The 71,381-nt window shown below is 42.8% G+C and overlaps 5 protein-coding genes across 7 annotated transcripts; 3 read left to right on the top strand and 2 right to left on the bottom strand.

Moving 5' to 3' along the window:
* The first annotated feature begins 18,387 nt into the window (after positions 1-18,387).
* Positions 18,388-21,631, top strand: LOC139422797 (protein SREK1IP1-like). Its single transcript, XM_071174153.1, has 5 exons — positions 18,388-18,608; positions 19,010-19,054; positions 20,346-20,504; positions 20,926-20,998; positions 21,104-21,631. Exons 1-5 carry the CDS (start codon positions 18,596-18,598, stop codon positions 21,267-21,269), a joined length of 456 nt encoding a protein of 151 aa, XP_071030254.1. The 5' UTR covers positions 18,388-18,595; the 3' UTR covers positions 21,270-21,631.
* A 208-nt stretch (positions 21,632-21,839) lies between these two features.
* Positions 21,840-26,142, top strand: LOC139422796 (peptidylprolyl isomerase domain and WD repeat containing 1). The gene is made up of 11 exons (XM_071174152.1): positions 21,840-22,000; positions 22,207-22,309; positions 22,704-22,807; positions 22,932-23,052; positions 23,176-23,623; positions 23,788-23,978; positions 24,313-24,502; positions 24,937-25,118; positions 25,276-25,357; positions 25,462-25,644; positions 25,810-26,142. Exons 1-11 carry the CDS (start codon positions 21,868-21,870, stop codon positions 25,951-25,953), a joined length of 1,881 nt encoding a protein of 626 aa, XP_071030253.1. The 5' UTR covers positions 21,840-21,867; the 3' UTR covers positions 25,954-26,142.
* A 407-nt stretch (positions 26,143-26,549) lies between these two features.
* Positions 26,550-33,789, bottom strand: LOC139422794 (E3 ubiquitin-protein ligase TRIM23). 2 transcript variants are annotated; one of them, XR_011635759.1, is made up of 12 exons: positions 33,627-33,789; positions 32,668-32,830; positions 32,361-32,482; positions 31,601-31,879; positions 30,945-31,127; positions 30,439-30,654; positions 30,103-30,237; positions 29,871-30,000; positions 29,682-29,792; positions 28,873-28,997; positions 28,005-28,361; positions 27,461-27,657 (listed from the first exon to the last, which is right to left on the bottom strand). XR_011635759.1 is itself a non-coding variant. In XM_071174149.1 (11 exons), the coding sequence occupies exons 1-11, from the start codon at positions 33,720-33,722 to the stop codon at positions 28,182-28,184; spliced, it is 1,740 nt and encodes a 579-aa protein (XP_071030250.1). In that variant the 5' UTR covers positions 33,723-33,789; the 3' UTR covers positions 26,550-28,181. The 2 variants fall into 2 exon arrangements, 1 of the variants encoding a protein (XP_071030250.1); XM_071174149.1 differs by having other exon boundaries at positions 26,550-28,361.
* A 260-nt stretch (positions 33,790-34,049) lies between these two features.
* Positions 34,050-39,126, top strand: LOC139422795 (mitotic spindle organizing protein 2B). Of its 2 annotated transcripts, XM_071174150.1 has the most exons (5): positions 34,059-34,182; positions 34,552-34,764; positions 35,104-35,270; positions 36,348-36,494; positions 37,866-39,122. In XM_071174150.1, exons 2-5 carry the CDS (start codon positions 34,571-34,573, stop codon positions 38,021-38,023), a joined length of 666 nt encoding a protein of 221 aa, XP_071030251.1. In that variant the 5' UTR covers positions 34,059-34,182; positions 34,552-34,570; the 3' UTR covers positions 38,024-39,122. The 2 variants fall into 2 exon arrangements, with proteins under 2 accessions (XP_071030252.1, XP_071030251.1); XM_071174151.1 differs by lacking the exon at positions 36,348-36,494 and having other exon boundaries at positions 34,050-34,182; positions 37,866-39,126.
* A 4,992-nt stretch (positions 39,127-44,118) lies between these two features.
* Positions 44,119-68,552, bottom strand: LOC139421886 (LIM/homeobox protein Lhx5-like). Its single transcript, XM_071173015.1, has 5 exons — positions 68,380-68,552; positions 65,679-65,902; positions 63,371-63,648; positions 48,756-48,921; positions 44,119-44,462 (listed from the first exon to the last, which is right to left on the bottom strand). Exons 1-5 carry the CDS (start codon positions 68,550-68,552, stop codon positions 44,119-44,121), a joined length of 1,185 nt encoding a protein of 394 aa, XP_071029116.1.
* Positions 68,553-71,381: the final 2,829 nt, after the last annotated feature.

Genomic DNA, 71,381 nt, shown 5'->3' with positions numbered 1-71,381 from the left:
ATGAGTGAAGGAGGCTTCGTTGCGAAATAGGAAGCTGATTCTAGATTTACATTTGGATTGGAGATGCTTAATGTGAGTCTGGAAGGATAATTTACAGTCTAACCAGACACCTAGGTATTTGTTATTGTCCACATAGTCGGAAGTTGGAACCGTCCAGAGTAGTGAGGCTAATCGAGCGGGCGGGTGCAGACAGCGATCGGTTGAAGAGCATGCATTTCGTTTTACTAGCATTCAAGAGCAGTTGGAGGCCACAGAAGGAGTGTTGTATGGCGTTGAAGCTCGTTTGGAGGTTAGTTAACACAGTGTCCAAAGAAGGGCCAGATGTATACAGAATGGTGTCGTCTACATAGAGGTGGATCAAAGAATCACCCGCAGCGACATCATTGATATATACAGAGAAAAAAGTTGGCCTGAAAATGTAACCCTGTGGCACCCCGATAGAGACTCCGATTTGACACACTGAACTCTGTCTGAGGAGAAGTTAGTGAACCAGGCGAGGCAGTCATTATTGAAACCAATGCTGTTGAGTCTGCCGATAAGAATACGCGGTGATGGACAGAGTCGAAAGCCTTGGCCAAGTCAACGAAGACGACTGCACAGTACTGTCTTTTATCGATACGGTTATGATATCGTTTAGGACCTTGAGCGTGGCTGAGGTGCACCCGTGACCAGCTCGGAAACCAGGTTGCATAGCGAAGAAAGTACGGTGGGATTCGAAATGGTCGGTCATCTGTTTGTTCACTTGGCTTTTGAAGACTTTAGAAAGGCAGGGCAGGATGGATATAGGTCTGCAACAGTTTGGGTCTAGAGTGTCTCCCCCTTTGAAGAGGGGGATGACCGCGGCCGCTTTCTGATCTTTAGGGATCTCAGACAATACGAAAGAGAGGTTGAACAGACTAGTAATAGGGGTTGCAACAATGGAGGTGGATAATTTTAGGAAGAGAGGGTCTAGATTGTCTAGCCCAGCTAATTTGTAGGGATACAGATTTTGCAGCTCTTTCAGAATATCAGATGTCTTGATTTGGGTTAAGGAGAAGCAGGGGGGGGGGCTTGGGCCAGAGCTGTTGGCCGGGGTAGGGGTAGCTAGGTGAAAAGCATGGCCAGCCGTAAAGAAATACTTATTGAAATTCTCAATTATCGTGGATTTATCAGTGGTGACAGTGTTTCCTAGCCTCAGTGCAGTGGGCAGCTGGGAGGACGTACTCTTATTCTCTTATTCTGCATTTGCATACTGCAGCATGCAAATGGCTGTTTGAAAAAGCTAGCCTTTGCTTTCCTAACTGACTGTGTGTGTGTATTAGTTCCTGACTTCCCTGAAAAGTTGTATATCGTGGTGACTATTCGAAGCTAATGCAGTACGCCATAGGGTGTTTTTGTGCTGGATTGAACCAAGGGCTGTATCTGTTCTTAGTTCTACATTTTTTGAAAGGGGCATGCTTATTTAAGATGGTGAGGAAAGCACTTTTAAAGAACAACCAGGCATCCTCTACTGACAGGATGAAGTCAATATCCTTCCAGGATACCCGGGCCAGGTCGATTAGAAAGGCCTGCTCGCAGAAGTGTTTTAGGGAGTGTTTGACAGTGATGAGGGGTGGTCATTTGAGCGCGGACCCATAACGGACGCAGGCAATGAGGCAGTGATCGCTGAGATCCTGGTTGAAAACAGCAGAGGTGTATTTAGAGGGCAAGTTGGTCAGGATGGGGGTGCCCATGTTTACGGATTTGGGGTTATACCTGGTAGGTTCCTTGATCATTTGTGTGAGATTGAGGGCATCTAGCTTAGGTTGTAGGATGGCCGGGGTGATGGAAATTTCAGAATTTTTGGTGGCCTTCCTAAGCCAGGATTCAGACACGGCTAGGACATCAGGGTTGGCAGAGTGTGCTAAAGCAGTGAATAAAGCAAACTTAGGGAGGAGGCTTCTGATGTTAACATGCATGAACCCAAGGCTTTTACGGTTGCAGAAGTCAACAAATTAAAGTGCCTGGGGACACACAGGGCCTGGGTTAACCGCTACATTACCAGAGGAACAGAGGAGGAGTAGGATGAGGGTACAGCTAAAGGCTTTAAGAACTGGTTGTCTAGTGCTTTGGGAACAGAGAATAAAAGGAGCAGATTTCTGGGCGTGGTAGGATAGATTCAGGGCATAGTGTACAGACAAGGGTAAGGTAGGGTGCGAGTCCAGTAGGGGCAAACCTAGGTATTGAGTGACGATGAGAGAGGTTGTATCTCTGGAGGCGCCAGTTAAGCTAGGTGCGGTCTCCGCATGTGTGGGGGGTGGGACAAGGGGGCTATCTGAGACATGTTGAGCAGGACTAGGGGCTCCGCAGTAAAATAAAACAATGAGAGCTGCCCTAACCAACAGTATACAAGGCATATTGACATTAGATTGACATTAGAGAAAGGCATAAAGAAATCACAGGTGTTGATTAGGATGCCTAAGACAACAACGGATGAGACAACAACGGGTAAACAGCTAGGACAACAATAACGGGTAAATGGCGATGAAAGGGCAGAGAGGGTCAGTTAGCTACACACAAGGCCTGAGTTCGAGGCTGGGGCAGACAGATAAACAAAATGAAGTACCGTGTTAATGAACAGTCCAACAGGCATTGGTTGTGTAGCCGAGTGATCATAGGGTCCAATGAGTAGTAATAGATTAAACAGGAAGCCGCTCGGTAGTAGATTACTACACTAGGCGAGCGGGAGACACGGCGTTCAGGGAGCTAGCAGGCCGGGGCTAGCAGAATGGACCTCGCTTTGTGCATGGGGGCATTGTCATGCAGAAACAGGAAAGGGAAAACTGTTGCCACAAAGTTGCAAGGACAAAATCATCTAGAATGTCATTGTAGCATTAAGAATTCCATTCACTGGAGCTAAGGGGCCAAGACCGAACCATGAAAAACAGCACCAGACCATTATTCCTCCACCAAACTTGACAGTTGGCACTATACATTGGGGCAGGTAGCGTTCTCCTGGCATCCGCGAAAGCCAGATTCGTCTGTTGGACTGCCAGATGGTGGGGGAGGTGTGATTCATCACTCCAGAGAATGCGTTTCCACTGCTCCAGAGTCCAATGGCGGCAAGCTTTACACCACTTCAACCGAGGCTTGGCATTGCACATGGTGATCTTAGGCTTGTGTGAGGCTGCTATGGCATGGAGACCCATTTCATGAAGCTCCCAACGAACAGTTATTGTGCTGATGATGCTTCCATAGGCAGTTTGGTAGTGAGTGTTGCAGGACAGACGATTTTTACGTGCTATAGCACTTGGCGGTCCCTTTCTGTGAGCTTGTGTAGCCTTCCACTTCTCAGCGGAGCCGTTGTTTCTCCTAGACGTTTCCACTTCACAAAGACAGCACTTAGTTGACTGGGGTAGAAATTTGACAAACTGCCTTGTTGGAAAGGTGGCATCCTATGATAGTGCCACGTTGAAAGTCACTGAGCTCTTCAGTAAGGCCATTCTATTGTCAATATTTGTCTATAGAGATTGCATGGCTGTGTGCTCAATTTTATATGCATGTCAACAACGGGTGTGACTGAAATAGGCAAATCCACTGATTTGAAGGGGTGTCCACATACACTATATATACACAAAAGTATGTAGACACTGGTAATGTGCTGGAGATAATGACATTTACGGTGAAAAGTGGTGGAATTGCCCTTTAAGCGCGAGTTCCATTGTCTGCAGGGCTGAAGGAATGTCTACTGAAATAACAACGGTAGACTATCTTTGTGTGAATAAAAGTCTAATGACTGTTATTCTTTAACCCTGGAGCTTGATTTAGATGTGGCATTTTACTGACTGTAAAGTGGTCACCAGGACGACCCAGTAGCTCCCCTAAAAATAAAAAGGTGTACATTGTGTTGTGTCTTAAGTTGTATGTATGTATGTATGTATCACACACTACCATTCAAAAGTTTGCGGTCACTTAGAAATGCCCTTTTTTTTTTTTTAAAGCCTTTTTTTTTGTCCATTAAAATAACATCAAATTGATCAGAAATAGAATGTAGACATTGCTAATGTTGTAAATGACTATTGTAGCTGGAACGGCAGATTTTTTAATGGAATATCTTCATAGGCATGCAGAGGCCCATTATCAGCAACCATCACTCCTGTGTTTCAACGGGATGTTGTGCTAGCCAATCCAAGTTGATCATTAGAAAACCCTTTTGCAATTATGTTAGTACAGCTGAAATGGTTGCTTCGTGGTTCTTCGGCTTGCAAGCCTCCCCCTTTTTCCTCCAAACATAACGATGGTCATTATGGCCAAACAGTTCTATTTTTGTTTCATCAGACTAGAGGACATTTCTCCAAAAAAGTACGATCTTTGTCCCTATGTTGCAAACCGTTGCAAACCGTAGTTGCAAACCGTAGTCTGGCTTTTTTATGGTGGTTTTGGAGCAGTGGCTTCTTCCTTGCTGAGCGGCCTTTCAGGTTATGTCGATATAGGACTCGCTTTACTATGGATATAGATACTTTTGTACCGGTTTCCTCCAGCATCTTCACAAGGTCCTTTGCTGCTGTTCCGGGATTGATTTTCACTTTTCACACTGAATTAGGTTCACCTCTAGGAGGCAGAACACATCTCCTTCCTGAGTGGTATGATGCCTGCGTGGTCCCATGGTGTTTATACTTGCGTACTATTGTTTGTACAGATGAACGTGGTACCTTCAGGTGTTTGGAAATTTCTCTCAAGGATGAACCAGACTTGTGGAGGTCCACAATATATTTTCTGAGGTCTTGGCTGATTTCCCCATGATGTCAAGCAAAGAGGCACAGAGTTTAAAAGTAGGCCTTGAAATACATCCACAGGTACACCTCCAATTGACTCAAATCACATCAATTAGCCTATCAGAAGCTTCTAAATCCATTACATCCTTTTCTGTAATTTTCCAAGCTGTTTAAAGGCACAGTCAACTTAGTGTATGTAATAAACTTCTGAACCACTGGAATTGTGGTACAGTGAATTATAAGTGAAATCATCTGTCTGTAAACAATTGTTAAAAAAATTACTTGTGTCATGCACAAAGTAGATGTCCTAACCAACTTGCTAAAACTATAGTTTGTTAGCAAGAAATTTGTGGAGTGGTTGAAAAATGAGTTTTAATGACTCCAAGTGTATGTAAACTTCCGACTTCAACTGTGTATGTATGTATGTATGTATAAATAAATAATACCAGTCAAAAGTTTGGACACACCTGCCCATAACAGGGTTTTTCTTTATTTTTACTATTTTCTACGTTATAGAATAATAGTGAAGACATCAAAAGTATGAAATAACACATATGGAATTATGTAGTAACCCAAAAAGTGTGAAACAAATATATCCAAGATTCTTCAAAGTAGCCCCTCTTTGCCTTGATGACAGTTGTGTACAATCTTGGCATTCTCTCAACCAGCTTCATGAGGATGTCACCTGGAATGCATTTCATTTTTTTTAAAACCTTTATTTAACTAGGCAAGTCAGTTAAGTACAAATTCTTATTTTCAATGACGGCCTCGGAACAGTGGGTTGACTGCCTTACTCAGGGGCAGAACAACAGATTTTTACCTTGTCAGCTAACAGGTGTGCCTTGTTAAAAGTTCATTTGTGGAATTTGTTTCCTTCTTAATGCGTTTGAGACAATCAGTTGTGTTGTGAAAAGGTAGGGGTGGTATACAGAAGATAGCCAGAGTTGGTAAAAGACCACGTCCATATTATGGCAAGAACAGCTCAAATAAGCTGGTGACACCGTCTGTGATTTATTTAGAATTCAAGGCACACTTCACCAGCATGGCTACCACAGCATTCTGCAGCGAGACGCCATCCCATCTGGTTTGCGCTTAGTGGGACTAAGTGCTTAGTGGGACTATCACTTGTTTTTCAACAGGACAATGACCCAACACATATACAGACTGTGTAAGGGCTATTTGACCAAGAAGGAGAGTGATGGAGCGCTGCATCAGATGACCTGGCCTCCACAATCCCCGACCTTAACCCAATTGGTTTGGGATGATTTGGACGGCAGAATTAAGTAAAAGCATCCAACAAGTGTTTAGCATATGGGGCTGTTGGAAAAGCATTCCAGGTGAAGCTGGTTGAGAGAATGCCAAGAGTGTGCAAAGCTGTCATCAAGGCAAAGGGTGGCTACTTTGAAGAATCTCATATATTGATTTGTTTAACACTTTTTTGGTTACGACATGATTCCATGTGTTAATTCATAGTTTTGATGTCTTTACTATTATTCTTCAATGTAGAAAATAGTAAAAATAAAGAAAAACCCTGGAATGAGTAGATCTGTCCAAACTTTTGGCTGGTACTGTATTTATTATGGATCCCCCCCATTAGCTGCTTCCTGGGGTCCAGCAAAATTATGGCAGGTTATACAATTTTAAAAACATTACAATACATTCACAACACACTGTGTGCCCTCAGGCCCCTACTCCACCACATATCTACAGTACTAATTCCATGTGTATGTATAGTGCGTATGTTATCGTGTGGGTGTCTGTCTATGTTTGTGTTGCTTCACAGCCCCTGCTGTTCCATAAGGTGTTAAATATATATATATTTTTTGTTGTTGAATTTTTACCCCTTTTTCTCCCCAATTTCGTGGTTTCCAATTGTTAGTAGTTACTATCTTGCCTCATCGCTACAACTCCTGTACGGGCTCGGGAGAGACGAAGGTCGAAAGTCATGCGTCCTCCGATACACAACCCAACCAAGCCGCATCCAACCCGGAAGCCAGCCGCACCAATGTGTCGGAGGAAACACTGTGCACCTGGCGACCTTGGTTAGCGTGCACTGCGCCCGGCCCGCCACAGGAGTCGCTGGTGCGCGATGAGACAAGGATATCCCTACCGGCCAAACCCTCCCTAACCCAGACAACGCTAGGCCAATTGTGCGTTGCCCCACGGACCTCCCGGTCGCGGCCGGTTGCGACAGAGCCTGGGCGAGAACCCAGATTCTCTGGTGGCACCACTGCGCCACCCGGGAGGCCATATATATATATATTTTTTTAAATCAAATTTTACTGCTTGCATATGTTACTTGATGTGAAATAGAGTTCCATGAAGTCATGGCTCTATGTAGTACTGTGTGCCTCCCATAGTCTGTTCTGGACTTGGGGACCGTGAAGAGACATGTGGCATGTCTTGTGAGGTATGCATGGGTGTCCGAGCTGTGTGCCAGTAGCTTAGACAGACAGCTCAGTGCTTTCAACATGTCAGACCTCTCATAAATACAAGTAGTGATGAAGTCAATCTCTCCTCCACTTTAAGCCAGGAGATTGACATGCATATTATCAATATTAGCTCTCTATGCTAGGTAAAGCTCCGCCTTACCTCAGCTCACTGGTCACGATAACAACACCCACCCGTAGCACGCGCTCCAGCAGGTATACCTCACTGGTCATCCCCAAAGCCAACACCTCCTTTTGTTGCCTTTCCTTCCAGTTCTCTGCTGCCAGTGACTGGAAAGAATTGCAAAAATCACTGAAGCTGGAGACTTACATTTCCCTCACTAACTTTAAACATCAGCTATCTGAGTGGCTAACCGATCGCTGCTGCTGTACATAGTCCATCTGTAAATAGTCCACCTAATCTACCTACCTCATCCCCATATTGTTTTTATTTACTTTGCTGCTCTTTTGCACACCAGTATCACTACTTGCACATCATCATCTGCTCATCTATCACTCGTGTTAATCTGCTAAATTGTAATTACTTCGCTACTATGGCCTATTTATTGCCTTACCACCTCACGCCATTTGTACACACTTTATAGACTTTGTTTTTTTTGATTGTGTTATTGGCTGTACGCTTGTTTATTCCATGTGTAACTCTGTGTTGTTGTTTGTGTCGCACTGCTTTGCTTTATCATGGCCATGGCCTTTATCATGGCCATCGCAGTTGTACTTGAGAACTTGTTCTCAACTAACTTACCTGGTTAAATAAAAGGTGAAATACAAATATTTGTTTTTATTTTTAATTTTTTTTAAACTCAGTCAGTGGCATGTCATTAGTAAAAATGTTTTTTTTTTAAAGTAAGGGGCCTAAACAGCTAACCTGGGGAATTCGTGATTCTACCTGGATTATGTTGGAGAGGCTTCCATTAAAGAACATCCCTCTGTGTTCTGTTAGACAGGTAACTCTTTATCCACATTATAGCAGGGGTGTAAAGCCATTACACATACGTTTTTCCAGCAGCAGACTATGATCGATAATGTCAAAAGCTTCACTGAAGTTTAACAGCCCCCACAATAATTTTATCATTAATTTCTCTCAGCCAATCATCAGTAATTTGCGTAGGTGCTGTGCTTGTTGAATGTCCTTCCCTATAAGCGTGCTGAAAGTCCGTAGTCAATTTGTTTACTGTGAAATAGCATTGTATCTGGTCAAACACAATTTTTATCAGAAGTTTACTAAGGGTTGGTAACAGGCTGATTGGTTGGCTATTTGAGCCAGCTGATTGGTCAGATATTTGAGCCGGTAAATGGGGCTTTACTATTCTTAGGTAGCTGAATGACTTTTGCTTCCCTCCAGGCCTGAGGTCACACACTTTCTAGAAGGCTTAATTTGAAGATATGGTAAATAGGAGTGGCAATATTGTCCACTATTATCGTCAGTAATTTAACATCCAAGTTGTCTGACCCCGGTGGTTTGTCATTGTTGATAGACAACAATAAACTCATCCACACTGACTTTACGGAATTCAAAGTACAATGCTTGTTTTTCATAATTTGGTTCGATATACTTGGATGTTTAGTGTCAGCGTTTGTTGCTGGCATGTCATCCCTAAGTTTTCTTATCTTGCCAATGAAAAAGTAATTGAAGTAGTTGGCAATATCAGTGGGCTTTATGATGAATGAGCCATCTGATTCAATGAACGATGGAGCCGAGTTGGCTTCCCCCCCCCAAATGTTTTTATTTAAGATGCCCAAAGCCTTTTACTATCATTCTTTATCTTTGTTTCATACTATAGTTTATTTTGATTTAGTTTAGTCACATGATTTCTTAATTTGCAGTATGTTTGCCAATCAGTTGGGCTGCCAGACTTATTTGCCTCATCCCTCTCAACCATAAAATTTTTCAATTCCTCATCAATCCAAGGAGATTTAACCGTTTTTACAGTCATTTTCTTAAATGGGTGCGTCCTTTTTTGTAACTGGAATAAGCAATTTCATAAATGTGTCAAGTGCAGCGTCTGGTTGCTCCTCATTACACACCACAGACCAGCAGATTCTGGTTGCTCCTCATTACACACCACAGACCAGCAGCGTCTGGTTGCTCCTCATTACACACCACAGACCAGCAGCGTCTGGTTGCTCCTCATTACACACCACAGGCCAGCAAATATTCTTTACATCATCAACACATGAATCACTACAAAACTTATTGAATGAGTTCTTATACAGTATATTAGGCCCAGCCTTTGGAACTTTGGTTTTCCTAGACATGGCTATTATACTGTGATCACTACATACGATGATTTGGATACTACTTTAAAGCTAATTTCTGCAGCATTAGTAAAGATGTGATCAATACGTTGATGGGGGGGGAATACAATCCACCACACGAGATAAACCACCCCCTGGACTGGCTCAACAGGCTTTGCACCTTAAACCCCCTAACCAAGACATTTTTCAGTTAAACCATGACTAAGATTGGAAAAGACTGGTCATGGTTATTCGTTAGCAACATAGTGTACATAGACCCATATGGAAGCGTTCTGCTTCCCCAGTCATGCCCCGTCGGGTTTAACAAAAGTGGCGGCTACCACATGCCCTGCTTTTAGGATTCACTTCAATTGTTTTTTTTTTTTTAAAAACAAACTACTGCAGAGGCCCCAGGCACTTCATACAGACTGAGACCTGACTTAATCAATAGGAATGGTGATGAGGTGTTGAGCTCAGATCTCTCTCTGGTGAATGCTGTGGAGGTGAGTGGGATTGATGTACAGTGCATTTGGAAAGTATTCAGACCCCTTTACTTTTTCCACATTCTGTTACTTTATAGCCTTATTCTAAAATGTATTCATTGTTTTCCCACTCATCAATATATACACTTACACACACACACACACACACACACAATACCCCATAATGACAAAGCAAAAACAGGTTTAGAAAAAACTGATATCACATTTAGCGTCATACCCAAGAAAACGAGGCAGTAATCGCTGCCAAAGGTGCTTCAACAAAGTACTGAGTGCAGGGTCTGAATACTTACGTAAATGTGATATTACCATTTTTTATTTGTAATACATTTGCAAAAACTTCCAAAAACCTGTTTTTGCTTTGTCATTATGCAGTATTATGAGTAGCTAAAATATTTAATAGATTTTAGAATAATGCTGTAATGTAACAAAATATCAAGTGGTCAATGTTTTCCAAATGTACTGTATATAGCTGTATCATGAGGTTGATATACAATTAAACAATAAAGGCACGAGGGGGTGTGGTATATGGCCAATATACCACGGCTAAGGGCTGTTCTTATGCAGAACGCATTGCGGAGTGCCTGGATATAGCCCTTAGCCGTGGTATATTGGTCATATAGCACAAACCCTCAAGGTGCCTTATTGCTATTAAAAAATGGTTACCAATGTAATTAAAGCAGTAAAATGTTGTGTCATACCTGTGGTATACGGTCTGATATACCACAGCTGTCAGCCAATCAGCAATCAGGGCTCAAACCACCCAGTTTATAATAATGGATAATGATGTGATAAGTATATACAGTGGGGCAAAAAAGTATTTAGTCAGCCACCAATTGTGCAAGTTCTCCCACTTAAAAAGATGAGAGAGGCCTGTAAAAAAAATCTAGAAAATCACATTGTAGGATTTTTTATGAATTTATTAGCAAATTATGGTGGAAAATAAGTATTTGGTCACCTACAAACAAGCAAGATTTCTGGCTCTCACAGACCTGTAACTTCTTCTTTAAGAGGCTCCTCTGTCCTCCACTCGTTACCTGTATTAATGACACCTGTTTGAACTTGTTATCAGTATAAAAGACACCTGTCCACAACCTCAAACAGTCACACTCCAAACTCCACTATGGCCAAGACCAAAGAGCTGTCAAAGGACACCAGAAACAAAATTGTAGACCTGCACCAAGCTGGGAAGACTGAATCTGCAATAGGTAAGCAGCTTGGTTTGAAGAAATCAACTGTGGGAGCAATTATTAGTAAATGGAAGACATACAAGACCACTGATAATCTCCCTTGATCTGGGGCTCCACGCAAGATCTCACCCCGTGGGGTCAAAATGATCACAAGAACGGTGAGCAAAAATCCCAGAACCACACGGGGGGACCTAGTGAATGACCTGCAGAGAGCTGGGACCAAAGTAACAAAGCCTACCATCAGTAACACACTACGCCGCCAGGGACTTAAATCCTGCAGTGCCAGACGTGTCCCCCTGCTTAAGCCAGTACATGTCCAGGCCCGTCTGAAGTTTGCTAGAGAGCATTTGGATGATCCAGAAGAAGATTGGGAGAATGTCACATGGTCAGATGAAAGCAAAATATAACTTTTTGGTAAAAACTCAACTTGTCGTGTTTGGAGAACAAAGAATGCTGAGTTGCATCCAAAGAACACCATACCTACTGTGAAGCATGGAGGTGGAAACATCATGCTTTGGGGCTGTTTTTCTGCAAAGGGACCAGGACAACTGATCCGTGTAAAGGAAAGAATGAATGGGGCCATGTATCGTGAGATTTTGAGTGAAACCTCCTTCCATCAGCAAGGGCATTGAAGATGAAACGTGGCTGGGTCTTTCAGCATGACAATGATCCCAAACACACCACCCGGGCAATGAAGGAGTGGCTTCGTAAGAAGCATTTCAAGGTCCTGGAGTGGCCTAGCCAGTCTCCAGATCTCAACCCCATAGAAAATCTTTGGAGGGAGTTGAAATTCTGTGTTGCCCAGCAACAGCCCCAAAACATCACTGCTCTAGAGGAGATCTGCATGGAGGAATGGGCCAAAATACCAGCAACAGTGTGTGAAAACCTTGTGAAGACTTACAGAAAACGTTTGACCTCTGTCATTGCCAACAAAGGGTATATAACAAAGTATTGAGATAAACTTTTGTTATTGACCAAATACTTATTTTCCACCATAATTTGCAAATAAATTCATTAAAAATCCTACAATGTGATTTTCTTTTCTCATTTTGTCTGTCATAGTTGAAGTGTACCTATGAGGAAAATTATAGGCCTCTCTCATATTTTTAAGTGGGAGAACTTGCACAATTGGTGGCTGACTAAATACTTTTTTGCCCCACTGTACCTGTGTTGTAAGTTTGATAAAGGCTTTTTAAGTTTACATTAAATACTGTTTGCACCCCACCAGCAGTGTGAGTATATCTAGAGAGGTTTATTCATCTCTCCTGTAACGTACAGGACCAAATTGGGGTTCCCTCTTCAATTTCAATCTGGTCATAGTAAATATATACTGTATTATGATGGCCTCTCTTGTGAAAATAGCACACACCTCAGACTGATTACGTCACTTGATGAGGTAAATGAAATGTTGTCTGGTCACTTGGCAACTATGGGAAACAATTGCCTGGCAATACGGTAAAGACGTTTTGTGTAGATGTGAAATATATTTTTGTTTTTCAGCGAGATTCCTAATTTTCACACCACACACACAACTGTCTTTCAGTTGAATCCCCTGCAATTGAGCATAAAGGAATAACTCGGTGGACCAAACAATAAAATACACCTTTGTGGTCTAAAACAATATCTCAGGGAGCGAGAGAGACAGGAGAGGAGATCTGCTCTACAACAATTGCCCCTTTGTCCCAGGCCCAACACTGTACTGTACCGACCAGCCTCCTCTTTGATTCTGTGCCAACACAAACCACAGTGCTGGGGTACAGGTCTACAGTCAAGCAATCTACACTTGTGTTTAATATACTCTAGTCTGTTAGGGTTGGCCTACCTGTCAGTCACACGTACAGCTGACTGGCAGGGCCGAATCTTTATCCCATTGGGGTTAAGAGGCAAAACAACTCGCAGCTAGATAACAGAGTTTCTGATAAAGCTGCTGTTGTATGGCAATCTGCACAGTGGTATTGTGAGATTACGACACGGATTACAGGATTCTCTCAACAACTGATTTTGGACAATGGACTCGAGGTCTGTGATGCATCTTTTCAATCTAGGTTACAAAAACTGTCACAACGGTTCTCTACCCAACTCTCCCTCCCTTCTCTCTCTCCCCCCGTTGAGGCTTCTCTCGGTCTCGTCCCCCCCCCCCCATCCTCTCTACTACAGCAGGGTAAGTCATGTAGTGTGGGTGCCAGCATTTCTCTTTCACCTAGCAGGAACTGGCTGCAGTGGACAGGCCGGGGTCATTGATGTGGGGCCAGTACCCCGAGGTGTGTGTGTTAGCAGCAACAGCAGGGGAGGTGGGGGTTCTGCTTGGCTGACAGGGTGTCACTAGTCCTCATCAACACCATAGCATCAGTACTGCCAACCCTCTGATTCATTCATTCAAGGTCACCAAAAAGTCACTGTATTTAAAATGTTAGTGTGTACTTTTACAACAGATAGTGTTCAATCAATCAGATATGGTGTTTGTCATTGTAATTATCTTGGACTTAGCTACAGTAGTGTAGCTAACTGTAAAGGCTCGCACACATCGCACCAAATGTGGATCTAGAGATTGTCTGCCGATCGTTCAGCACAGCGTTTTAGGGATCATCCGCTGTAGACGTCTTACAGTCGACATTTGACAGATTCTCGATTTAAAAATGGGTGCGCACTCAGTTGGCAAAATGACAGACGCACTCTGTTCAGAGGTGCTCAGTACTCTCAGCCAGCAAACGCCACTGGAGTGTCTGAGCCCTGAGTCGCTCTGCATAAGTTAAAATGTTAAATGTGGAGAGTGAGGAGTCATTGTTGAGTTATCAGTGTCGGCATGCAGCCTACAGTACAGCCTGTCCATCGGATTAATGATGCCCAATGCCATTACTGCAAAGCTGCTGAACTACACGGTTGTATTTCTATGAAGAGGACCGCTGGTATTTTCAATCATAGAATGAATAGAACAGATCAAATGATCTGTCTTTTATCGCTGATTTCCTTGTAAACTGAACCAACCTGTCAGACTGGGCTCCCATGTCTACACCATAGGTCTACGCAGTACAACAGCACCTCAGCCTGGCTAGTCTACAGAATTACAACTGCCTCTGTACCACTGATTTGACATCACTTTCTCTTGTACAATAGCGCCACTTGTTGGATACCTAGTCAGCTCTCTTATAAGAAATGTAGCAGTTAAAGGCCCAATGCACTCAAAATTCAAAAAATGTGATCAGTGTTATTTCTTGTTGCTGACCAATAATACAAAGTTCAAAACTTTTGCCCATGACAGCTAGTTTTCCATTTTCCTTTTCCCACAGAAAACTCTGACAGTCCTAGCAAAATTCTTGCCTGAGAAATAGTTCTTTGCTAAAAAACAATTTTTGCCCATTTTAATGGAAATCTATTACACAAACCAGCTTTCCATACAACCTTTTAATAGGAGCAAATTGCATGTCGAGCAAAAGCTAAAATAAAATTTGTTCTCAGAAGAGGGTGGTGAAGGGACAATTTATTTTTTACAAATAAAAGTACATGTCGAATATATATATATATATATATATATATATATATATATATATATATTCGACATTATTTTTTTTACGACAGGCCTAATAGAAACAGAAAATGTTTCGGTAAACTTTACAAATGTCGACAAAACACACTAGACAAGGTGGGATATTTTTGCGTCTGTAAAATTAATATGCAAGAAATGTCAGTTGAAACGCTTTTATGGGCAAATATTGATATAATAACCATAAAATCGAAGTAAACTTGGAGTTACGCAATGACATGTGTGGTCCTCCCACCACGACTCAGGAAAGCCTGCAGTTTATTAGGCTACAGATGAAGTCAGTAATGAACGTCACAGGGTGGTGAAAGTGCAAGGTGATGAGCTTGATGCACCTTTCCAATAAATATTGAGGGTCTTATTCTGGTGACATGACCGTCGATGCTTGGCTGTCGTTTGACAAATAAAAATAATCTTGCTCCTTTGTCCATAATAATCCCATGCAGGCTATACCGGTAGAGTATTTGTGAGCTGTTGGCTAGAGTTTACATGCCAATACCAGAGTGGGCATACTCACTATATAACACAGCATATTTTGAGAAAACCCATCAGTAGAGTTGAAAATGCAATAGAATTAAAAAAAATCTCAGGTAAATGGAAATTTAACCGCAAAAGGTATTTTTATGTGCACTACATCATCACGTACAGCCTTTAATCTGCAACAAGTCAATTTGACAGAAACACATCTCTGGTGGGAAAATATTGTTTTTATGCATAAAAATCTGTCGACAATTGGATGGAAACCTAGCTAGTAAGGTACTTAATTGTTATCCAGAAATAATTTGATAATAATATAAAAACAGCTGAATTGAGCCTTTAAGAAAAAGTGCCATAAACTCTGAACACTGATGAACGTAAACGTAACGTAAACAATGCTATTATAGCGTAACATGTGAGAAAACATTCCCCAAATTAAAAAGAGGTGTGTAAAAGGCATTTAGGCTATGCTGTGGATGGTATATCATTTTTGTGTAATCAACCTGCGGTTGGTCCTCTTCCCTCTGTCCTCCTCACTGGGGTCTGTACTCTTCTTCTCCTCCATCTTCTTAAAGATCCTCTCCCTCATTTCCTGCCTCTCATCAGAGTCATACTCCTTTTCATCACCATCCGCATCTCCCTCATCATCCTCTCCCTGAACACAAGAGAATGTGAGAGAGATGAGAGAAAGAATGGAGAACACTCAGAGAAAATGTGTTTTCCAACAAGTTGAATGGAATGCATTATAATGTGATGCATTTGGTCTTGATTGAGCAGATAACATGAAGGAATAAGAGCATAACTCTGCTGCTTCTCCAGCTGCACCTTGGCTTTTCTCCTTCAATAACAAGACAAATAGATTAAAATAAATAATATATTAACTCATGAATTTAATTCATTGTCAAAACAAGATAGGTTGAGGCAGCAGAACATGGTGTCTGTACTACATCTTAGTGTACTGACTTGTTGACTGTGGGGACAGAGCTAAGCAGTGGATCATCCTTCAGCAGGTCATGACTGCTTTTGCTTTTCCCCTTCAGTGTCTGGATGAAAAGAAACAAGGTGTGTGTATATATCTGACAGACAAAGAATGGGTGACACAATACATAAGATGGCGAACTTGATTTGAAGTGCAGAATAAGAATAACACAGGTCATGTTATAATTACCTGGCTGACTTGAGTTACCATCTCCTCTTCCTCCTCAGCTTCCTCTCCGAATGACAACAGACTAAAGTTCCTGACAAAACAAGTATGGTCGACTTTTCATAACTACAGTGCCACGCTTCCAAGTCAGCAACAGATTGAGAGTGAGGAGCAGAGAAAGTGTGTATAATAGTAAATTAAACACTGTTGCTTTGGACAGATTTCTTGCCCTATTTTTTTGTCTTCATCCTTTTGGGATTTTTTTGTTTCACGTGGAATGATGTCATTGAAGGGAGAATGTAACACCTGCAGAGAAGATTTAAGGAAACAAAGTCTGGCGGAATTGGAACAAATTAATGGTCAAAGTGCTAAAATACTATAGTATGATGTAAACCCAACCCATACCTCAGTGGTTTGTAACTTGTGTGGATTTAAATGTTTTTCCTCGTGATCACATTCCACTTCTGCTAAGCTGAGCATGTTGTACATTGTATCACCTGTATTGAGGAAAGGAAGACTCATTTACAGGAAAAGATGGCTTCTAGAATCTGTTTGCTGCAATTACAACTGAGTTGGCTCAGATTACAAATGCTGCATACTAAAAGATTTACAACATGCATTGATCTTCTTTTGGCGTTTTACCTTTCCAGAGATGGTGTGTTTGTTGTTGAGCTCATCTTCCCGGCCAAGGGTGAAGAAGAACTGGCTGCCATTGTCATGGGGCCCTGCGTTGGCCATGGCAACCAGGCCTCATCTGTTGAAGTGCAGTCTGGAGTGGTACTCATCCTGAGAACGTGGGACAGAACCAACAGAAAAACAAAAACTTTTTCATCATTAGTAGCAATAGTATGGGTGAGTTGGCAAAGGTTCCAAGTAGAAGAGTTCTGTTTATGTCTAGTCTTATCTTTTGGGGGGATTGAACATGATCCAAAATAATGAGGTGATGAGACAGTGAAGGTTAACCTTGAACTGCCGTCCATGGACTCGCCACCGTCCAGGTGCCTGTGGGATCTCCTCCTTGGACAATGAACTCTGGCACCACTCTATGGAATGATATTTTAACTTAGTTTACCTGTTGTCCATACAGTTGGTCCTTTTGGTAGGGATGTGAGACAATAAATCTCAGGAAAGTATAAATACATCAACTTTTAAAAGTGCTGGTTCAGATTTCTAGCAGAACCATGTAAACAGGTGCACGAGCTAGGCAAGTACGCATGCACCTCGTGCATTTTATATTCTGCATATAATTCAAGTGATTGAACGTACTACCAGCGCTTTGAACATTTGATGTAATTATACCTTCCTGTGATATTTTGTCTCAAATCCCTACCGCCAAAAGGCCGAACTGCACAGACAACGGGTATTTAACAATCTGGCTTGTAGAGCTCGTAAGAGTACACTTTCCTGATACAAACGCTCATTTCTGCCCAACGTACGATTCAATGCAATTCAATGTCGGGTTTCTAGACAAAGATAATTTGTTCTGAATGATCACTTTATCATGCAAGCCATTGTAGTGACAGTGAGACATTAATAAGTGTCAACAGGGGAACAAATGCTCGCGCTCACCTTTCCATTCGATGGAGGCTCTTGAATGTAGATGTTGCTCATTCTGTCGTTGAGATCAACGAACAAGTAGAAACCGGAAATCCGTTGTTTTTTCAGCAGTAGAATAGATAGCCAATTTACTTTCTTTTTTTTCGAGAATTCAGCACTAAGTGTTTTGCAAAGATGTAGAGATGAATGTCTACATTTCTTGCTAACCCAGATTACTGTCAACCGCCATGTTGTTTATTCATGGGTGCTTTATTTACCTCTAGTCAATGGGGGTGAAGGATATTTGATAAGTCAATGCTTGGAAGCGTTTTTCCCTAATATTAGTTCGAGGGTGATATTTTTCAAATAGTAACAAACTATTATTACATATTTGTAGGAAAATTACGTAATTACACAAATCTGTTAAAATATAGATTAATCATTATTTTCATATTCTTCTAAAAAAAGGTGGTATATGTGTTACATTGTAAACAATCCCACTAAAACATCGCACAGAACATAAATTAGCTTGAAGGAGACTTGCACATTTATATCAAGAAAACCCTTATTATGAAAGATATATGAAAAAGAAGAGAGTCACAAATACTAGTAAATTAGAATTATATATCAAGTAGTGAGTGAAATCCGCTCAAAATGCGGTTTTACCAAAGACGTTACAGGGAACTAACCCGTTGATATTTCCTACCGGAGCTATTTTGTAGAGGACCCACTGGGAACTTTATGGTTTGAAATTTATGAACGCAACAAGGTTCTTGTCAATAAAGTGTGATAATGGCTGCATCAGGTATGTTTGATCCAACTTAAAACTAATAGGGATGTCATATTATAATGGCAATTGGAGTTAGCTAGCTATAGCCTAACTATCGAATAGTTGCCTTTTTTATGGAATTTATGGACTGCTAGGTTAGCTAGCCTTGCACTTCTGATTAGCTAGCATGATTGTGCTCAATGTTTAGATAGCTAGCTAAAGTTATTTCTACAATAGTTTGTGTATGGCAGTTTAGCTTCCCTATTCATTTGATAATAGTTGTGTTATGTTATAGCTAGTCTCAATGTGAATCATAGAAGGAATCCAATTATTTTAGGCGTTAAATATAACGTTACAGGCCTACGTTTTTGCTACACAACAACAAAGCAAGAAGTTGTTACATTTCTAAATGATTTGATTTCTCACTTAATTTGCAGGTCCCAATAAGGACATCAGAGCTGGGTGTAAGAAATGTGGTTATCGTAAGTAATCTTTATTGCTTATATCATGTCTCTAACTCTACATATTCAAGCCTTGTGAATACAGTTACAATATTGTCTTTGCTGACCCCTGACCCCTGAGTGTGTCAAATCACATTTTATTGGTCACATACACATGGTTAGCAGATGTTATTGCGAGTGAAGCGAAATGCTTGTGTTCTAGTTCCGACAGTGCAGTAATGTCTAACAAGTTATCTAATCTAACAATTCCACAACAACTACCTTATACACACACATCTAAGTAAAGGGATGGAATAAGAATATATACATTTATGGATGAGCGATGACCGAGCGGCATAGGCAATATGCAATAGATGGTATAAAATACAGTATATACATATGAGATGAGTAATGCAATATATGTAAAGATTATTAAAGTGGCATTATTAAAGTGACTAGTGATCCATTTATTAAAGTGGCCAATGATTTCAAGTCTGTATGTAGGCAGAAGTCTCTTTGTGTTAGTGATGGCTGTTTAACAGTCTGATGGCCTTGAGATAGAAGCTGTTTTTCAGTCTCGCGGTCTCAGCTTTGATGCACCTGTACTGACCTCGCCTTCTGGACGGTAGCGGGGTGAACAGGCAGTGGCTCGGGTGGTTATTGTTGATTCTTTTGGCAGGTAGTTTGCCCCCGGTGATGCGTTGTGCAGACCGCACCACCCTCTGGAGAGCCTTTCTGTTGTGGGTGGTGCAGTTGCCGTACCAGGCGGTGATACAGCTTAACAGGATGCTCTCAATTGTGCATCTGTAAAAGTTTTAGGGTTTTATGTGACAAGCCAAATTTGAAGAGGCGCTACTGCGGCTTCACCACACTGTCTGTGTGGGTGGACCATTTCAGTTTGTCTGTGATGTTTCCACCTTCTCCACTGCTGTCTCATCGATGTGGATAGGGGGGTGCACCCTCTGCTGTTTCCTGAAGTCCACGATAATCTCCTTTGTTTTGTTGACCTTGAGTGAGAGGTTGTTTTCCTGACACCACACTCCGAGTGTCCTCACCTCCTCCCTGTAGGCTGTCTCGTCGTTGTTGGTAATCAAGCCCACTACTGTTGTCTCGTCTGCAAACTTGATGATTGAGTTGGAGGCGTGCATGGCCACGCAGTCATGGGTGAACAGGGAGTACAGGCGGGGGCTGAGCACGCACACTTGTGGGGCCCCAGTGTTGAGGATCAGCGAAGTGGAGATGTTGTTTGTCATAATCATACTGTGCTAGATACAGCTGCTCTCTAAAGTACTTCCCTTCATTACTCTCTTCTCTACCCTTGTCATTTCATCAGCCGGCCACCTGACATTCGAGTGCCGTAACTTTGTGCGTGTGGACCCCCGGAAAGACATTGTCCTGGACGTGAGCAGTACAAGCAGCGAAGAGAGTACGGAGGACGAGCAGGAGGATCTGCCTAACGACAAGCTGGGCCGGGGAGGAAAAGACTCAAAAGGTACAACAGACAATTATTATTCTTTTTTTATTTTTTTTATTTAACCTTTATTTTCTCAGTACTGAGACCACGGTCTCTTTTGCAGATAAGCCCTGAATTACAGAAAATACACACATCAAAATGCAAGCAGAAAGAAAAACACGGCCATAAAAAAACAAACACATTCATCAGTAATAAGGTCCTCAATCAGCTTTCTGAATTGTCTTAGAGGCACCAAAACATCACATTTAAGAACATTTTGAAGCTTGTTCCACAAACAACAGAACAATAGTGATGTTATAACAGACTTAGCACTGCTGTATTACTCTGTTATAACATACACAGTTATATGACCTAGTCTTGGCTTCATCACCTGCTCACTTTTATTCAAGTTTATTTTTTTTGTCTGAATGGTTTTGTGTATTTGTCCTGATTGCTGTAGGTTCCCAGGAGGACACCAGGAAAATTAAACACAAGAGGAGGAAAAGTAAAGACAGAAAGTCTGAAAGGAAGAGGTACGTCACATTGTCTTCTAATGCCAGTATCTGTGATACATAATTATGCCTATTATTAGTGGTGTTGTATGTTTAATAACTGTGGAAGTTGTCATTTTTTTGCAGGTCCTTTTCATCAAGTGACGAAGAAGAGAGCAAGAAGAGAAAGAAACACAAAAGCCACAAGAAAAAGGGCAAGAAGGAAAAGAAGGAACGTCACAAGAAGAAGCAGAAGAAGAAACATGATTCTTCCTCATCTGACAGCTCCAGCAGGTCCTCTGACACTGATTGAGAAGATGGAACATTTAGGGACAGATTTGCTGAGTATTTGCACCTGTCATTTAACAGAGGAATCAAACTAAGACATTAAAATGTATTTAGACACACTTTACCATAAAATATTATAGAGTTTTTTAAAAACTTTAATTTGAAATTTTGTTCTATGATTTATGTCCTATGGAAAGTAATAGGTGCAGACACTGAGTGTATCTGGCCCTCGCGTTTCACAGATTCAAGGTCTGGTTAATATAGCCTCTGCTACAAATGAAACAATGGACCCACATTTACTGTTAGTTGTTTGACGTTAGTGAATGCTGAAAGTATTTTTGTTGTTATTGATGGAATTTGTTATTAAAGGTATTCTATACATAGAAAGCTTGTAGATTATCTGATTTATTAGCAAACCGTTTGAACTTTTTATTTTCCAAGTGTTGATCTTTCAAGTAAATTATCAGAATGGAAAAGGCAGATGGAAGAAAGGATAGATGCAGAGCCATGCACTTTAATTCCACGTCTGTACTGCAGGGAGCGGTATTAAGCTATTGAGTTGTTCTCCAAGCCCGCGGTGAACGGATACGGAAACCGAGGGGAAAACAGTGAATTCGGCAAATATGGCGGCCACCACAGAGAACGCAGATCTGAAACGAAAACTAGACGATAATCAGGATGATGGAGAAGCTGGAGAAGAGGAAGAATGGGTTGGACCCATGCCAAGCGAGGCGACACAGACCAAGAAGAGAAAAGGTTTATGATGGAAAAGCTAACCAGCGAGATAAAGCAACTTGAGCTAGCGAGCTATGTTGCATTGCTGGATGTGTGCTAACTTATGTGCTCCTCGCTATCAAGCTAGCCAGAGTGCCTAGCGCTCAAACAATTTCCCAGAACAAAGCTGAAATCGTGTTGCTCTCATTGTGATTGCTTCTAACAATAGTGGTTTTGTTTTCGTACAGTGCTGGAGTATGAACGTGTGTATTTGGACAATTTGCCATCGGCAGCCATGTACGAGAGGAGCTACATGCATAGGGATGTTATAACGCACATTGTCTGTTCCAAGTAAGTATTGTAACTAGCTATTGCAGTTTTCTAGCTACAGGTATATGGTTCTTTTTCGGTCATCACTAGTTACCACAGCCACAAAGTCATAAACCCTGCCTATGTCTACAATTGATCTTCTTAACATCGGATTTTGAACCTAACCATAGCAGTAACCTTAACTACACTGGTAACCTTATGCTTAACCCTGAATTAGGGTTTTCATTCATATTTACGATATTGCCAATTTTGACTGCGGCTGTGGTTCCGTCTTGGTCCCGCATGAGACACTTTCACTTGCTGATTTGTTTACTTCCTGGTACATTGATTTGTGTTTTCCTGGATGCCAAATGTTACACACACACCAATGGTGATCAGTCTGCCTCATAAACTCTTCTATTATTGTCATTTCCAGGACAGATTTCATCATCACAGCCAGTCAGGACGGCCATGTGAAGTTCTGGAAAAAGAAAGAAGATGAGGGGGTAGAGTTTGTCAAACACTTCCGCAGTCATCTTGGTACGAATAATGTCTCTGTATGAATTAACATGTATCTTTATGCAACCTCAGACTGGGCTTTAGATTGACTGAAATGTAATTTCAAGGCTATAATTCACTGTTATTCTTGTTCTATGTGTTACAGGAGTTATAGAGTGTATTTCTGTCAGTGCTGATGGAGCTCTATTCTGTTCTGTTGGGGACGACCAGGCCATGAAAGTCTTTGATGTGGTCAACTTTGACATGATCAACATGCTGAAGCTGGGGTGAGTTTGCATCTTTTGCTTATTGTTTTTAAAGGTGAAACATTTAGCAATTTAGTTATAGAGCTACAGCACATATTTTATTCCTAGTTGATCTGCCATTCCTCTGCTCTGTGTGTTGTGTAGTTTCCACCCTGGCCAGTGTGAGTGGATCTACAACCCAGGCGATGCCATCTGCTGCGTGGCCTGCTCAGAGAAATCCACTGGGAAGATCTTTGTCTATGATGGACGAGGAAGCAACGAGAAGCTCCACACCTTCGACAAGATGCACTCCTCTCCGCTATCCCAGATCCGCCTCAACCCTAGATACAGGGTTATCGTCTCCGCAGACAAGGCTGGAATGCTGGAGTATTGGACCGGCCTCCCCAGCGAGTTCAAATTCCCCAGGCACGTGGACTGGCAGTATAAGACTGACACAGACCTTTATGAGTTTGCCAAAAACAAAACCTACCCCACCAGCCTGGCCTTCTCCCACGACGGGAAGAAGATGGCTACCATCGCAACCGACAGGAAAGTCAGGATCTTCCGCTTCCTGACGGGAAAACTGATGAGGGTGTTTGATGAGTCGTTATCGGTAAGTTTCCAACTTTCAGAATCAGGACTTTATTTCATATTGCTGTTAATAAACTGTGCTACATCTTGTTATAATTTATCACCATTTCCCACATTTCCCCAGTGCATTTATCTGAACTGTGCTCATTTCTCTCATCATGGCCCATCTCTGACCTGATCCTGTAGAAGTTCACAGAGCTGCAGCAAATGAAGCAACAGCTACCAGACATGGAGTTTGGTCGGAGGATGGCGGTGGAGAGGGAACTGGAGAAAGTGGATGGCATTAGGCTGACCAACATCATCTTTGATGAGACGGGCCACTTTGTCCTCTACGGAACCATGCTGGGCATCAAGGTCATCAATGTGGAGACCAACAGGTAGCATTTAAATGGTCAAAATGGACTTAAGACAGTAATATCCTCTAAAAACACAGTGGGTGTCAGCCACGGAGAGCTACAGAGAGAGCAGGCTTTTTGCACCAAAAAAACACTCATTCAACTTATCAAGCTCTTGATGATAAGTTAATTAGTTGAATCAGATGTTTTAAGGCTGGATGGAAACATTTTGCACACACTGTTGCTCTCCAGGGCCAGGGTTGTGGACTGTCTCTAACCCTTGCCCCAACAATGTTTTCACGAAACCCCTTTGTCTTGTGAAAATGACGAGAGCATTAGTCTAATATGTTTTTATTTCCCACCCATGTGTGTTCAGGTGTGTACGTATCCTGGGGAAGCTAGAGAACATTCGTGTGGTGAAGCTGAGCCTGTTCCAGGGGGTTGCCAAGGCATGCAATACAGCTCCCACCATCGAGATGAAGGCATCAGACAACCCGGCCCTGCAGAGCACAATGCCAGACCCCACCATCTTCTGTACTGCTTTCAAGAAGAACCGCTTCTACATGGTAATCAACTTTATTTGTCCCTGCAGGGCAATTCTAGCCCGTCCAAAATATAAATGGTCTATTACTGTTGCTCCCTTGCAGTGCTGCTATTTATTTGTTATTATAAACTGGGTGGTTCAAGCCCTGAATGCTGATTGGTTGAAAGCTGTGGTATATCAGACCGTATACCACGGGTATGACAAAACATTTATTTTTACTGCTCTAATTACGTTGGTAACCAGTTTATAATAACAATACGGCTCCTCGTGGGTTTGTGGTATATGGCCAATATACCATGGCCAAGGGCTATGTCCAGGCACTCTGCAATGCGTTGTGCATAAGTACAGCCCTTATACCAGCCATATACCTTATTGCTTCATTCTTTGCCATATTTTCACCCGCATTACATAATTTCCTCAGGATTTTTGTCACTATTCCTTCTTTTGTCTTGGTAGTTTTCCAAGAGGGAGCCGGAGGACACTAAAAGTGCCGAGTCAGACAGAGACGTGTTCAACGAGAAGCCGTCTAAGGAGGAGGTGATGGCTGCTACCCAGGCAGAGGGGCCCAAGAGGGTGTCAGACAGCGCTATCATCCACACCACCATGGGAGACATCCACATCAAACTGTTCCCTGTCGAGTAGGTCACCCTCTGTTGTTTTAGAGGGCTTCCTTTCCATTTGCAATGCCATGGGTTCTGTCTGTTAATTTTCCTCAGAACCTATACAGTTTTGCAATTATGATATATTTTATTGGACAATTTTACTTATGTTTATAGACTACTTTATGTATCTCAGGTGTCCCAAAACAGTGGAGAACTTCTGTGTTCACAGCAGGAATGGTTATTTCAATGGCCACATATTCCACCGTGTCATCAAGGTAGGACATTTTAATCACTGCTCATTGTTTTGACTTTGTAGTAGGAACTGAATCACAAGATGTAACGGACTATGTTTTGACTGTTCTCTTTCCTCTCCACCCAGGGCTTCATGATCCAGACAGGGGACCCTACAGGGACGGGCATGGGAGGGGAGAGTATCTGGGGAGGGGAGTTTGAGGATGAGTTCCATGCCACGCTGAGACACGACCGGCCCTACACACTCAGTATGGCCAACGGAGGTCCCGGCACCAACGGATCACAGTTCTTCATCACCGTCGTGCCCACGGTAACTCTTCACTCTCTGTGAAGTCTGATCTTTTACTTTCTCTGCATTCCTTCAGTTGAAGTAATGTTTTTATCCCTGTTTTGTCAAGTATTGTACATTTCTGCATTATGTACAAAGATGTTCAAATAAACCTAAGTGAGCATCTCTCCCTACTTGTCTTTACAGCCCTGGCTAGACAACAAACACACTGTGTTTGGAAGGAGTGCCAAAGGAATGGAGGTGGTTCAGCGGATCTCCAACCTCAAAGTCAACCCTAAAACAGACAAACCTTACGAAGACATCAGCATCATTAACATCACCATCAAGTAATCATGTTTCCATCTCACCAATATGTTGTGTACTATTACGTTCCATTTTTAAAGTAACGTGTTGGATTATTCAAGAATGCATCTTGCCATCTTGGATGTGAGAAATTAAGAATTTGTTGGTTGCTTAGTAACATGTTTGTCAACAGAGCTGTACTTTGAATAAACCAGTGTCTTGTTAACATTCATTACAGAACGTTCAGATAGAAATGTCCATGCTACTGGCAACATATAGAATCATTTTAGTTATTATCCAGCTGCAACTTTTCTGAATGGGTTGGACCATATAAGCTCCCGAGTGGCGCAGCATCTCAGTGCAAGAGGCTTCACTACGGTCCCTGGTTCGAATCCAGGCTGTACCACATCCGGACGTGATTGGGAGTCCCATAGGGTGGCGCACAATTGGCCCAGCGTCATCCGGGTTTGGCCGTCCATTGTAAATAAGAATTTGTTGTTAACTGACTTGCCTAGTTAAGGTTACATTTTTAAAAAGCAACATCTAGACAGTTTATTTAATAGCGTCACATTAATTATGATTTATCAAATCCACGAGTAACGTGTGGATGTGCACTGTGCTTCTAAATGTTTCAGAATCTGAGATGCTTTAACAGAGGGCTCTTCACACATGCATTTTATTTCTACATAGAATTTGTAACATTACATAGCAATGAGGAAAGTGAATTCAAACCAAAGGATGGTTCCTCCATACAATAACAGGAGTTGAAAGGTGTTTGGTTAATGTTTCACATCTACATGTGGGTAACATTAATGTAGAATGTAACAATCAGCACTCCAGACAGATGGGCTAAAACAGAAGACCATCAGACCACAGGTTGTGATGAAAACATTCAAACCAGGGGTCCTGGTTTCAAAAGAAGCCAGTATCACACTCTGTAGGGCACAACATTCTGGAACGTTCAGAAATATAGTGTGTAGATCATCCTCTGTCAATTAGATGAAGGAATCATGTCTAGTCTATACAACATGAGTCAATCGTTGCACCCTCATGAGCACAACCCAGATGTATTGAAGCGGCAGAAAAGTGCATGCAAGACACTCCACAAAACAGGTGTGAGAAAGATTTCATATAACACTTTAGATATTTCCCACCACAGCTACTACAATATCCCCTACCCACCCACCCAACATAAATAGCTTTTTCACTCAACTGCACTATTTAACCAATGTCAATAATAGCTGAACTCAGCCCACTACCGGTGTCATTTCAAGACCTGATGCTGCATTACACGAAATCATCACACGTCAAGTGCATTGGTACCAATGAAGAAAATCTACAACATGGAGTTTCGCCATGAACTGAATCTCATCTGATCTGCATTGAGGCAATATGGGAATGTGTAGTCTTATAAGCAGGTTAGTTTAGTAAGCTTGAGGGAATCCCTATAACCTGGCCATGTTAGCTAGCATACCCAGGATAGAGCAGAGTACAAAGCATTACGACTAATGATGGATTCACTGGCTGTGGGTAAGAAGCTTATCTGCAGGTTAGGGGTGAGAAGGGTAGAACGGCTATGGGATGTAGGGCTAAGGCCTTAGACTAGGGCCTTGGTATGGGGTGAAAGACTAGGGCCTTAGTATGGGGTGAAAGGTAGGGCTAGGGCCTTAGTATGGGGTGAAAGGTAGGGCTAGGGCCTTAGTATGGGGTGAAAGGTAGGGCTAGGGCCTTAGTATGGGGTGAAAGGTGGGGCTAGGGCCTTAGTATGGGGTGAAATGTAGGGCTAGGGCCTTAGTATGGGGTGAAATGTAGGGCTAGGGCCTTAGTATGGGGTGAAAGGTATGGGATGTAGGGCTAGGGCCTTAGTATGGGGTGAAAGGTATGGGATGAGACTTTGGTAGGACTGGTCTTTAGGGTATGGGTTGGACTGGGTCTACCATAAGCCAATCATCAGGTAAAAGGTTTAGGTAGATGTGACTGGTGCAGGTCTATGGTGTACAGGTCTTTATGGTGTGGATGGTTTAAGAAGATCGTTCTGGGATCTATGGTAAGGGGTTTTTACTTGGTAACAGAAGTCAGTCATCAGGGGAGGTCTAGGCCACGTCCAGTACACCTGCAGCAAGGGGAGGTCTAGGCCACGTCCAGTACACCTGCAGCAAGGGGAGGTCTAGGCCACGTCCAGTACAACTGCAGCAAGGGGAGGTCTAGGTCACGTCCAGTACACCTGCAGCAAGGAGGTCTAGGCCACATCCAGTACACCTGCAGCAAGGGGAGGTCTAGGCCACGTCCAGTACACCTGCAGCCACCAGCTGTCGGGACAGCCAGTCCAGGCCCTCGTGGAGCCCCATGCCACTGCGGGCGTCACATCCCTGGATGTGCCAGCTCCTCCCACAGCACAGCTTATGGAGACTCAGCAGCTCAGTCATCTCCTCCACCGACACAGCTCCAGGGACATCCTGCAGGTGAGGATAAACGAGTCAATGGTCACGTCAGCCAATCAACATTTGAGTCATTTAACAGACACTCTTATCCAGAGCTACTTACAGGAGCAGTTAGGGGCGGTAGGTAGCCTAGTGGTTAGAGCGTTGGACTGGTAACCAAAAGGTTGCCCCTGAACAAGGCACTACACTGTTCCTAGGCCGTCATTGAAATATTTGTTCTTAACTGACTTGCCTCGTTAAATAAAGGTTTAAATAAAAAACATGTAAAAATAAAAGTGCCTTGCTCAGACACAGATTTTTCACCTAGTAGGCTCGGACACTAACCCCTTGGGCTAATTAATCAATGTGCTTCTTGGACCAAAGGGTCGTGTGTGTGTGTATACCTGTTTGTTGGACCAAGGGTCGTGTGTGTGTATACCTGTTTCTTGGACCAAAGGGTCGTGTGTGTGTATACCTGTTTCTTGGACCAAGGGGTCGTGTGTGTGTATACCTGTTTGTTGGACCAAGGGGTCGTGTGTGTGTATACCTGTTTGTTGGCGAAGATGAGCAGCAGGGCGTCTCTCAGCTCCTTCTCTGTCAGAAGTTTGGCCAGTTCACTGTGGGCCTCCATCAGCCTATCCCTGTGACAGCTGTCAATCACAAACACCACCGCTGAAGAGCGAAAGGAGACAGAAAAAATAAGTCAGGGCCCTCTTCACCCAAATCATCCTTATAACACTTTACAATTCTCTTTTCAAAATCAGTACATTTGTCATAGTTATTGATATACAACGAGTGTACAAAACATTAGGAACACCTGCTCTTTCCATGAGAGACTGACCAGGTGAATCCAGGTGAAAGCTGTGATCAATTACTGGTGTCACCTTTTAAATCCACTTCAATCAGTCTAGATGAAGGGGAGGAGACGGGTTAAAGAAGGATTTTTAAGCCTTGATAGAATTGAGACATGGATTGTTTGTATGTGTCATTCAGAGGGTGAATGGGCAAGACAAAATATGTAAGTGCCTTTGAATGGGGTATGGTAGTAGGCGCTCCGGTTTGTGTCAAGAACCGCAAAGCTGCTGAGTTTTTCACACTCAACGGTTTCCCATGTGTATCAATTGTCTGTCACCCAAAGGACACCCAGCCAACTTGAAACAACTGTGGGTATCATCGTAGTCAACCTGGGCCAGCATCCCTGTGGAACAGTTGACACCTTGTAGAGTCCATGCCCCGGCGAATTAAGGCTGTTCTGAGTTCTGAGGGCAACTCAATAGTAGGAAGGTGTTCCTAATGTTTAGTATACAGTACATGTTAGGGAAGCAGGTAATATGAAAGAAAGAGGTAAACAGATACCTTGTGTGTTCAGGTAATAGTGCTTCCATAGAGGCCGTAGCTTATGTTTCCCACCAACGTCCCAGATGGTGAACTTGAGATTCTTATACTCCACTGTCTCCACATTAAAACCTACAGATGACAAGGAGGAGTGGCTAGTGGCTATTCAATTCAGGTACATTTTAATGACTGACACTGTTGTGGGTTTACCTATGGTAGGGATGGGCTGCATAAACTCGTCCTGTTTCAGCTTGAAGAGGATGGTGGTTTTCCCTGCACTATCCAGTCCCAGGGTCACCACCCGGATCTCCATCTTAGGGCCGATGTGGACCCGGTTGTCCTGGAACAGAGAAAACAATGTAGTCTAAATGAAGTTACTAATTGTTTTTCATTGGAGTGTATGACGTTCTGTAGTCCTACAGAGTAGAGCAGAGTGCTGTACCTTCGTGAAGGTGACGGGGATACCGGCGTCAAGCTGGATGTGGTCGGCCAGCTCAGTGAACTGCTGCTGCTGTTTCTGCAGAGTCTCCAACAGTCTGTTGATCTCCTGCTTGGCCAGGACCACTCTGCAGTCATCCTACAGAGAGAGACAGGGAAGACATCAGTCTTCATTTGTAAATGTGATTTTCCTATCTGATTTCAGACCATACAAAAGTCCTTAGGAAGACCTTAGTGGTTCTTATTGAAAAAGAGGACACCATCCAGTGCAAGCAGAGATGACATTCCTACAGTGTGCTCTAGAGATGTTATCCCCACCAGTGGCCCATTTGGCTCCTACCTGCTGCAGTGTCTTCTCGCAGTGCAGGCAGGCTGTGGAGACCTGGGACAGTAGGATGGTCATGTCTTCCTGCTGTTGCCGGAGCCAAATGAGCCTTTCCCTGACATGTGCGTCCACTACACTGAGCGCCATCTCCTCCTGTCTGCACAGCGTCTCGTGGAGGTCGGCGAAGTAGGCCCGTACGCAGGACCGTGCGCTCTCTGCCGTGCCTGGGACCTGGCGAATACACACAGACGACAGTCCATCAGGAATACACAGATTACACACTGCATCATGAAATATACACTATGATAAACCATAAGCAATGTTATGACTTTTTGGAAGGAAATACAATGATGTTTCCCAGGACTTTGAGATGTAGCTACCGTAATTTGTAAATACAGTAACTGCTTTATAACGGTTATACCTCAATTACATTTGAATAGCCTATCTATCCACTTTGAAATCTAAAGTCAATCGGTTGTTTAGTATGCAAAAAGTTGTTATCCACAGCCAGCTGTTCTTACATGCTCGGTGTGTGCCATGCCGATGCCATCCTCCACTATCCGTTCTCCTCCCTCAATCTGCTGTACGATCCCAACCAGCTTCCGGGAATATTCCGACACCTCCTCTGTGAACGTCCGGATACAGTGGGCCATGTCCAGGATAGACGCACGGATCTGATTGGCTTCTGCCTCCAGAACTGCATGCTACAGGAAGGAAGCAATCAGCAAGGAGAAATTAACACAATCCTCATTAGTATCGTGGCAAGGAAACAAAACACGAAGCGTATTCAACTTCTTTATGAAAACAGCCCTAATGTTGAAAACAAACATAATTATGTTGTCATCCAGAGTCACGTTTATTTATTTAGCTACAGTATAGCACACAATATTTTACATCCAGCAGGTTTTTAAAGGACCAAAGAGTTTGGTCTGCTTTCTATTTTTGCCATGGACAAAATTTTGCGATACTGGGATCGTCACAGCTCTAAATCACACCAGCTGAACTACCAACCAGTACAACGACAAGTGACCATTCATTTAGCTATTCTGATTTGCTTGTGGTCTCTAGTGCTGCTAGGAACGTTGCTTCAGTGATTGACCTGTCAGTCAGTCAATAAATAAATACAGCAACCAGTGAGGCTACTCCCAGCTGACTCGTCCTTCTCCGCCTTCCGTACCTTGTGTCCCTGGTGCTTGCCGTACTCTTTGCACACGCAGCACATGAGCGGCCCAGGCTGGCAGAGCTCCTCCTGACAGACGAACTCGATGGCGTGGACCTGGTGCTGCGGGCATAGTGTCTTCTCGTGGGGCTTGTCTGCCAGGGGTACCTGCCGGTGCTTGGCCAGGGTGCGGGTGGAGTGGGTGAGCTGGGAGCAGTCGGCACACAGGTGGGTGGCACACACCGTGCAGTACATAGACGCCGTGTGGCTCTCGTCCTCGTCACAGCGGATTATTGACTGGAGGGGAGAACATACGATAGTGTTACATTTCATGTGTCGTTGTCATTAAGTGTCCTTGAGAATTGGATGGATGGATGGATGTTAAAGAACTAGGCAGATCAAAGCCAATTCCCATATAGCTTTAACCTATCCTTTATGTGTTTTCAGATAATGAAAGATGAAAGATGGGAACCCAGGGTGGGGGTAACTACTGCCTACCTCAAGATGGGAACCCAGGGTGGGGGTAACTACTGCCTACCTCAAGATGGGAACCCAGGGTGGGGGTAACTACTGCCTACCTCAAGATGGGAACCCAGGGTGGGGGTAACTACTGCCTACCTCAATATGGGAACCCAGGGTGGGGGTAACTACTGCCTACCTCAAGATGGGAACCCAGGGTGGGGGTAACTACTGCCTACCTCAAGATGGGAACCCAGGGTGGGGGTAACTACTGCCTACCTCAAGATGGGAACCCAGGGTGGGGATAACTACTGCCTACCTCTCCCATGCCTGTTAGGGCGTCCTCTGCCATGCTCAACTGGCTGGACGCTCCATTCTGCAGCCTCTCCAGAAGCTCCAGCAGGGCAAAGTTCTTCTTCAGACCCCACACACCAGAGTCCCCTGGAAGACACAGTCAATAAAAAGCATTCATTCATCATCAAATCATTCACACATTTCCCAGAGGCGATGGACTAAAAGCTTACAAGTAAACAAGTGAGACCTTATATTGTGATGGATGTTACATCACGCTCACTGACACAGGAACACAAAAGGCCTGTATAGAAACTAAATCCTATGGAACTCACCCAGCTCTGTGACCTGTCTGTCGAAGGGGCAGCGGATGGCTCTACCATGCAGGGGCAGCCGGGTCAGACAGTCATGACAGACTGTGTGACCACAGAGCAGCAGCCGGGGGACCTTGTCCCCCTGGAGAGAGAAGACATCTTCACACACCCCACACTCCAACACCTGGGGACAACAACACACATACAGGTCACGTCAACCACACACATAGGTTGAGTTTACTTAGATGGACCCCTTGTCATTGCATATCAATTCAAAATTGACTTATTTCTGCATGGACTGAGATGGTGTCTGCGTCATGTTTCCTGTAGGCAAATTCATCTGGCTTCTCATGGAACTCATTTGGTTAGTGTAGTGTTGACGAAAAGTCACACAGCGAACTACAGATGGTGGTTTGTTATTAAAGTGCGTAGCTAGCTAGTGCGACAACACTAGCCTGCCTGCGAAATCTCCATTTCATTGAAGTTGTCATGCAAAACCGCACAATTGTATGAAGGTGTTACATTTGTTTTGAGGGTGATTCCTGAATCAACTGCACACAGCTAGTGACTTTTCAGATGGCACACAATGTTCTGCACAAAGAAGTAGCAAGTTAACAAATGTTAGACTGTGTATCAGCTATAGCTAGCGGATTAGCGCCTTAACGTTAGCATGCTATGCTGTTAATGAGAGGTGGAGTTAGCTGATGCAGTTGCATGGTTGATACAACAAGCTGTGATCATGGCACTTAACCCAGATGGTGATTCTGTCTGTAATCTTGTGGATTACATGTCTATTGTCTACGCAGACACACACACAAATTCAGGCCGATCGTTTGACAATGGGTTTACGGCCCGGCCGCAAAACAGCAGAATTGAGAGTTCCCCCGATCCGAGCGCCCTGGTCGGTAATTTGAGCAAACGGCGTATCGCCTTCAAACGTTGTTTATATGCTTATTTAGACGTGCAAGTATTCAACCAACCTTCACGGTGCTGCTTGTGGCCCCCCTGACGTGCCGAACACAGACATCCATCGTTGCTGCGGTCCCCTGCTTGTTTACACCCACAGCAGCGGCCATCCTAGACCTAGGACTAAACCATTTACACAGTTAGTGTGGATTCGAAAATGCATATGCCGAATATCTGTAGGCCACAAATTTAATTTGACAAAATAGAACTATAAAATGTAACTTTGGTGCTTATTTTGTGTTGGATGTATAATAATTAGGAAATACGTTTCAGTTATATATATATATATACCAAAAATTAAACTGGCGACTATCCATGACCCCTTATATGGACATGGAAGAGTCCGTTAGCTGTTCGCGTCGGTTCTGAGGTTTTTAGATTTTAACGCCCTCTTGCGTTTTTCTGCAACACTTACGCACTTTCCTTTTTTTTTTTTAAACTGTGACGTAATTATTCCGCGCCTATGTTTTCAACAACACGAATGACAACCGTCAGGGAAAACAGACTGATCATTCCCCCTAAATAAGTACCACACTAAGTCAATAACCTCTACCCCCACTTAGTGCTGAGGTAAGAAGCTTTTCATGTGCAATAATGTTATCAGATTTGAGGTATTGGCAAGCGGACGCCGCGCATTCCCACGAGTGGAAGCACGGCGCCGTATAGGGAGGGCTAAGTTAGTTAGATAGCGACGTTAGCTACGTTTCGTAGCCACATTCACAATTCTTGCCAAACGAACATAGATTGCTAGCTAGCTGACGAAGTTGCTAAAATTACATTGAAATGTTGTATGGTAATAGAGACGTACATACCACCAATGAGTGGACTCATCAAAAAAATGTAAACAATGGAGAAAATGCATGAAATTTTTGTTGTTGTTGATTGAATTGCTAATAAGATGCCTTCATACTGATCTCCTCCCTCTCTCTTGGCCCCCAGGTGACTGAAGTGACCCGTCATGTCTCACTCTCAGCAGCAGTCCGCCCCCGGGCCCCTCCCCACTGCCCCAGACTCCCCTGCCATGGGCGTGACGGTCAGCGGCAACGTCACCAAGTATGCCATGAAGAAGAAGAAGATCCTCAACGCCGAGGAGAGTGAGCTATTTGAGTTGACGCAGGCCGCAGGCATCGCCATGGACCAGGAGGTCTTCAAGTACGTCTGAGAGGGGGCATCTCAATAGTCTAACTTGGCTTCCTTTACTCATCAATCCTCTCCTTTTCCTCTGATCTGAACACACAATCCCCTATGTTATTCTAAGCTGGTATTTTTAACCCATCTTATACGACAGACTTAGACTCGGACTAATGCATTGATCAGGCCAGTACACTGACTGATTTTGTGTGTGTGTGTGTGTGTGTGTGTGTGTGTGTGTGTGTGTGTGTGTGTGTGTGTGTGTGTGTGTGTGTGTGTGTGTGTGTGTGTGTGTGTGTGTGTGTGTGAGAGAGAGCGTGTACACTGTATTCTTAGTTTAATACTTGTCCTCTCCTGTAGGATCATTGTGGACCTGTTGAAGATGAACGTGGCTCCACTGGCTGTGTTCCAGACCCTGAAGGCAATGTGTGCTGGCCAGAGGATAGCTGACACCTCCATGGGAGACTCCTCCACCGCCTCCTACCCCAACACCACCACTACCACCACAGCCCCTACAGAACCCAGAGGTCAGTAGGGTCTGGATCAGGTGGTGAGAGAGCTAAAGAGGGGTTGTGGTTTTCTGTTCCGCAAAACAATACTGCTTTCTCATTGGTAGCCCAGCCAGACTATATAGCTCATTGTTTCCTCTACATAACAGTGCATGTCTCTCGGGTAGAGACAGACAGGGAAGAGCGTTAATGTTTCTATAGCCTCAGAAGTTATGTTAGAAATCCTTGGGAATTTCCCTTTATGAAGATGATAAAAAAAGGGTGGAATGTGGTGGAGTCAAGATATATACTAGTGTTATGTTTTCCACTTATCAAACCAATTAAATATTTAGCGTGGATGGTGCTCCAAACAGAAGTTGTGTTTCTGAAAAATGTTCAGACTTGCAACCTAGATTCAAAACTAACGTTGTATAGCTTACTAAAATGTTGTCTGACGAAGTAGGAAAAGCGAGACACAGCGAAATACCTCTCCAGAGGGGAAATGTCATTTCTACTCAAAGCCAATCAAATGTGAGCGTTGAATGCCAGTGCTCCCATTGTAATGCAAAAACCAATACTAAAGTTCTCCAGACTTCCGCTAGTTTAGTCAACAAGATTTGGAAGGAGAGCCACGGGAGACTTTACCGTACCATAACCATACCTGTGTGTCTTTCTGTCGGGTAAGGACAGATAATTATTGTTTTTATTATTTAGGTAGAATAGAAAATATAAATATCTTTCTGTTGCTTTGCTTGCTTTGCAGCCTTCTGCTTAAACCCTTGTATCCTGCTCAGACAGGATATTCCCCCCTTTCACTTCCCCAGAGTCTCTACACCTAATCTTCCAATGTCTCCTATTCCCCTCACTAACTAACACATTGCTGCTATTGTCTTCTCCACTTCACTCCACTGTGGCCTTGGCCAGCCAGCTGAATATAAATGAATGGAGAAGAGAATAGGATACATTGGCCTCCAGTCAAAAACTAACTTTACAATGTTACCTGTATATTTCAGTTTGCACTCTAACTCCTCTCCAATTCTTCTCTATGTGTGTTTCTGTGTACTTGTGGTGTGTATGCACAAACACTCTATGTGCATATCTATCTCGCTGCTGAAGAAGAGGACTCTGTTGTGTCTGGCACTAAAAGCTTTAAGCCCCCTGCACCTCCCCTCACCTCCTCCACCACCTCCTCCTCTGCTGTCCCCAGGCCCACCAGGGTCAACTCTAAGATGGTCTACGACACCTCCTCTCCTCACTCTCAAGGTCCCCTTTTCACTCACTCATTTTCTTCCCTCTATCCTTCCATCTCTCTCCAGAAACTCTTGAACCTCTCTGTTTTTTTGCCTGTCTGGCTCCAGTACTTCAATGTCTTCACCTTGTGCACTGAGTTTACTTGTAGAGTGTGTAGGAGCTTCACAGTGTGTGTGCATGTGGACTCAGGTATACTCAGTGTATTAGGTACACCGCCCTGTTCATGAAAATGGGTTGCTCCTACAGACAGGGATCTGCTATATAAAGCAGGCAGACAGGCATCGAGACATTCAGTTACTGTTCGATTGAATATTAAAATGGCTAAAACGAGTGACCTCAGCAACTTTGAGCGTGACATGATCGTCAGTGCCAGACACACCGTTTCAAGTATTTCACACACAACAGTCTAGGGTTTACCGAGAATAGTGCAACAAACAAAAAACATCCAATCAGCAGCAGTCCTGTGGGTGAAAACAGCTTGATAATGAGAAGTCGAAGGAGAATGTCAATAGTTGTGCAAGTTAACAGGTGGGCCACAAACAGGAAAATAACAGAGCAGTACAACAGTGGTGTGCAGAACGGTATCTTGGAACACAAAACATGTCTGTCCTTTCACGGATGAGCTATTGCAGCAGACAACCACACTGGGTTCCACTCCTATCAGCTAAAACAAAAAGTGGCTCCAGTGGGCATATGATCCCCAACACTGGACAATTGAGGAGTGGAAAAGCATTGCCTGGACCGACGAATCCTGGCTCCTGTTGCGTCATGCTGATGGCAGAGTCAGGATTTGGCGTAAGCAACATGAGTCCATGGCCCCATCCTGCCTGGTGTCAACAGTACAGGCTGGTGGCGGTGGTGTAATGGTGTGGGGAATGTTTTCCTGGCACACGTTAGGTCCTTTGATACCAATTGAGCAACATTTCCATGGCCCAAAGAATTCTGGCTGTTCTGGAGACAAAGAGGGGTCCGACCCGGTACTAAATAGGTGTACCTAATAAACTGGACTCTGAGTGTATGTGTGTTTGTTCGTTAACCTCATCTTGCTGTTTTTGTGTTTTCTCTACTCATGTAGACTGCAGCGCTATATTTGACAAAAAGTTTTTGACTGCATGGTTTTGAATTTGATACACCTGCTTGAGGGGGTGGACATTTTCCCCATAGGGCGATTTAGGAAGAGTCTAGACTGAATAAAGTGTTCCATCTTCATTGCTGTCTGTCATGCTCTCATAAGTGTCTCATTGGTCTCTCATCTGAACATGCTCATCTGCATGTTCTTATCCCACCCCAAACACAGCCATTTTGCCTTGCATGACAGCTACACACACACACACACACACACACTGCAAACCATCCCTCTCACCCGTCTCTTTGTTTTTGCAGTGCGTAGTAAAACGGGTGCTGGCCACGGGGAGAAGAGCAGAGAGGGTTCCAGCCAGAGGGTGCCACGCCAGCCCAGCGCCACCAGGGGGCAGAAGACCACCAAGAGCTCTGGAAGCAGCAGCTCCTCCTCACAGGTCACCCCAACTACCACCAACTAGACCTCACAGGAAGGAGGGATGACTGATGGGGCACCTCACAAGTCTTAAGTTGCTTCCTCTCCTCGTCTTCTTTCCTTCATCTACATTAACGGCTAATTAATCTCCTCTCCTCCTCGGTTGAATTAAGATAAATTAATATAAGACAGTTGTTTTAGTGAAGGTATGAACCTAGTCCCCAATGTTGCTTTCACCTTTCATATGCTTCCACGTCAGATCAGTAGAGGATGAACCTTGTTTCTGAAAGTCAGAATCAGTGTGACCTCTAATGCTTACCTCTTAGTCACCAGTGCTGATTTTCAACCTGCCAAAAGGCTGGGAGATGTGCCTCTTTGGGTCCAGAGTCCATTGGGATATGTTAGCGTATCATGGTTGGGTTGAGGATAAGGATTGACCGAAACAGTTCTTAGTACAGTACCATAAAAAAATACCACTTTTGGGGACACCTTGTATAGAGGTCCTCTTTGTCTACCATGCTGAAATCCAACACAATACTGGGTCTTTTGTTGTAATTTCCTTTGGCTTAGCGGGAGTTACTAGAGTACAGCCAATTCTGTTGTCTCTCTTGTCCAACACAACGGACTGCTGTTGTATTCTGCCTGATACCCACGAGGAGAAAGTGAGTGAAGAGGCAGCTGTTAATGCTGCACATGCTTGTCCCAAAATGTTGTCAAAATACAAATAACACTTCTACAAGCTACTGCGTGTTCCTTTCTCTGTCCACCAGTCTACTGTGTCATGTGTGTACCTAGGAGATGGTGAGTAAAATGTGATGTTCGGTCTACTGTGACGCTACAGCTGGGAAGAGACAGAACGATGCACTGTACAGGTCACCTCTCTGGGACAATGCCTCATCGTATAGCATTGGTTCAAATTCAATCATTTTCGTATTCATACGACTGATATTCTAAAGTTGTCCTCTTCCTTTATCTCTCCCTGTCTGTAAATACTGAATAGATATGTTATATGCACTATATATATCTATTCAGGTTCCTGGTTCTGACATTCTCCAGTGAATCTTGTATACAGGACAAAGATTATTACTGTTTGAAATGTGTACTGTTCATCGTCTATTTGACTCCAATAAAGACTTTTCGCCAGTGCAACATTGTCTGTTCAATGAGTTGGGCCTGTAAGGTATGTGGTGTCATGGTCTCTCCCTAAACGGCTGGTGTGATGTGACAATGTATTGTCTTCTCTCAGGGACAGACTCAAACATTTACTGAGATGTGTCTGGTTCCTTTGGCCTATAGGGGGAACTGAAGACACATGGGGTGTGCCTGCCAGCAATCTTACACCAAATCCCGAGTGGCGCAGCGGTCTACGGCACAGCAGCTCAGTGCTAGAGGCATCACTACAGACCCTGGTTTGATCCTAGGTTGATTCACAACCGGCCGTGACTGGAAGTCCCATAAGGCGATGCACATTTGGCCCAGTGTCATCTCGGTTAGGGTTTGGCCGGGTTAGGCATTCATTGTAAATAAGAATTAGTTGTTAATTGACTTGCCTAATTAAATAAAGGTTTAAAAAATATAATCCAAAATGTAAACCCCCCTACACACACACACACTAAGCATATCATGTAGCTCTCGGATGTATTCAATGAGATGAAACATTCAGAACATTGCACATGTTGTGGCCAACACGATTCCATATTTTACATGACAATTATATTCTACGTTCTGTAGCATTTGCCTTTTATCCAACTTTACAGTGACCATTCTACATCTACATTTTGTCTGTGTATAAGGAAGTAGTGTTTGTTTGTTTACACGTATTTACGTTTCAGGGACACTTGTGTGCACGTTCGTATAAGAGTGTGTGTGTGTGTGTAAGACCCCTAGAGTCGATGTCCGCGCACCTGCGGAAGTCTAATTATCATAATTAAAATCCCCATAAAAATCAGTTTGTTTACACTAGAGATAGATATCTGGTGTTAATCCACCGCATACAGTCATAAAACCTAGAGGTCAAACAGGGAAATGGTTCCAATCTTTTCCACCATACATTTTACCCCATAGGGGATTTAAGAAACATTTCAAATAAGGGCTGTGTAGGCTTACCCTTTTTTGACAACTGTGTAACTGTGTAAATCTCTTTAGGACAAGGTGACTTTTATCAATATATTTGCATACTAATTAGCTGATAAAGGACTACAAATGCCATGATGATCTGGACCAGACTGACGAATTTAGGCAAAGGTAAGAATCTCTGGATTAACTATCTAATGTTAGCTAAATGTAGAAATGAATAAATCGGCTACATTCTGCGAACTGTCTTGTGCAAGTTTTATATTTCCACAATAACTGTTATCAAAGGTGTCAGCTAGAGATGACGTGCAGGAGTTTGCAGGAATTTCTAGTTTTGCATGATGTCAACTTTATTTACATGATTTTGAAAATGCCATGCCAGGCTGAGCCTGTACGAAACACAGACCTTATTTTAAGTGTTTCTAAAAATCCCCTATCGGAAAAATTAATTGTGGAAAAACTATTGGAACCATTTCCTTGTTTGACCGCTAGATTTTATGGGTATTATGGCACCTCCACTGTGTGGCTCTTTGGCATGTCTCAGATCTATGCAACGTACAGAATAATAGGAAATGCTCTGAGATGTTGCAGCATCTGTAGGTAGCAAGTACAGTTAAAATGGTTCATTGAAGTATATATGGAAGTAGTTTAGTGCTCCATGTATGAATCTGTTATTCAATGTGTTTCTATGGGCTAATAGCAGTAAGGCCAAATTAAATGTTTTATCAAATTATTTTTTAGATGTATTTTTTTGAATATATATATATATATATATATATATATATATATATATATTTTGCACAGCGCACATGGTAAACAAGGGATGTTTTGGTGAAAAGAAGTGGAAAATTATTTGAGGTGTTTCTTGCCACGCAGCAGCAGGTCAGTCGCTGAGCCCCCGGCCTGTGTGTGTTTATATACAGCACTGTTTGTGTTGGTGCTCCTATAGTATCAGCTGCTTCCTTCTCTTCTTGCTCCCTCCCTCTCTCTCTCTCTCGCTCGCTCTCTCTCTCTCTCTCTCTCTCCCTCTCTTCTCTAGTTCTCTCTTGCTCTCTCACTCTTTCTCTCCCTGACTCTCTCCGAGAGATGGAGTGATACAGGCCTCTGTTCTGGGCGGAGGAGAGGAGAAGCTCAGGGGAGTAAACAGGAGTGAAGGAGGAATAAATAAAGGGGACGGAGGGATGCTGGTAATGACCCAGCGGTGGGTGAGGACCACGTCCACCGCTGTGGTGTGTGTGAGCGTGTGTGCAGACAGCGGCTTGCTCCAGACTCCCGCAGGGGGGAGGTGTGCGTCTGCGTGTGTGCGGAGCCGGTCTCCTCTCGCATTACCCCTTACATTAAAACCAGTCGGGGGGGAAATTACTGCAGACCTAAGCCACCCTGAGTCCACCTGGGCCCACGGAGAGAAGGATGCAGCCGGAGGAGGGGATGAAGGGGTGAAAGAGAGGGAGGAGGATAAGGCTGGTGCCCCACTAGGAGTGGGATGGAATAGCCTCTAGATGTTGATCTAAAGTCAAGTTTCTGGTTTTCCCTGTAATGGTTCAGGTTAGGGTAAGCTGATCCAAGACCTGTACCTTAGGGGCAAATTCTACCCGGAGCAGGTGGAAGAGAAGTAGGCCCTGCCCACAAACTACCCCCTAGCCCCTACCCCCTAGCCCCTACCCCCTAGGCACTAGTGTTGATCTGAAATGATTGGCTAGGTGGTAGTAATAAAGGAAAAGGTTGAGCTTTTATTATTGCTTACCCAAATGTCTTCTTCCTACCAGTGAGTAAGGGTTGGGGGACTCCATTCCTTGTATCAAACAGAGGTTTGAGAAAGCCAGAGCCAATGTAGTACAAGAGGAGATGTTTTGTTATCAGTACTATTTACACTGAAACAATACCCCCCATTCTCCTTCAGCTGCTCGAATGCACACACACACACACACACACACACACACACACACACACACACACACACACACACACACACACACACACACACACACACACACACACACACACACACACACACACACACACACACACACACTCTCTCTTTCTTTCTCGTTCTCTTTCTCTCTCATTTACATTGTGGAGATATACCTCAATAAATGTGGACACTGTACTCCTCGTTTTGATCCCATACAGAGACCAACAATATTATTATTTCAATAATAGGTTAGAAATAATAACTCATAGGGAACAGATAGTATGCACGACATTGTTTGAAATCCAAACGCTGTGTATGCAGTTGGTATTTTCTTTGTCGCTTGCCCAGACAGTGTACTTGTCATTTTGTGGCTAATTTGTCATCCTTCATTTTGGATGTGTGTGTGTGTGTGTGTGTTGTCTGTGTGTGACTGTGTGTGTCCCTGCATGCCTAAATATTCGTCCCTGAAGCCTAGTCCTAAGGCACATACACATCACACACACTCCTTGACTAACCTGTACCCCCGCACATTGACTCAATACCGGTACCCCCTGTATATAGCCTCATTATTGATATTTTATTGTAGTGCTTTCTTTATTTTTTATGTTTTACTTTAGTTTATTTTCGAAAATATTTTCTTAACTCTATTTTCTTAAAACTGCAATGTTAGGTAAGGGCTTGTAAGCAAGCATTTCCCTGTAAGGTGTACCTGTTGACATGATGGAAAGCCTTCTCTTTAGTTGTCTTATCTAACCACTAGGTGGCGATGGTTACCAGGCTGCCATGCAGACAGACGGGCAGCAAGTCACAGATGTTGTCTGGCTCCTCCTTTAGTTTTCTGTCTATTGAAGAAGGAGACCTCAGCTGCTGAAGGACGTTCTCCATTATGGCTTCAATGTTCTTTTGAAAATCATTTCCATTAAAACATGCTTTTTTAAAGGGACACTAACAAAGGGAAGATCAGGAGAAGTGGAGAAGGAGAGGAAAAGAGAGGGACTGACAGGGGTGCCTGGATGGGCATGAGGGATATGTGTATGGAGGGGACCTTGATTAGAGAGGGGTGGGTGTGTGCGTGTGTGTATGCGCGGCTTATGCATGTGTGTGTTCTGAATAACCATATAGAGATCCTATACGAGAACAGTGAGACCATCTATCAGGAACACATCACTAGAATTATGGCCAAAATGGTGAGGAATGTATGTGCGTGTATATTATATAGAATTCCAGAATGATTCATGTATGTCACTATGGGCCTTTATTAAAGCTGCAGTAGAGTTGTTCAAAAGCTATCAAAGGGATCACATAAGTGTTGTCAATGAGAATGTCTTTGGTATCTAACATGTTTATCATCAAGCAGATATCTGCTCTGCACCACAGCCCCCTGAAGGGTTTATCTCGTTGGTGTTGAAGCTAAAATCAAAGGTGGCTGTGCTTAGAAACAGTTAAAACACTGAACAAGTGTATTTGTCTGTATTTGAACATTGTATTGGAAGCAATATTACAATAGGAGACTGATGTACCAGTAAAACATCTGTTATGCAGAAGAGGAACTGACCAGTTAGGCCTACAACACTGTGCCTTTAAGAAACAGTAGGCTAGAATAAAAAACCAAGACAGTTTTGAAACCAAAAAATAAAATACATAAAGCGTCCCTTTTGGCTTGTATTCTTTCTTTATCTCTCTCTGCAATATCACGTGTCCTTAGTGGGGGGAGGGAGGGGGGGGGGGGTGATACTGGGGCAAGAGGAACCGCTGAACGTCTTTCTTTCTCCAATCCCAGTTCATTTTTCCCAGAGGTGGGTGGGAGTGTATTTCTACTAACGGGGCCGAATAGGGCAGCGAATAGTACAACAAAGTTCAGATATGTCCAGCAAAGCCACCCCATCTTCCATCCTCAGTCCTTCACGTGAAGGATAAGAGTCAGGGGGAACAATTCCATTTCAACTCCATCAATTCAGCAAGTCAATTCAAAAATACCAATCCGTGAATAGAAAAATCCCCATTAACAAATACATAAACGCCATTTTTAATTCATAACTACTTATTCATAATGTCTTCAAATTCATCTCTCGTGTAGATTGAATCGAAAATGGGAAGTTCACCCTCCCCCCAACGAAACCCTCATCCCTTTCCCAGACCCAGACCCAGGCTCTAGTCTACCAGACGGTGGTCTCTCCCATCTCCTGTCCAGGGTGGGACATGGGGGCGCTGTAGCTGGAGTTACTAGCCAGGGAGAATGGTGGGCTGGGCCCCCCTCCGTATGCCTCACCAGGGACAGGATGCAGGGAGCTGGGCAGACCGGGCTCTGGGCTGGGGGTATCTGCGTGGGAGATCATGTCCGTGAACCTCTGGTCGTCAGAGGGGTGGTGGGCTGACACAGAGCCCTCCATGGCCCCTCCATGGATGTAGGGGGATTCTGCTGGAGACTGAGCCTGAGAGGAGGGAGGGCCGTGGGAGAAGAATTCATAGTTTCCCCCTCCGTAGTAGTCGCCCTGGTACTCTGTAAGGGGAGAGACGATTTGATTAGAAAACAAATCATCTAATGAGGAAATTAATTGTGCGCACACAGATGAAGCAATTGATATAGCAACATTCAAAATCACTGACATTGAATCTAACAGCCTTCTAAAAATGGACCTACATCAAGATTCAAGATTTTGTAAATAATTGCATTATTTAGTAGCCTAAGTTACATTATAACATTTCAAGGAGGGGAAGGGAGCGGTTTAGTTCACTGGTATAGCTGAAAAGTAAAAGTGCAAAACATGCCTAAACTTCTTAAATTCACCCTGGTACTAGGTGAAGGGACGAAATGGGTCAGGGAATGGTTTGGTTCACTCTTTCTGTTAAAGTGAAAACGCACTTAAAAAATGTATTTTTATCTCCTATATTTCCAAGATTTTGAGTGCTTCCACTCATCCTTTTGTGAGTTGACTTTAGAATTTTTCTTGCTTTATTATTCAAAGCGACTAAACTTTAAAAAGGAAATTAAAATCACACGCTCTACATTTCAGTTAAGCACCATACTCTTTATATTTTAGTGGGTATTCTTTATGTCAGTATTACAGAGGGAAGGAGCTCAAATAATTAACCAAAACACATCAAATATATGAACGTCTTGTTTAATGTACTGTATAGTATATGATGTTGATTTTACTCCCTAATCCAACTTAAATCATCAATCTAGCATACACACACACGTTATGTCAAGATCAGTTAAATGTAGTCAGCATTTCATTATGCTTTGTTTCTAACAAGACAGAGAAATGTTTCTCCTTTACATTACGACATCAGCAACACACCTTATGTTACAAACTGTGATAATGAGGGGAAGAATACATCCACCAGCAATGCAATGATGACCCTGTTTTTTTGCTCCAAACTGAATAAACAAGCTAATTATTGAGTCCCACAAACAGAACCCTGCTAGCTACGTCAGACCTTGAGAATCAACCTGAACCTGGAGCAGCCGTGGGAAGAAAGGGGGAGGGGCAGAGAGAGAGGTGTTAGAATAACACACACATACGGACGCACGGACACACACACGCACGCACGCACGCACACACACACACACACACACACACACACACACACACACACACACACACACACACACACACACACACACACACACACACACACACACAGCAGCAGCAGCAGTAGAAGACTGGGGGGATGGAGGGAGTAGTGCTACTAATACAGATGCCACTGCTCCACCAAGGCACAAAAGGGCGTGAAAAGAGGAATGCTGAGAATGGAGGGAGCTAGGAGAGGGGGATAAAGGTTTTGTCTCCTTCCCTTCCTCTCATCTCCCTTCCCTCCCTCCATGTTCCATCCTTCAAGGTTCCCTTGTAATTACAGTGGACGGACGCTGCTCTGTTCCAGTTTAGCAGTGGTTCCCAAACTGTGGGGGGCGTGAGAGGTCGGCAGGGGGAGTGCGGGTTTCCCCCCAATTATTATTATTATATACAGGATATATAGATATTTATACAGTGCCTTGCGAAAGTATTCGGCCCCCTTGAACTTTGCGACCTTTTGCCACATTTCAGGCTTCAAACATAAAGATATAAAACTGTATGTTTTTGTGAAGAATCAACAACAAGTGGGACACAATCATGAAGTGGAACGACATTTATTGGATATTTCAAACTTTTTTAACAAATCAAAAACTGAAAAATTGGGCGTGCAAAATTATTCAGCCCCCTTAAGTTAATACTTTGTAGCGCCACCTTTTGCTGTGATTACAGCTGTAAGTCGCTTGGGGTATGTCTCTATCAGTTTTGCACATCGAGAGACTGACATTTTTTCCCATTCCTCCTTGCAAAACAGCTCGAGCTCAGTGAGGTTGGATGGAGAGCATTTGTGAACAGCAGTTTTCAGTTCTTTCCACAGATTCTCGATTGGATTCAGGTCTGGACTTTGACTTGGCCATTCTAACACCTGGATATGTTTATTTTTGAACCATTCCATTGTAGATTTTTATGTTTTGGATCATTGTCTTGTTGGAAGACAAATCTCCATCCCAGTCTCAGGTCTTTTGCAGACTCCATCAGGTTTTCTTCCAGAATTGTCCTGTATTTGGCTCCATCCATCTTCCCATCAATTTTAACCATCTTCCCTGTCCCTGCTGAAAAAAAGCAGGCCCAAACCATGATGCTGCCACCACCATGTTTGACAGTGGGGATGGTGTGTTCAGCTGTGTTGCTTTTACGCCAAACATAACGTTTTGCATTGTTGCCAAAAAGTTCAATTTTGGTTTCATCTGACCAGAGCACCTTCTTCCACATGTTTGGTGTGTCTCCCAGGTGGCTTGTGGCAAACTTTAAACAACACTTTTTATGGATATCTTTAAGAAATGGCTTTCTTCTTGCCACTCTTCCATTAAGGCCAGATTTGTGCAATACACGACTGATTGTTGTCCTATGGACAGAGTCTCCCACCTCAGCTGTAGATCTCTGCAGTTCATCCAGAGTGATCATGGGCCTCTTGGCTGCATCTCTGATCAGTCTTCTCTTTGTATGAGCTGAAAGTTTAGAGGGACGGCCAGGTCTTGGTAGATTTGCAGTGGTCTGATACTCCTTCCATTTCAATATTATCGCTTGCACAGTGCTCCTTGGGATGTTTAAAGCTTGGGAAATCTTTTTGTATCCAAATCCGGCTTTAAACTTCTTCACAACAGTATCTCGGACCTGCCTGGTGTGTTCCTTGTTCTTCATGATGCTCTCTGCGCATTTAACGGACCTCTGAGACTATCGCAGTGCAGGTGCATTTATACGGAGACTTGATTACACACAGGTGGATTGTATTTATCATCATTAGTCATTTAGGTCAACATTGGATCATTCAGAGATCCTCACTGAACTTCTGGAGAGAGTTTGCTGCACTGAAAGTAAAGGGGCTGAATAATTTTGCACGCCCAATTTTTCAGTTTTTGATTTGTTAAAAAAGTTGGAAATATCCAATAAATGTCGTTCCACTTCATGATTGTGTCCCACTTGTTGTCGATTCTTCACAAAAAAATACAGTTTTATATCTTTATGTTTGAAGCCTGAAATGTGGCAAAAGGTCGCAAAGTTCAAGTGGGCCGAATACCTTCGCAAGGCACTGTATATACTATATATATACTCTATATATAAAAAATGTTAAGGAACTCAGTCCAGCTTTTTACAAGGTGCAATTTCTAAATTGGGTAGTGCATCATCAGTTCCTCTTGTCATATCAGTCATTGCAGACCTTAGAGAGCTATGTACGTCAGCCATGTCAGCTAACATTGTTTAGCTAGGTTTTTTTAACCCATAGATGTTGTTGTAATGTTTCAGTCACTCAAATGTCACATGAATACACATTAGACATGGCAAAATGTATATAATTGCATGAACATTTGCTTTAAAACTGAAAACATGTATCTGCACCCCATGACAAGATTTGTAGAATTGCAAGAAATAAGTTTTAAACCTGCAACATCTTCTCTTCGCTAAGAAAAGGGGTGTGAACAGTTTGTGTCATGAACAGTGCTTGTGCAGAGAAATATACATGGTGCTCTCATGCGCAGGAGGGGCGCAGGATGTTCCCCAATGCTGGAAGGGGGGCCTGAGTGAAAGAGTTTGGGAACCCCTGCAGTATAGGACTCATTCCTTCATTTCTCTTCAGCAGGTAGGTAGCTTAGTGGTTAGAGCATTGGACCAGTACCTGAAAGGTTGCTGGATTTAATCCCAGAGCTGACAAGGCAAAACTCTGTCGTTCTGAACTAGGCAGTTAACCCACTGTGCCCCGGTAGGCTATCATTTTAAATAAGAATTTGTTCTTAACTGACTCGTCTAGTTAAATAAAGGTTCAATTAAAAAATCTAATAATTCAGCATTGTACTGACAATGAACTAACAAATGCTCTTGTTTTTAATCATTCTATGGTTGTTCACTTCAGCCCATTCCAGAATGTTCTGCCTTAATTTTAACATTCTTTTTCACTTCTAGATTTCAGAATCCTCTACATTGTTCCAGTAGGTCACTTGATGAGCATTCAACACACTTGTCACCCCACAGTTTAGCCAGAGCTGGACAGTACAGAGGTGGGCAATGGCATTCCTGACGAAAACCATGTCGGGGTTAATGTGTGTTGTGTATCACTAAAATCTTCACCAAGGATCACTTGTAAGCTAACAGTGAGCAATTGTCTTCCAACAGGTGGTGCCATTCTTACTCAACGCGCAGACCAAACCGACAGAATCGTAATGTCTGATGTAATACAATGAACAGTGAGTGTTTTTACCACTCGAACAGAGAGTGTATTTTACCTGTGTAGTATCCGTAGGCCCCAGGCCCCAGTATGTCTGGGTCCTCCAGTCGTCCCCCCATGGACCTCATCCTCCTGGGCCCTCTGAAGAAGGCGTGCCGCCGGGCCCCCAGAGCACTCAGCTGCTTCATCCTCCGCTCCTTAGACCGACGGTTCTGGAACCACACCTAGAGTATGGAGTGGAAGAGGTAGTGAGTTATCAAATGACATCACACCTAGAGTATGGAGTGGAAGAGGTAGTGAGTTATCAAATGACATCACACCAAGAGTATGGAGTGGAAGAGGTAGTGAGTTATCAAATGACATCACACCTAGAGTGTGGAGTGGAAGAGGTAGTGAGTTATCAAATGACATCACACCTAGAGTATGGAGTGGAAGAGGTAGTGAGTTATCAAATTACATCACACCTAGAGTATGGAGTGGAAGAGGTAGTGAGTTATCAAATGCCATCACAACTATGAGGACGGAGAGGAAGACAGTGAGTTATCAAATGACATCACAACTATGAGGACGGAGTGGAAGAGGTAGTGAGTTATCAAATTACATCACAACTATGAGGACGGAGTGGAAGAGGTAGTGAGTTATCAAATGACATCACAACTATGAGGACGGAGTGGAAGAGGTAGTGAGTTATCAAATGACATCACAACTATGAGGACGGAGAGGAAGAGACAGTGAGTTATCAAATGACATCACAACTATGAGGACGGAGTGGAAGAGGTAGTGAGTTATCAAATGACATCACAACTATGAGGACGGAGTGGAAGAGGTAGTGAGTTATCAAATGACAGCACAACTATGTGGACGGAGAGGAAGAGGTAGTGAGTTATCAAATGACATCACAACTATGAGGACGGAGAGGAAGAGACAGTGAGTTATCAAATGAAATCACAACTATGAGGACAGAGTGGAAGAGGTAGTGAGTTATCAAATGACATCACACCTAGAGTATGGAGTGGAAGAGGTAGTGAGTTATCAAATGACATCACACCTAGGGTATGGAGTGGAAGAGGTAGTGAGTTATCAAATGCCATCACAACTATGAGGATGGAGTCGAAGAGACAGTGAGTTATCAAATGACATCACACCTAGAGTATGAAGTGGAAGAGGTAGTGAGTTATCAAATGACATCACACCTAGAGTATGGAGTGGAAGAGGTAGTGAGTTATCAAATGACATCACACCTAGGGTATGGAGTGGAAGAGGTAGTGAGTTATCAAATGCCATCACAACTATGAGGATGGAGTCGAAGAGACAGTGAGTTATCAAATGACATCACACCTAGAGTATGAAGTGGAAGAGGTAGTGAGTTATCAAATGACATCACACCTAGAGTATGGAGTGGAAGAGGTAGTGATTTATCAAATGACATCACAACTATGAGGACGGAGAGGAAGAGACAGTGAGTTATCAAATTACATCACAACTATGAGGACGGAGAGGAAGAGGTAGTGAATTATCAAATGACATCACAACTATGAGGACGGAGTGGAAGAGACAGTGAGTTATCAAATGACATTACACCAAGAGTATGGAGTGGAAGAGGTAGTGAGTTATCAAATGACATCACACCTAGAGTATGGAGTGGAAGAGGTAGTGAGTTATCAAATGACATCACACCTCGAGTATGGAGTGGAAGAGGTAGTGAGTTATCAAATGACATCACAACTATGAGGACGAAGAGGAAGAGGTAGTGAATTATCAAATGACATCACAACTATGAGGACGGAGTGGAAGAGGTAGTGAGTTATCAAATGACATCACAACTATGAGGACGGAGAGGAAGAGACAGTGAGTTATCAAATGACATCACAACTATGAGGACGGAGTCGAAGAGGTAGTGAGTTATCAAATGACATCACAACTATGAGGACGGAGTGGAAGAGGTAGTGAGTTATCAAATGACATCACACCTAGAGTATGGAGTGGAAGAGGTAGTGAGTTATCAAATGACATCACACCTAGAGTATGGAGTGGAAGAGGTAGTGAGTTATCAAATGACATCACACCTAGAGTATGGAGTGGAAGAGGTAGTGATTTATCAAATGACATCACAACTATGAGGACGGAGAGGAAGAGACAGTGAGTTATCAAATTACATCACAACTATGAGGACAGAGAGGAAGAGGTAGTGAGTTATCAAATGACAGCACAACTATGAGGACGAAGAGGAAGAGGTAGTGAATTATCAAATGACATCACAACTATGAGGACGGAGTGGAAGAGACAGTGAGTTATCAAATGACATTACACCAAGAGTATGGAGTGGAAGAGGTAGTGAGTTATCAAATGACATCACACCTAGAGTATGGAGTGGAAGAGGTAGTGAGTTATCAAATGACATCACACCTCGAGTATGGAGTGGAAGAGGTAGTGAGTTATCAAATGACATCACAACTATGAGGACGAAGAGGAAGAGGTAGTGAATTATCAAATGACATCACAACTATGAGGACGGAGTGGAAGAGACAGTGAGTTATCAAATGACATTACACCAAGAGTATGGAGTGGAAGAGGTAGTGAGTTATCAAATGACATCACACCTAGAGTATGGAGTGGAAGAGGTAGTGAGTTATCAAATGACATCACACCTAGAGTATGGAGTGGAAGAGGTAGTGAGTTATCAAATGACATCACAACTATGAGGACGGAGAGGAAGAGACAGTGAGTTATCAAATGACATCACAACTATGAGGACGGAGTGGAAGAGGTAGTGAGTTATCAAATGACATCACAACTATGAGGACGGAGAGGAAGAGACAGTGAGTTATCAAATGACATCACAACTATGAGGACGGAGTCGAAGAGGTAGTGAGTTATCAAATGACATCACAACTATGAGGACGGAGTGGAAGAGGTAGTGAGTTATCAAATGACATCACACCTAGAGTATGGAGTGGAAGAGGTAGTGAGTTATCAAATGACATCACACCTAGAGTATGGAGTGGAAGAGGTAGTGAGTTATCAAATGACATCACACCTAGAGTATGGATTGGAAGAGGTAGTGAGTTATCAAATGACATCACAACTATGAGGACGGAGAGGAAGAGACAGTGAGTTATCAAATGAAATCACAACTATGAGGACGGAGTGGAAGAGGTAGTGAGTATTCAAATGACATCACACCTAGAGTATGGAGTGGAAGAGGTAGTGAGTTATCAAATGACATCACACCTAGAGTATGGAGTGGAAGAGGTAGTGAGTTATCAAATTACATCACACCTAGAGTATGGAGTGGAAGAGGTAGTGAGTTATCAAATGCCATCACAACTATGAGGACGGAGAGGAAGACAGTGAGTTATCAAATGACATCACAACTATGAGGACGGAGTGGAAGAGGTAGTGAGTTATCAAATTACATCACAACTATGAGGACGGAGTGGAAGAGGTAGTGAGTTATCAAATGACATCACAACTATGAGGACGGAGTGGAAGAGGTAGTGAGTTATCAAATGACATCACAACTATGAGGACGGAGAGGAAGAGACAGTGAGTTATCAAATGACATCACAACTATGAGGACGGAGTGGAAGAGGTAGTGAGTTATCAAATGACATCACAACTATGAGGACGGAGTGGAAGAGGTAGTGAGTTATCAAATGACAGCACAACTATGTGGACGGAGAGGAAGAGGTAGTGAGTTATCAAATGACATCACAACTATGAGGACGGAGAGGAAGAGACAGTGAGTTATCAAATGAAATCACAACTATGAGGACAGAGTGGAAGAGGTAGTGAGTTATCAAATGACATCACACCTAGAGTATGGAGTGGAAGAGGTAGTGAGTTATCAAATGACATCACACCTAGGGTATGGAGTGGAAGAGGTAGTGAGTTATCAAATGCCATCACAACTATGAGGATGGAGTCGAAGAGACAGTGAGTTATCAAATGACATCACAACTATGAGGACGGAGTGGAAGAGGTAGTGAGTTATCAAATGACATCACACCTAGAGTATGAAGTGGAAGAGGTAGTGAGTTATCAAATGACATCACACCTAGAGTATGGAGTGGAAGAGGTAGTGAGTTATCAAATGACATCACACCTAGAGTATGGAGTGGAAGAGGTAGTGATTTATCAAATGACATCACAACTATGAGGACGGAGAGGAAGAGACAGTGAGTTATCAAATGACATCACAACTATGAGGACGGAGAGGAAGAGGTAGTGAATTATCAAATGACATCACAACTATGAGGACGGAGTGGAAGAGACAGTGAGTTATCAAATGACATTACACCAAGAGTATGGAGTGGAAGAGGTAGTGAGTTTTCAAATGACATCACACCTAGAGTATGGAGTGGAAGAGGTAGTGAGTTATCAAATGACATCACACCAAGAGTATGGAGTGGAAGAGGTAGTGAGTTATCAAATGACATCACACCTAGAGTATGGAGTGGAAGAGGTAGTGAGTTATCAAATGACATCACACCTAGAGTATGGAGTGGAAGAGGTAGTGAGTTATCAAATTACATCACACCTAGAGTATGGAGTGGAAGAGGTAGTGAGTTATCAAATGCCATCACAACTATGAGGACAGAGAGGAAGACAGTGAGTTATCAAATGACATCACAACTATGAGGATGGAGTGGAAGAGGTAGTGAGATATCAAATTACATCACAACTATGAGGACAGAGTGGAAGAGGTAGTGAGTTATCAAATGACATCACAACTATGAGGACGGAGTGGAAGAGGTAGTGAGTTATCAAATGACATCACAACTATGAGGACGGAGAGGAAGAGACAGTGAGTTATCAAATGACATCACAACTATGAGGACGGAGTGGATGAGGTAGTGAGTTATCAAATGACATCACAACTATGAGGACGGAGTGGAAGAGGTAGTGAGTTATCAAATGACAGCACAACTATGTGGACGGAGAGGAAGAGGTAGTGAGTTATCAAATGACATCACAACTATGAGGACGGAGAGGAAGAGGTATTGAGTTATCAAATGACATCACAACTATGAGGACGGAGTGGAAGAGGTAGTGAGTTATCAAATGACAGCACAACTATGTGGACGGAGAGGAAGAGGTAGTGAGTTATCAAATGACATTACAACTATGAGGACGGAGAGGAAGAGACAGTGAGTTATCAAATGAAATCACAACTATGAGGACGGAGTGGAAGAGGTAGTGAGTTATCAAATGACATCACACCTAGAGTATGAAGTGGAAGAGGTAGTGAGTTATCAAATGACATCACACCTAGAGTATGGAGTGGAAGAGGTAGTGAGTTATCAAATGACATCACACCTAGAGTATGGAGTGGAAGAGGTAGTGAGTTATCAAATGCCATCACAACTATGAGGACGGAGAGGAAGACAATGAGTTATCAAATGACATCACAACTATGAGGACGGAGTGGAAGAGGTAGTGAGTTATCAAATGACATCACAACTATGAGGACGGAGTGGAAGAGGTAGTGAGTTATCAAATGACAGCACAACTATGTGGACGGAGAGGAAGAGGTAGTGAGTTATCAAATGACATTACAACTATGAGGACGGAGAGGAAGAGACAGTGAGTTATCAAATGAAATCACAACTATGAGGACGGAGTGGAAGAGGTAGTGAGTTATCAAATGACATCACACCTAGAGTATGAAGTGGAAGAGGTAGTGAGTTATCAAATGACATCACACCTAGAGTATGGAGTGGAAGAGGTAGTGAGTTATCAAATGACATCACACCTAGAGTATGGAGTGGAAGAGGTAGTGATTTATCAAATGACATCACAACTATGAGGACGGAGAGGAAGAGACAGTGAGTTATCAAATGACATCACAACTATGAGGACGGAGAGGAAGAGGTAGTGAGTTATCAAATGACAGCACAACTATGAGGACGAAGAGGAAGAGACAGTGAGTTATCAAATGACATCACAACTATGAGGAGAGAGAGGAAGAGACAGTGAGTTATCAAATGACAGCACAACTATGAGGACGAAGAGGAAGAGACAGTGAGTTATCAAATGACATCACAACTATGAGGACGAAGAGGAAGAGGTAGTGAATTAACAAATGACATCACAACTATGAGGACGGAGTGGAAGAGACAGTGAGTTATCAAATGACATCACAACTATGAGGACGGAGTGGAAGGGGTAGTGAGTTATCAAATGACATCACACCTAGAGTATGGAGTGGAAGAGGTAGTGAGTTATCAAATGACATCACACCTAGAGTATGGAGTGGAAGAGGTAGTGAGTTATCAAATGACATCACACCTAGAGTATGGAGTGGAAGAGGTAGTGAGTTATCAAATGACATCACACCAAGAGTATGGAGTGGAAGAGGTAGTGAGTTATCAAATGACATCACACCTAGAGTATGGAGTGGAAGAGGTAGTGAGTTATCAAATGACATCACACCTAGAGTATGGAGTGGAAGAGGTAGTGAGTTATCAAATGACATCACAACTATGAGGACGAAGAGGAAGAGGTAGTGAGTTATCAAATGACATCACAACTATGAGGACGGAGTGGAAGAGGTAGTGAGTTATCAAATGACAGCACAACTATGAGGACGGAGAGGAAGAGGTAGTGAGTTATCAAATGACATCACACCTAGAGTATGGAGTGGAAGAGGTAGTGAGTTATCAAATGACATCACACCAAGAGTATGGAGTGGAAGAGGTAGTGAGTTATCAAATGACATCACACCTAGAGTATGGAGAGGAAGAGGTAGTGAGTTATCAAATGGCATCACAACTATGAGGACGGAGAGGAAGAGGTAGTGAGTTATCAAATGACACCACAACTATGAGGACGGAGAGGAAAGAGTTACACAACTAGGACCAACAAAAATATCAAAGATTGTTATCAGATCAAATTAAGTTAAACTATTTTTCTTTGAGTTTAGATAATTTTCATGGAATGAACAAACTTTATTTATACTGCATTTTAGACAAGCGTGTCAAGCACACAGAATGTCGTAATCAAAGTTGAATCAAATCTAACTTTATTTCTAGTCCATTACTTCACCAGATGTATTCATAATCCATTTCACATTAGCGTTACAACATACTTTGCAGAGAATTAAAAACAAATTAAAACTACATACAAGGTAGTTAAAATGACAAGGAAGTTAAAATGACACGGTAGTTAAATGACAAGGTAGTTAAATGACAAGGAAGTTAAAATGACAAGGAAGTTAAAAGGACAAGGCCCACTCCTATCATCATCAAATCAAATCACCATCAAATGAAATCCACCTTAATTTCAGACCTTTGTTGTTTTGCCCATTTGTACATGGTCCCTTCCACAGACTTGGAGTGCTATTTAACTATGCTTGCTATTCCCATACAGGAATTCTAATTCTGTAGCATTGCTCATTTTATGTACATTCTGCAATGATAGTTTTTTGTTTTGTTTGCTGTCTTGAGACCAGTGTCAACACAGCAAATAGATTCAAATCCAAGCTTTTCTCAGGCACATCACCTATAGAAATAAAGGGCTCCACTTAGATATAAGTTAGATTACTGGAGAAATGGGAGGAATAGGGACAAAGTGGGATGGAGGCGGTGGAGGTAAACTAACAAACATGGACACTGTCCAACCCAAACACATTATGAAAATGTGTAGTCTCCAACACTCCTTCCGTGACCTCCAACTGCTCTTAAATGCTAGTAAAATGAAATGCATGCTCTTCAACCCATCGCTGCCCGCACCCACCCGTCTAGCATCACTACTTTGGATGGTTCTGACTTAGAATATGTGGACAACTATAAATACCTAGGTGTCTGGCTAGACTGTAAACTCTCCTTACAGAGTCATATTAAGCATCTCCAATCCAAAATTAAATCTAGAATCGGCTTCCTATTTCGCAACAAAGCCTCCTTCACTCATGCTGCCAAACATACCCTCGTAAAACTGACTTTCCTACCGATCCTTGACTTCGGCGATGTCATTTACAAAATAGCCTCAAACACTCTACTCAGCAAATCAGATGCAGTCTATCACAGTGCCATCCGTTTTGTCACCAAAGCCCCATATACTACCCATCGCTGCGACCTGTAAGCTCTCGTTGGCTGGTCCTCGCTTCATACTCGTCGCCAAACCCACTGGCTCCAGGTCATCTATAAGTCTTTGCTAGGTAAAGCTCCGCCTTATCTCAGCTCACTGGTCACCAGAGCAACACCCACCTGTAGCATGCGCTCCAGCAGGTATATTTCACTGGTCATCCCCAAATCCAACACCTGCTTTGGTCGCCTTCACTTCCAGTTCTCTGATGCCAATGACTGGAACGAATTGCAAAAATCACTGAAGTTGGAGACTTATATCTCCCTCACTAACTTTAAGCATCAGCTGTCAGAGCAGCTTACCTAACGCTGCAGCTGTACACAGCCCATCTGTAAATAGCCCAACCAACCAACTACCTACCTCATCCCCATATTTGTTTTTGTTTTTCAGCTCTTTTGCACACCAGTATTTCTACTTGCACATCCTCATCTGCACATATATCACTCCAGTGTAAATTGCGAAATTGTAATTACTTCGCCACTATGGCTCATTTATTGACTTACCTCCTTACTTCATCTGCTCACACTGTGTACAGATTTTTCTATTGTGTTATTGACTGTACGTTTGTTTATCCCATGTGTAACTCTGTGTTGTTGTTTTTGTCACACTGATTTGCTTTGTCTTGGCCAGGTCACAGTTGTAAATGAGAACTTGTTCTCAACTGGCCTTCCTGGTTAAATAAGGTGAAATAAATAAATACAATTTTAAAAAGTGCCTAAAAGAAAAAATGTCAGCCTCTCCTCGTTAGGGAATATGGATGTGAGTGAGAAGCAGAGTGTAGGTTCAGTTCCAACAAGGATGCAGGTGTTAAAGAGCCACAGCCACACAGACACAACACCCAGAAATCACACTGGAGCTGTTTAGTAATCAGTGATATGGCGGTCAGTATATTTTTTAATCATCCAATAAAATCAAAGAATCAGTCAATAACACAAAGAAACACAACACACACACTATTTTCTATAGGTTCTCTCCATGTGCCTCAGCAGGTCACTGTACAACAACACAACTCACTAGGCCTCAATACAACACAATTCAGCAGGCCTCAATACAAAAACACAACTCAGCAGGCCTCAATACAACACAACACAGCAGCCCTCAATCAAACAACACAACTCAGCAGGCCTCAATACAACAACACAACTCAGAAGGCCTCAATACAACAACACAACTCAGCAGGCCTCAATACAACAACACAACTCAGCAGGCCTCAATGCAACAACACAACTCAGCAGACCTCAATACAACAACACAACTCACTAGGCCTCAATACAACACAATTCAGCAGGCCTCAATACAAAAACACAACTCAGCAGGCCTCAATACAACACAACACAGCAGCCCTCAATCAAACAACACAACTCAGCAGGCCTCAATACAACAACACAACTCAGAAGGCCTCAATACAACAACACAACTCAGCAGGCCTCAATACAACAACACAACTCAGCAGGCCTCAATGCAACAACACAACTCAGCAGACCTCAATACAACAACACAACTCACTAGGCCTCAATACAACACAATTCAGCAGGCCTCAATACAAAAACACAACTCAGCAGACCTCAATACAACAACACAACTCACTAGGCCTCAATACAACACAATTCAGCAGGCCTCAATACAAAAACACAACTCAGCAGGCCTCAATACAACACAACACAGCAGCCCTTAATCAAAAAACACAACTCAGCAGGCCTCAAAACAACAACACAACTCAGAAGGCCTCAATACAACAACACAACTCAGCAGGCCTCAATGCAACAACACAACTCAGCAGACCTCAATACAACAACACAACTCCACCGGCTTCAATACAACAACACAACTCAGCAGGCCTCAATACAACAACACAACTCAGCAGGCCTCAGTACAACAACACAACTCAGCAGGCCTCAATGCAACGACACAACTCAACCGGCTTCAATACAACAACACAACTCAGCAGGCCTCAATACAACAACACAACTCAGCAGGCCTCAATGCAACAACACAACTCAGCAGACCTCAATACAACAACACAACTCCACCAGCTTCAATACAACAAAACAACTCAGCAGGCCTAAATACAACACAATTCAGCAGGCCTCAGTACAACAACACAACTCAGCCGGCCTCAATGCAACAACACAACTCCACCGGCTTCAATACAACAACACAACTCAGCAGGCAAAAATACAACAACACAACTTAGCAGGCCTAAATACAACACAACTCAGCAGGCCTCAATACAACAACACAACTCAGCAGGCCTCATTGCAACAACACAACTCAGCAGGCCTCAATACAACAACACAACTCCACCGGCTTCAATACAACAACACAACTCAGCAGGCCTCAATGCAACAACACAACTCAGCAGACCTCAATACAACAACACAACTCCACTGGCTTCAATACAACAACACAACTCAGCAGGCCTCAATACAACAACACAACTCAGTAGGCCTCAGTACAACAACACAACTCAGCAGGCCTCAGTGCAACAACACAACTCCACCGGCTTCAATACAACAACACAACTCAGCAGGCCTCAGTACAACAACACAACTCAGCAGGCCTCAATACAACAACACAACTGAGAAGGCCTCAGTACAACAACACAACTCAGCAGGCCTCAGTGCAACAACACAACTCCACCGGCTTCAATACAACAACACAATTGAGCAGGCCTCCCTCAATACAACAACACAACTCAGCAGGCCTCAATACAAAAACACAACTCAGCAAACCTCAATGCAACATCACAACTTAGCAGGCCTCAATACAATAACTCAGCAGGCCTCAATACAACAACACAACTGAGAAGGCCTCAATGCAGCATCACAACTCTGCAGGCCTCAATACAACAACTCAGCAGGACTCATTACAACAACACAACTCAGCAGGCCTTATTACAACAACACAACTCAGCGGGTCTTATTACAACAACACAACTTAGCAGGCCTCAACCCAACACAACTCAGCAGGCCTTATTACAACACAACTCAGCAGGCCTTATTACAACACCAGTCAGCAGGCCTTATTACAACACAACTCAGCAGGCCTTATTACAACACAACTCAGCTGGCCTTATTACAACACAACTCAGCAGGCCTTATTACAACACAACCCAGCAGGCCTCATTACAACAACACAACTCAGCAGGCCTTATTACAACACAACTCAGCAGGCCTTATTACAACACAACTCAGCAGGCCTCAATACAACAACACAACTCAGCAGGCCTCAGTACAACAACACAACTCAGCAGGCCTCAGTGCAACAACACAACTCCACCGGCTTCAATACAACAACACAACTCAGCAGGCCTCAGTACAACAACACAACTCAGCAGGCCTCAATACAACAACACAACTGAGAAGGCCTCAATGCAGCATCACAACTCTGCAGGCCTCAATACAACAACTCAGCAGGCCTCAATACAACAACACAACTCAGCAGGCCTCATTACAACAACACAACTCAGCAGGCCTCATTACAACAACACAACTCAGCAGGCCTTATTACAACAACACAACTCAGCAGGCCTTATTACAACAACACAACTCAGCAGGCCTTATTACAACACAACTCAGCAAGCCTCATTACAACACAACTCAGCAGGCCTCATTACAACAACACAACTCAGCAGGCCTTATTACAACACAACTCAGCAGGCCTCAATACAACACAACTCAGCAGGCCTCATTACAACACAACTCAGCAGGCCTCATTACAACACAACTCAGCAGGCCTTATTACAACAACACAACTCAGCAGGCCTTATTACAACAACACAACTCAGCAGGCCTTATTACAACACAACTCAGCAAGCCTCATTACAACACAACTCAGCAGGCCTCATTACAACACAACTCAGCAGGCCTTATTACAACAACACAACTCAGCAGGCCTTATTACAACACAACTCAGCAGGCCTTATTACAACAACACAACTCAGCAGGCCTTATTACAACACAACTCAGCAGGCCTCAATACAACACAACTCAGCAGGCTTTATTACAACACAACTCAGCAGGCCTTATTACAACACAACTCAGCAGGCCTCAATACAACACAACTCAGCAGGCCTTATTACAACACAACTCAGCAGGCCTTATTACAACACAACTCAGCAGGCCTTATTACAACACAACTCAGCAGGCCTCAACCCAACACAACTCAGCAGGCCTCAATACAACACAACTCAGCAGGCCTCAACCCAACACAACTTGGAAGCAGAGAAATGAAAATCAGTCATGAATGGAGTCAAATAAAGTATTTGTACAGGAACAATGGAGAAGAGAAAAATTAAAAAATGTCCAACATATGGAGCTTCACATTCTAAAAACATAACCCATTTCTTGTTGTGCCTCTGCATCGGCACGGCATAATAATGCATGTTAACACCAGCTAGGCTACACCAAAGGCACAATCCCACTGCGTTGGAGATTAACAAATAAAACACACACAAAAACACCTAAAACCACTTAGGCATTCCTCTCCATGTTTTTCCCAGCAAAGACGACACCTGCCTACAGAGAACAATTGTCTAACTGTAGTGTACATTTTTATGGAAATGCTTTCACTCCCCTTGAGAGAGCATTTCTTAGGGATTACCACACACACACACACACACACACACACACACCAGAGGGATCCCTGCTCAGGGTGCATCGGCAGTTACTACACAGCAAATGAGGGGGGAGATGATGGCCATGAAACTGGCCACCATCTTGGTTTTATATATCACAGTGCATTATGTTGTTGCTAATCAGAGATGAATGGGATGGATTCAGTGTTGTGGAGACATGAAAGTGGGAAGGTGCTACACTACACTACGCATGGCCTGGTCTAAGAGGAGAGGAGAAGAGAGGAGACTGTCTGGCAGTAAATGAGTGAGGACAGAGAGGAGCGAGGGGGGTGTACGATATGTAAATCTGGGAAATCAGTGATAATTACTGTAAGCGCACAAAAAGCCACATCTCAGCTGGCAGAGACGGTGCTAATCACCCTAACACAGTCTGAACCCAGACACCGACAGAGAGAGAGAGAGAGAGAGAGAGAGAGAGAGAGAGAGAGAGAGAGAGAGAGAGAGAGAGAGAGAGAGAGAGAGCGAGAGAGCGAGAGAGAGAGAGTGTGTGTGTGTGAGTGTGTGTGAGTGTGTGTGAGTGTGAGTGTGTGACCGTGCGTGCGTGTGTGTGTGCGTGCTTGAGAGTGTGCCTGTGCATGAGTTTGTTCATGCGTGTGCGTATGTGTGTCACAAAGAACAGAGAATTATAGCGGTTAAGACTAAAATCCTGGAGACCTGAGTGTGTTGGGCAGCAGAGATGATCAATTCCACATTTCCACTTCCAGGACGTAAACAGTAATGTTATGTCCCTCTCACTCACAGTGATCATGATCTCACATCAGCTCTCCCTAACAGAGGTCCATTCAGTTTTCATTTCAGTCAATTCAGGAAGTGAAAAATCCTTATTGAAAATAAAGGAGTATTTTCACTTCCTTGACTGAACTGAACTACTGCTCCCTAAAACGTCTCCATTGTCTTGGTTGGGATGTTAATAAACTGTTTTACTATATCTCTATAACACCTTCCTGCATCACCTGTTCACAGTATTTCTGTGCAGTGCTGTGGGCTTTTTTTGTAATGACACTGTTGTTAAATTATTGGCTGTTAAAACCATTAACAGTGCATGATATTTCCAACATTTAAATGCCTATGGCTACAGATACATATTTAAATATGTACATATTGGATTGCCTATGTCTTTTATACAAAGCCTCTCGTCCCACTTTTGACAGTGCATGCCATCTGGTTATTATACTTTCTTTAAGAATAAATAAGAAATCAACAGAAAATATAATATTCCTGTCATATTATTACAAAACAAACGTCTTCCATCTTTCATTCATATTAATCAAATCGTAATTGCTGTGTTGTTTTGTAGCTAAATATTACAAAAATATCAGAAAAGCTATAAACATCTCGAATTAATATTGTGGTTTCTAGACCCCATTCCTATTTCCCGGGGAGGGATGTTCAATAACTCTCGAGTTGATCTTATAACGATCCTATGGATTTGTCAATCAGCATTTCATTTGAATGTGTCTTGTTTTCAACGTTTTCATTAAAAGGTATTTTTCTCATATTTTATTCCAAATGTGTTATCCCTCCATAGAAAGGTAGGTCGGTTGTAGGCCTATTTCATTTTACACATAGTTATGGGGATCTGGACTAGATAATAACCTCATAGTAACCTGTTGTGACATTTCTTCTTCTCACTCTCACTTTGTCAATTATGTCTTCAATTAAATCTCGCTCTAATTTCAGGCAAAATTAAAATCCAATCTATTTTAATTCATCAAGAATGTCGAAGACAGCAGACAGGCCCACGTTGCTTACAACACCAGTAGTCTATCAAAACCTAGCGGTGCTCATCAAACACAAATAGAAAAAAACCTAACGTTTTTTCCACTGGACCTGGGAAATCAACAGATTCTATTCTATATGGGAGTAGAAATTCTAACTTGGCCAAATAAAAACCAGGCTCTTTATTAACCAAAAATGTATAGTCTCAAGTGAAGTATATAATACCATTCTACCTGTATAACCCGCATGTTGAGTCCCGTCTCCTGGGCCAACTGTTCTCGGATGTGTCGGGTGGGTTTCGGCGTGGCCACGAAGGCAGCCTTCAGCGTTTCCAGCTGCTTGGCTTTGATGGTGGTTCGCGGACCTCGCCGCTTCGTACCCGAACTCTGCTCCTCATTCTCGTTATTGTTCGTGTCCTTATCTGAGCATGTGGAATTGTCCGTCTCTTTTGTGTCGTCCTGCATCGGGTCCTGGAGGTCCGGCGATAAACTTCTGTCTGTGCATGATGACACTGGGGAACGAGAGAGAATGGAAAGGTCTCAATCGGAGATATCACAAGGCCTTCTGTGTGCTGCTAGATTAATTCTGTAGTCTGTCTAATCAGAAATAAACCAGAATACGTGGAACAATGACGCCTCACAAAATACAAATAGCCTATGGAAGCCCTTTGAGTTCCTTTTACATAAAAAAATACACTTTACCAAGTCCATATGAAACAGTCTAAATGCCTGGATTTACCCGTTTAAATCTAGTCACAAATAAAACAGGTGTAACCAACTTAACTCAACCGTGCCCGCGTGTGACCTGAAGCGGATCGACGTATGGAAATAGAAATTATGCCTGTAACGTGAAACAAAAAAAATGGAGCTAGGCTGCCTATACAGAGGATCCCCAAGGACCTGCTGCGTCGCGCGATAACAGCATGTCATTGTCCGAGGGGATGGCTGTTTGAGAAATGTATCAAACAGGAAATTATAGCATTGATAAGCCTTAGCTATATGGTCAGATGCATTCAGCGACGCGGAGATGCTTTGTTGGGGAACATCATCAAACACTAGGCTACACATGCTCTATATGCGGCCCATTGAGCCAGCAAGAATGTCAGTCGTCATATGTTGTTCATGTTTGAAGCAACAGACACGCAACGAGGGGTTAAAATCAATGTCACGTCTTTCGACGAAACACATGTTATCCGTCACCTTGTTGATCTAAAGACAAAATCTAGTGCCAGTGATGGGAGCCTGACAACTCCTCGAACACAATACGCTTTTCCGACAGTTGTTGTTGATTTAGGCCTATCCATTTTGTTTCCAAACACCCAACATATCGGCGTAATCTCTTATCAATATCAACGTCTTTAAATAATTACATTTTATATATATTTGTTTTGAGATAATTAGAGGAGAAGTCATTTGCAGACGAATTCTCCATATAGGCCTACACATGTTTAACCATGTGACGTTAGGTGCTATACGACACTGCAGCTAAAATAGGAAAGTAGAGAATAGAATCAAACAGAATAAAATAAAAAATATGTATCCATATATAAGACTACTTCAACAGCGGTGAGATTGGACGCAGGCGACAGCCTACCCCAAATCATGCAGAGCCAGAGCTAACGCTCAGATGTTGACACCCGCCCTGTCCATGGTTCTGAATTTCCTGACCGTGGTGTGTAGACTCAACTCGGCTACCGTGGCCAGTGGCTATATAGGTTATGCCTCTGGATACTTTTTTTTTTTTTTTAAGGTGCAGAGTAACATAATAGATTTTCGAATTCATACATTTTAGTTTGCAGTGGGATTTGTAAATATGTGATATAGGCTATCCCATTACAGGATGCCAACAAATACATCCAAGCAGTAGTGGCGTTTCATATCATGAACAAGATAAGCAGTCTATGGTTTTGGTTTGGTTGGATGTGTACCAGTGTCTGGTAACGTGAGATCCCACGTTGGAACAATCAGTAAATCAACAAAGAAACACGGTCCCTTATTTTCAGACATCAGTGGGCCTATAGACATTTTCCAAGACCAACAGAACACTGATATGTTTGTATCCATGTAGTAATATAAGAAAGACTCACTTTTGAAACCCTTAAAGGTCAAATGCAGCCGTTTTTATCTCCAAATCAAATCATCTCTGGGTAACAAGTAGGTATCTTACTGTGATTATTTTAAATTAAAATGGTAAAAAAAAAAAGAAACAAAAATAGCTTCTTAGCTATTCTTCTCAAGCAAGAATTTTGCTAGGAATGTCTGAGAGTGGTCTGAGTGGGGGGAGACAATTGAAATAGCTGTTATTGGCAGAGAGGTTTAGAACTCTCTTTCTTATTTGTATATTAACTCATTTACCACCTGGTGATGTCACCAGGCAGTCCAAAACTCCATCCCACCAAAACAGGCTGAAATATATTTTCAAACAGCTCTTCCACTAAATGGGCATAATAATATTTTTCACAAGTTCATAGTATTCCAACGTTATAGTGTGGAACACAGGAAATCATGTTGTTGACTGCACTGGGCATTTAACAATAATTACCTGAATTCAAGGTGACTTCCTTGATCGCCCCTGAGCTCAGGTAGTCTTCTTTACAAACAAATTTATTTTCGTCGATAACATAGAGTTCCTCGCCGGTGGACAGCTGCTTGTTGCACACCATGCACGTGAAGCAGTTGAGATGGAACACCTTGCTGCGCGCCTTGCGCACCAGATCACTGGGAGAGATGCCTTGGAGGCATCCTGCGCACTTCGTCCCAAACCTCCTGAAAAGAAAGCGAGAGGACAGAGACAACAAGCATGTTGATGTAAAATCACTCTGAGACCAAAATAGTTAACAACATCCTGAATTTGAGCGGGAAATTGTACAGTTTTAACTGGAAATAAGTAGGCGGCGTTCAACCAGCGTGAGTCTTAATAAAGAAAGGAAAATTCTAGGCCTATAGTGAATTTTGCAACTGTGGGAAATGCAGATGTTTCTGTGAGTAGCCTGAATTTATAATTGTAACCACGAAATCGAACTAAATCTGTCGTAAAGAGATTTTACATAACAAGAGATTTTACATAACAATGACAACAGATAGCCTTTAATAATAATAATAATATGCCTAATAATAACAATAGTAGTAACAATAACATCATCTTAATAAATAATAAATAACATAAATATATTTGTTTTATAGCAGGCTATTACATCTTTGCCATAATTGAAGAAAGGGTAGCCTATTTCGAACAAATGTTCGTTCAAATCTAACATCCTACTTGATACGAAATAGCCTACAATGTGCGCTAGACAGATTTTCAACATTGAATAGAAAAACATTCATTTTCACATTTTTTATGGAGATGTTATATTAATAAACCCACGTTAACGCATTAGTGACAGTCAGCACAATGTGACCACGGAGATATCCGAGGATTAAACCGAATAGGACGTTTTTACCGTGAAAATCTCTGTTAATCCACATTCACCCTCTTCACATGCAAAAACCTTGGTGGATAGACTTTTATTATTTAGATAGACAGACGAATACAATAGCATAATTCAACGTCTCAACATTTCCAGGGATAACTCGACAAGGTAAATGGTTGAAAATGCCTGTGTTGCATTGGAAGAAAAGGTATGCTAATGTAGGCCTACATAAAGTGATGGAGAATGGGAAGCCTTATTTTGTGTTTCTCTCTCGGATGTGAAATAAATAGGCCTAATCCAACTCATCACGAGCCAGAAACCTCGTCATGCGCCTCATGCTGATTTGGTAACCTCTCTCTCATCAATATGGAGTCGCTTCCAGGACGAAAAAAAAATGCAGGAATTGAAAATATGTCAATTATAATACGAGTATTGGAGATAGTGTGTGTTTGAGGGTGTGAGTGGGGGGCTGTTGTTTTGGATTTGGGGAAGCGGTTGCACGAGGGCACGACTGAACGAGCGGTTCAGGCAAGCCCCTTTATTTGAACACTAATGTAGTCTACGGAATCTCTCTCGATCCATTTGCAATAGTTTCGCTCCACTGTAGCCTTTTACATGCACCGCCCGGGCCAGCCTCCTCCGGTGCGGCGAGTGCAGGCCACCGCTCTACTTACACAACAAATGGCCACGTTAGGGTGATTACTGTTTCTCCTGGCTAATGGTTGGGCCATTTAAATCCACTGCTTGATGGGAGCTGGCTAATATGATGGTCAAGGTCGTTTGGGGGCAACAATGCCGTCACAAAGGTTTAAACACTGGGCCTTACATGTCATTAAACAATTTGTTTGGGGAGACGGGAAAAAGCTGACACATAAATAATTGCTATGATGCTACAAACAAGGGCCTATACTTATCACTGAATTACATTGAACACTTTGAAGAACTGAGCGGATGGTGTAGGCCTAATGAGGAGGTTTTAAAATATATTGGAACAAACAAAAGTGGAAGCAGAGAGTACGAGTTTGAGGAAAATGTAGCTGATTTAGAAATAGATTTAAACTGTCATGTCTGCATGAATGGTTTAAGAGAAGTGTGAATATTCAAGCCCACATAATATTCATAATATTCCCATAATATGAATGTATAAATGCAAGTGATATTATTGGTGTCATAATAACAATTATTAACTAAGTTAATGCTTCGTATTGTCAGAAAACACACTTTGTTTCTTTAAGAACACACACGTCATGCGGACAAAGAGTGATAACGTGGCCATATTAGGCAATTATAATATGGTTCTGTCGAAATGCTAAATAGTATTGTGGTATTCAAAGTGAACCTATAACTATGATTAATTGATTGGCCTAATAATTATATGATTTTTGTTGCAAAACCAATGTGACACTAAATGCCAAGATGCCAATGTGCCATGACTGCAATATTACTTCTATTGACTATAAATAGTATTATTTTGAAGTGACATTCTTAAACATTTCAAGTAACTTATATGTATACTATCTCGCTTATAGGTGAAATATATCCTGTGAAATAGACCTTGGTAAACCATATCCATTTCCACAAAACAATGTGTAGGCCTGCATAATAATATCTGGTTAATTATGTGAGGGACGCTTAAACGAGAGCTATTTTTAGCATTGTGACATGAAATCCCATTTCAGCATTTGATTTTAAACAAATCCACTGACGAACAAAAAACAAGAAAACATAATCCAGAATGACAATCTTCAGAAGCAGGATGATTATAATTCTCCTAACTGAGTTTTTGGCAAGCCCTGCTTTTACGCCTGAATCACCAATCTGAATCCTTACCTGAAAAAGTCAATTTTACAATAGAGCTTCCCATCCCGGGAGAAGCACTTCTCTGTCAGATTACAGTTGCACTCGCAGCACTGGACGCATTTGGCGTGCCAGGCTTGGTCCAACACGTTAAGCAGGAACCGGTCCAGGATGGGCCTGTCACACCCGGCGCAGTGGACCATCATCCCGCCTGTCTGGAGGACACCGAGGACCGACCTTCCCACGCGGGCTCCGGTGCTGGGTCTGGGGCCACACGGCTCTCTGCGCAGCAACGTCTTGGCTCCGGGGTTTGGGACAAAGCAGACGCGAATGTTCCGTCAGGTGGGTGGGCGGTGAGAAGACCCTATCCCCTACCGTTTAAAGGCAGGCTATAGGTGAACACTCCCCGAAGTTCCTTTTCGGTACTTCTGGTTCTGGACGCCCCTGTCCTGTCCTGGCACTTGTCACAATCCAGAATCCAGAAGATAGAAAGGTGAATTTAAAAAGCACCTATTCCTCTTCATTGACGGGCTGCGTAAAAATGGTCACCTGAAAAGCCTGTTCTTCCACGCTGTAGAGAATACGTTGCATGGGGCTGTAGCAAAGTTATTATTTTGTTGTTGTTGTAAATAGCCCTTTCTTTTGTCATTCTGTCATCTTTTGTTTTTAGGTTCCACTTCTTCGCCTTCGCTCACCTCACGTGGACACGTTTCGCATCACTGTGCCCGGCTGTGCTGGCGCGAGGCACGTCCGTATTCAGATTGGGTGACGCTCTCCTTTAATTCCTGTGCCTGGGTGGCCAATCAGGACTCAGTTGTCATGGTTACTCATTTAAATAATGGTCGGTAGCCTACCTTCAGGTCGACCTAAACCTTAAACCATACTAGCATAAATAGGCTAATAAACTTTAATTCTGCTAAGAGGGACACGATTTTTTTTGAAGACATTGGCAAATGATGGTCACTCTCGTTTTGCTAGTGCCTCGTTACAGAATGGACCTAATTTCTATTTTCCTGCTGTAGCTCCCATCAAACTCGTGGGGTGAATGGATTTTAGGGACTATCCCCATGGAACGCTGCCTGGGCTGGGCCTTATAAGAAACCAAACATGCTTTTTGTCTAATATCACCAATCAACAAGATCTTTCTCTGATACAATTATGCCAATTAGACATGTTATTTAGGCGAAATGAAAGCTTTGATTGTTTCAATTTAATCTAAATTAAACTTCTGATGACACCAAGGCACAGAACAAAAACCTGCGGATCATCTTTCATTTTAATTCTTATTTTCACCTCTTCTTTGTCCTCTGTCTGTGACAAGATGACCTAGTGGAGTTGATGGCCTACAAAGTGAGGGGGCCGTCTTACATTACATGTACCCGCCTTAAATGACCCTGAATGGGATGCAATGGGAGACGGGAGTAGCTGAACAAGAGTTAAGGCTACAAAACCCTTCCTGCATTAGGCTGTCATTTGGCTCTTTACAGTATGCGTGTGTGTGTGTGGAGTGGAGGGAACGAGAAGGGAGGGGGACCCAGGCATGCCCTTTCTCATACAGAAAGCTATTTACAGGGAAATGCATAGGATTAAGATAGCGGGCCTCATCAATAGGGAGAGCCTGGTCGCCCGCCGCTTTAACAGAGTATAGCCACCAATCGAGGGGAATTTCAATATTTACCCAGACCATCATTTAAGTTAGTCGAGGCAGTGCAAACATCATGCAGACACTAATGGTTGTTAGTGGAGAGGCGAGGCTGGTTTAAAACTAAGTTTGAGCAATTGTTTTGTATAATGAGTTGGTTAAGTAGCCCAATGGGTGTTCATTTTGACCCACTGCATATTTTCATTTAAAATAACTTTTAAAATCAGAACAAGAACAACATTAACAATTACAACAACATTGGCAACTTTATGCATTCATAATACTATCAATTGAATCGCACATTGTTGCTGTACATAAATAACTCGTCTAAGAATTCGTCTGAAGAAATTTGTGAATTATTAAGGTCAATTCAACAATTATTCAAAGATAAGTAGCCTGTTGTTTACAATGAATGTGTAAATAGTCTGATTTATGGCAAGAAGCTAACAATATTAATGTTTTTACGCAAAATAAAGGACCATCATCATATTTGTGTGAGACTGTATGAGTTTTATTATTATTATTATTATATCCTCATCCTCACAATTTTTCAACATCACCACCACTACCATCATCATTATCATCTCCACCACCATCATCCTTATCATCCTCATCATCATCATCAGTCCATTTTTTCAACCAAAAGCATATTACAGTGATAAAAGCAGGTCCATAGCATACTGTCATGTTATTACCTAACCTAAAATTGAGCCAACAAAAACAACATGATAGCCAGAGTGAAGTTGTAGCGCGTGCATGCATGATTATCCATCCATCTCCATCTGTAGATTGTAGAATGTGAAATGTTTTCCGTGGTGCTGGTTAGTATTAACTGGTGACTCTACATGATAATAAAGCAGTAATTTCTGTAGTCGGGGGGAGGCCGTTCAGCTTGTTGGGAGAGAAAGGGAGAGCCCGGGCCGCGGAGGAGACCCCCGCCGCTCTTGGCAGGCGACAGTGGCAGCAAAGCTTGGCCCCGCTCACGGTTTTAATCCCAAAGCTATTGGGGCTTGCTATTTATTTTTCTCACCGAGTCTTGTTTTCTTGACTCTCCGTTTAAAAACTCCTTTACATTTTGTTCGAATGTTACCAAACTCTCCAGTGCCCTGTCAACAACAAACAAATAAGGTGCAAATTGTAGACGTCACAGGCACCTCAATTCACACTTCTGAAAGGGTTAAATTTCTCGTTCAACCTGCCAACTGTTGAGGAGTCAACATGGGTTTATATCTACCTCATATTTTCCTTTATGCCTTTGATGATAGCCTATTTATCCAACCAGGTATTCACGTATATGATAAGGTGTGTGAAGACAGTCGTATGCTATAGGCCTATCCAAATAATAATACAAACGGTGATTTCAGATAAAATAATTTATTTTGGGGACGAACAA

The sequence above is a fragment of the Oncorhynchus clarkii genome, chromosome 12 (assembly GCF_045791955.1).
Source record: "Oncorhynchus clarkii lewisi isolate Uvic-CL-2024 chromosome 12, UVic_Ocla_1.0, whole genome shotgun sequence".
NCBI classification, from domain to species: domain Eukaryota; kingdom Metazoa; phylum Chordata; class Actinopteri; order Salmoniformes; family Salmonidae; genus Oncorhynchus; species Oncorhynchus clarkii.
This window is presented reverse-complemented; position numbering and strand designations above follow the sequence as displayed.

Coding starts and splice junctions, on each gene's coding strand:
- LOC139422797 (XM_071174153.1), top strand. Junction 19,055..20,345: donor GTGTAAGAAATGTGGTTATC/GTAAGTAATCTT, acceptor TCATTTCATCAG/CCGGCCACCTGACATTCGAG. Junction 20,505..20,925: donor GGGAGGAAAAGACTCAAAAG/GTACAACAGACA, acceptor TGATTGCTGTAG/GTTCCCAGGAGGACACCAGG.
- LOC139421886 (XM_071173015.1), bottom strand. CDS start 68,552: ATGATGGTCCACTGCGCCGGGTGTGACAGGCCCATCCTGGACCGGTTC. Junction 63,649..65,678: donor GGAAGTCACCTTGAATTCAG/GTAATTATTGTT, acceptor CTCGTTCCCCAG/TGTCATCATGCACAGACAGA. Junction 48,922..63,370: donor TCAACATGCGGGTTATACAG/GTAGAATGGTAT, acceptor TCCATACTCTAG/GTGTGGTTCCAGAACCGTCG.
- LOC139422794 (XM_071174149.1), bottom strand. CDS start 33,722: ATGGCCGCTGCTGTGGGTGTAAACAAGCAGGGGACCGCAGCAACGATG. Junction 32,483..32,667: donor CAGACAGGTCACAGAGCTGG/GTGAGTTCCATA, acceptor TGTGTCTTCCAG/GGGACTCTGGTGTGTGGGGT. Junction 29,793..29,870: donor GCAGCCCATCCCTACCATAG/GTAAACCCACAA, acceptor TGTCATCTGTAG/GTTTTAATGTGGAGACAGTG.
- LOC139422796 (XM_071174152.1), top strand. CDS start 21,868: ATGGCGGCCACCACAGAGAACGCAGATCTGAAACGAAAACTAGACGAT. Junction 22,808..22,931: donor ACACTTCCGCAGTCATCTTG/GTACGAATAATG, acceptor TATGTGTTACAG/GAGTTATAGAGTGTATTTCT. Junction 23,053..23,175: donor ATCAACATGCTGAAGCTGGG/GTGAGTTTGCAT, acceptor TGTGTTGTGTAG/TTTCCACCCTGGCCAGTGTG.
- LOC139422795 (XM_071174150.1), top strand. CDS start 34,571: ATGTCTCACTCTCAGCAGCAGTCCGCCCCCGGGCCCCTCCCCACTGCC. Junction 34,765..35,103: donor ATGGACCAGGAGGTCTTCAA/GTACGTCTGAGA, acceptor CCTCTCCTGTAG/GATCATTGTGGACCTGTTGA. Junction 35,271..36,347: donor AGCCCCTACAGAACCCAGAG/GTCAGTAGGGTC, acceptor TCGCTGCTGAAG/AAGAGGACTCTGTTGTGTCT.